Source organism: Fundulus heteroclitus, chromosome 1, assembly GCF_011125445.2.
Source record: "Fundulus heteroclitus isolate FHET01 chromosome 1, MU-UCD_Fhet_4.1, whole genome shotgun sequence".
In the NCBI taxonomy this organism is placed as follows: Eukaryota; Metazoa; Chordata; class Actinopteri; order Cyprinodontiformes; family Fundulidae; genus Fundulus; species Fundulus heteroclitus.
This window is the reverse complement of record NC_046361.1, coordinates 40,111,332-40,183,420: the sequence shown is the minus strand read 5'-3', so window position 1 is coordinate 40,183,420 and position 72,089 is coordinate 40,111,332. Positions and strand designations below refer to the sequence as shown.

The 72,089-nt window shown below is 41.6% G+C and overlaps 3 protein-coding genes across 3 annotated transcripts in view; all 3 read right to left on the bottom strand.

Moving 5' to 3' along the window:
• Positions 1-14,153: 14,153 nt before the first annotated feature.
• LOC118564527 (C-type mannose receptor 2-like) lies at positions 14,154-50,347 on the bottom strand. The gene is made up of 5 exons (XM_036142894.1): positions 50,240-50,347; positions 43,241-43,457; positions 18,397-18,774; positions 15,294-15,394; positions 14,154-14,467 (listed from the first exon to the last, which is right to left on the bottom strand). Exons 1-5 carry the CDS (start codon positions 50,273-50,275, stop codon positions 14,354-14,356), a joined length of 846 nt encoding a protein of 281 aa, XP_035998787.1. The 5' UTR covers positions 50,276-50,347; the 3' UTR covers positions 14,154-14,353.
• Positions 38,604-43,003, bottom strand: LOC118564528 (C-type lection lectoxin-Enh3-like). The gene is made up of 3 exons (XM_036142901.1): positions 42,475-43,003; positions 40,283-40,383; positions 38,604-39,468 (listed from the first exon to the last, which is right to left on the bottom strand). The coding sequence occupies exons 1-3, from the start codon at positions 42,818-42,820 to the stop codon at positions 39,358-39,360; spliced, it is 558 nt and encodes a 185-aa protein (XP_035998794.1). The 5' UTR covers positions 42,821-43,003; the 3' UTR covers positions 38,604-39,357.
• Positions 50,348-71,546: 21,199 nt separating the features above from the next.
• The window catches only part of LOC118556947 (macrophage mannose receptor 1-like), a 21,105-nt gene continuing 20,562 nt past the window's right edge, over positions 71,547-72,089 (bottom strand). Inside the window, exon 5 of the mRNA XM_036125887.1 lies at positions 71,547-71,654. Within this exon, the coding sequence (XP_035981780.1) occupies positions 71,547-71,654 (108 nt within the window). The remainder of the gene's footprint in view (positions 71,655-72,089) is intronic.

Below are 72,089 nucleotides of genomic sequence, written 5' to 3'. Positions count from 1 at the left end.
CGAGGTCTTCCGGAGGGTCCCCAAGCTGTTTGCTGCCAACCCGGGGAGGACTGTTATGGTCGAGCACGTCATCCGGCTGAAGGACAAGGGGCCCATTCGCCAGCGGTCCTACCGGGTCCCTCAGCATTTGGTGGCGCAGCTACTGAAGGAGGTGGAGGAGATGCAGCACCTGGGGGTGATCGAGCCGTCAACGTCCGAATGGTGCAGTCCAGTGGTCATCGTGGTGAAGAAGGATGGGTCGCTCCGCATCTGCATCGACTTCCGAAAGCTCAACGCCCTGCCGGAGTTTGACGCGTACCCGATGCCCCGGATTGACGACCTACTGGAAAAGATCGGCCGGGCCCGGTTCATCACCACCCTTGATATCTGCAAGGGCTATTGGCAGGTGCATCTGGAGCCGTCCAGTCGGCCCTATACGGCGTTTCAGACCCCTTCTGGATTGTTCCAGTTTACGGTGATGCCGTTTGGTCTCCATGGGGCCCCCGCAACCTTTCAGAGGCTAATGGACCGTGTTTTACAGGGTTGCGGTGACTGCAGTGCTGCTTACCTGGATGATGTAGTTATCTTCAGCAGCACTTGCAGCATCTGGAGAGGGTCCTTGGCAAGATCGAGCAGGCGGGACTGACGCTGAATCCTGCCAAGTGTCAGTGGGCCGAGGAGGCGCAATACCTTGGCTATCGGCTGGGTCGAGGTGAGCTCCGTCCGCAGGTGGACAAGGTGGAGGCAATCCGCAGCTGCCCACGGCCTCACACGAAGAAGGAGGTGAGGTCCTTCTTGGGCTTGGCCGGCTGGTATCGGAGGTTCGTGCCACAGTTTGCCACCATAGCCGCTCCACTGACCGCACTGACGGAGAAGGCTCAGCGGAACCCCGTCGTCTGGAGTGAGGACTGTGAGACCGCCTTCCAGACCCTCAAGACCTGTTTCTGCTCGTCGCCGGTGCTGCGGAGTCTGGACTTCAACCGGTTCTTGGTCCAGACCGACGCCTCTGCAGTGGGTCTCGGGGCCTTCCTGGCACAGGGAGACCCCGGAGAAGAACGCCCGGTGCTGTACCTAAGCCGCAAGCTGCTGCCACGAGAGACCAGGTACTCCACTGTGGAGAAGGAGGGCCTGGCCATCAAGTGGGCTTTGGAGAGCCTGAGATATTATCTTCTGGGGAGGGAGTTCGACCTGGAGACCGACCATCATGCCCTGATATGGATGAACTCTATGAAGGATCACAACAGTCGACTGACCCGCTGGTATCTCGCTCTCCAACCCTTCCGATGCCATATCCGCCATCGGGCGGGGAAAACTAATGTTGTGGCAGATTATCTCTCCAGGTTGCCGCACGTCGTCAACCTCGGGGAGGAGGCGGATAATGTGATGGAGCGCCGCTAAGCGCCCATCCCAGACTCAACGTGTTCGCGCTCCCTCTGGCTCAGGGGAGCGCGGTGCCAGGAGCGCACTTTGCTCCGAGCTTCCACACACTCACCTCTCGCCTCTGCTTCATTCCAGCTGTTCCTGGTCCAGGGACCAAACCGGACCACTTCCGCGTCATGCTGGAAATAGCGCAGAGTAGCGCGCTTCGCCAGTCACGTGACAAAGGACTTAACCATTTTGGGTGTTAGTATTGTATTTTTATATTGTTTATGTTCCTGACGTTTTGTAGATTTGTATGGAGTCATTTTGGCAAATATTTTTTGAGTTTCTATGCAGAAAACTGTTATATTTTCTTTTTTTTGTTTTGTCCTTAAAACCCCTTAATTTGTATTTTGGTTTACCCGGGGGAGGGGCTAAAGGGGTATTTAAAGGGGAGCTGAGCTCACTAGAGGGGTATGCTGGATCCCATGGTAGTGTTGGCTGTCTGAGTAAGTTTGTCCTAAAAGCACGAAGGCTATTTTTCAACTGAGCCATCATTTTTTTGTTTATTTTTGGAATGAACCCGTGACAAAGAGCAACTCTGGGATAAACCTACGCATCAAGAAGACCGTTTAAGGAGAGAGAATCTGAGGAGGTTATACAGGATATTCAGTCGGCCCACAACACTGATGGGGTGGGGCTGGGCTGCACGCTTGGCTCTGCTACCCATTTTTTTTTTTACATTTTCTGTGAGAAGATGAACTGAGCTGTTTTGATGCCAGCTTGAAGGGTGATATCAGAATAGATGAGAGAAGGAGGGAGGGACAGTTGATCAGGTGTCCATGTAAACATTTTTTACCACACTCTTACTTAAGGCTGTATTTATTGAATGTGTTGTCATTTTTCCCAACCAAATCACAGTGCACCATGTAAATAAATACACCAGGAAAATCGAATAATGTTGGTATGTCATCAAAATACAGTCTACAAATATAAAATGTTTTGTATTCAAAAACATAAGGTTAAACAAAAGGAAGAAAAGTATAATACATTAAAATAATGTGAAATGGAAAATGAACCAACAACATAGCCTGTGGGAAAGATTTTTCCATCCATCAAACTCAATTACAGCCCGTTTTTGTTTTAAATGATTATATCCATTTTTCACAGGCTTTTGTAACCTTTTCTTCTTTCATGTTAAGCTTGTAAGTGCTGATCTCCATTGTTAGGATATTTTCTGCAATTGTCAGCCCTTGTCCATATTTGATGTCTAAATCAAACCAGTTCTTAGATATTGTTTTCTTCACAGCCAGCAGGAGAATTCTAAGAAGATATTGGTCCTTCCCATACATATTTTCCTCCAGGTATCCCAGATAAAACAAAATACAAAATAGTAGAATGGGGAATCTCACAGACGGCAGAATGAATAGTATCCCAGAATGGCTGTATTTTCTCACAACTTAAACAAATGTGTCTGAATTCATGTTTTTACAGAGTCTCCAACATGGTTGTTGGGTATTTGTTTGCTTACTTTTAATTTGTGGTGTGATAAAATATCTAACTTGGTTCTTCCAAGAAAATTCTCACCACTTTTGTGACTGCGTTGTAGTTTGGTGTGCTTCCCACATATCAAGCCTCTCCCATTCCAGGATTTCCTAACTCAGCTCTCGTTCCCACTTTGCCTTGACATAGAAAGTTGTTTCTTCCTTTGATTCCATAAGATGTTTATACAAGACTGCCACAACCTTCGGTATAGGTTTACTGTATGCCATTATCATTATCTTAATTATTGGGTGGATCTTGTCTTGTATTTAAAAGTGTCTCAATAGGTCTTCCTGTGACAGACTGGCGACCTGTCTAGGGTGTACCGCCTAGTGGATGCTGGAGATAGGCACCAGCAACCCTCACGACCCCATGAGGGATTAAGCAGGTCAGAAAATGGATGGATGGATGGATGAATAAGTCTTGGTTTGTTGGATCATATGTGTCCTCAATCTCCTGGAAGCTTTTCATTTCACCTTTTTTAATAATTTTGCACATGGTTGTTATACCCCTTCCTGCCCACTGTTAGAATTTAGAGTCATATTGTCCTGCTTTAAATTTATTATCCAGAGTAAATCATTGACGTGCAGTCAGGGGAGGCAACTGAGGCCAGGCCTCAATTGTCATCATGGAAAGAAAGAAAATATATAATAACATAATATAAATTGTGATTCACTCAGTCATTTGTAATAGGTCATTTTCTTTTATCTAATTTCCTCATTTTTTATCATATTCTCTTTAAAATGGCAGACTTTTCGCTATTTTTCATGTAAATCCTTGGTGGTGCTTCATAGCGAAGCCGGTGAGGCCGCAGCGAGTTTGGCCTCCCCTGGGATTGCGCAATCCCATGTTAACTGCGCTGGCTTCCATTCTGTGAATGCATCTTCCTGTCTCTAGATCATAAATTCAATTGTTCAAACAGTTATGAACTGATTTTCCACAATTTAATGTATGTGGATAGCTTATTGTGTTTTGGTCATCAAACTGTGTGCAGGTAACATGTTTTCGTGTTGCTGCGCGATCATAAAATGCAAAGAGCTGGTTGTAGGTGAGGTCGGCAGTTCCTTGGCCGCTAGGCAGGGGGCGCTCAAGGAGCACCGCCCCTGGTCCTAACACTGTAGAGTGACAGCAAGTTATATATGTTTAGCGAGTTTTGCTAAACAAGTAAAGCACTAAAAAGACTACAAACAGTGAGCTCCATTGAGACTGAGAGACTTTTAAAACTGAAGAAGATAAAGAGAACTTTTACCAGAAAATTATGATATTTTTGTTCAGAAAGAGCGCCGCATGGACTTAATATATAAGTAGAGGTAAGACAGCGATACTTATTCATGTTTTGTTTTTGTAATGAAATGTGCGTAATGTGGGTTATAGTTTTTAGAATGTGTTACAAATGCAGAAATCCATCATAACTCATAAACTGTTACCACTGGACTTATTTTATCATTTATTTTATCAAAGAATCAATATTTTTCCATGTGTCTTGGTGAATTGATTTGGCTCAACCAGTCTCCTTCAGCACTTCGCAATGAGTCTACTCTGTAGAGTGTATATATTAGTAAATCTGACTCTGATGATGTCATTGCCTCAGCAGCTATGAACCCTACCGCACGTCACTGGAGCAATCCATTTTAGTATTCCAAGTTATTTTCCCATTTTAAGCTGTTTTACTGTAGTGTACCATTTTTTTTAGAGTAAATAATATACTTGAGTTTGTATTTTCTCTAATATTAGCTAGGTTTTCTTTCTCCCCAATATTTGTTTGTAATGGTATTTTAAGTGCAGTAATTTCTTTCCAATGAGCTACATATTCAGTATTGCAACAATGCACTAAATGGTCTATTTGGGTAGCATTAAAGTACTCTTTTTAATTTGCCATTCCTCCTTTTTTTGGTTACTGTAAAGTAGTATAGCATATTCTTGCCCTTTTTCCTCCCCATTTAAATCTCAATATATTTTTATCCCATTTACATACCTGGGTTTATGGAACATTTACTGGTAGTGACATAAATAAATACAGCAAATGTGGTAATATGTTCATTTTTATAATACTAATTCTCTTACTTAATCCCAATGGAAAGGTCCACCACTTTTCAATATCTTTCCTCATATTGGCATATATGCGTTGATAATTACTTTGGTATAATTTTGTTGAGTTTTTAGGTATATTCACTCCTAAGTAATCAAGTTATTGATTTGGAGCACAGTTGAACATAAGGGGACACAGTTGAACACAGACTGACTTTATAAAAAATCCTTATTAAATGTCCAAAAGATTCCACTGGGCTGGCTAAATATAACATTATGTCTTATGATATGCATCTGTTGGTTAATTTCTATTCCTGATGTTTGAGTGCTCTGTCTTATCATCTGAGCTAAAGGCTTGATATAGAGGGCAAAGAGTACAGGGCTGAGGCAGCAGCCCTGCCTAGTTTCCCTCTCAAGCGTGAACCCCTCTGTAAGGGAACCATTGATTTTAGGTCTAGCCACAGGTTTATGATAAAGGGATTTGATACATTGAACTGATCTATCATTGAATCCAAATTTCTGTAATGCTGAATATAATAATTCATAGTTAACTCTATCAAATGCTTTTTCGCCTTCTAAATTTACTAAGGTTGTGGGTGATTTGTTTTTCTGGATCTTGTGTATAATGTGTATTGTCCTCTTTATATTGTTGAGTGTTTGTTTACCTTTAGCAAACCCAGTCTGGTCTTCTTCTGTCAGATCTGCTATGAAAGTGAGGCGTCTGTTTAAAATTATAGAGGTGTACATTTTGCACACAATATTTAAAATAGAAAATGGTCTGTGATTCTTGCAGAATTCCTTGTCCTTTTGTGGTTTAGGGAGCACTGTAATGACAGCTTCCTTCCAGGAGGGGGGAGTATGTTTGTTTTCCAAAATCCAATTGAATGTAGAGTGAAGCAGTATGGGTAATTTCTCACACCACTATGAAGGGAAGCAATCACTCCCAGGTGCTTTATTCGATTTCAGTTTATTAATTGCTTTTTTAATTTCATCTGTAGAAATCCTCAATGTTATATATTGATTTTGTTTTGTGCCTATCAAGGGTACATCTAATGGGTTTAATAATTCTTTAATTTTTTCTTGGTTTGGGAGCATTGATTGAGTATATAAATCCTTATAGTAGTCTCGAAAAAAATACTTAAAAAATATTTTGGGTTGTATTTAATTTGGTTTGTTTTCAGATCTTGTAATTTATGAACAGTTATTTCAGCATGTTGTTTTCAGATTTGTCAGGCTAACAGCCTGTTAGAAAAATATAAATGTGATCATTTTATTTTCATTAGGTTACAGGCATTTGGTCGTTTTCGTTGGCTTGCAGGAATGTTCTGCTGTTTTAACTTCAAACAGGGTGGATTGTTCTGCTAGATAAGGAAATATCTGGCCTTGTTCAGCTGTGCAGTTGCAGGTGACTGATCACCACAGAGATAACGCTGTATCCCCCATCTTTGTGTGCCGAACCACATGTTGTAAATTTCTGACCCCTCATTGTATTGACCCCTCACCTTCTTTGAAAGACCGATAATAAAAAGCAGAAGACAGACATGTCCCAGTGGAGTTGAGATCAGACTTTCAGGGAGTGTGATTCTTCGTCTGGCTCCTCTCTCCTTCTCTGCAGAAAAGTCTAACTTGTGTTGTGTTGGTTCTTTCTAGGACAATAAGGGGTTAATATTATAACTCTGTCACAGCCTTGTGGCTTTAGGGCCCGATTCATAGTGTTCATCTGTTGCCTTGTTGCTTGGTCAGCTTGGTTTCTTTAAGAGATAAGATAGTCTTTATTGATCTCACAATGGATCAATGATCAATGATCTCACAATGGATCTTTCTTTTAGTTTAATTCCAATTGGAATTAAAGTACCTCGTATTACAGCTTTTAATGCATCCCAGAGAATAGATGGGTTTGTCTCACCATTATCGTTTACTTCCAAATAATTCTAAACCTTAATCTGTTTGACCACTGTTTCAGTGTTTAAGATCCCAGCGTTCAACCTCCATATTGTATATCTCTGTCTGCACTTAAGTTCAATTTTCAAAAATAATAGATAGTGTTACGATCTGAGACATCAACAACACTACATAGCAGTCTTGTTTTATGCTCCTATTCTCCTTCTGCATAACAAAATTGTCAGAGGTAATTTCTTGGACCTACGCCTTTCATTTGATGTGTATTTTGCCTGTTGAGCATAAAGTGTTTTGGCAATAGATGCAAAAATGTGACAAGTGGGTTGACCCTTAGGGAATTGATGAAATTTGACATATAATTATTCATTTAGCCCTTGTTAGAGATTGCTTGGGGCTTGTAAAAGTAGATCATATGGCCTTGTATAACAGTTTTTTTCTGTTGAATTTAACAGTAACATTTGTCAAGAAAGTATAACACACAGGCATTAGTCATCTGTCAGGTGAGTGTATGTGAACACATTTGCTGGTGATTGTAAATGACTAATTAAAGTTACTGACTGAAAAACAATTTCAAAGCTGGAGTTCAAAGAAAAGAAGAATCATAAAGCCATTCTTTCACTCGCAGACACGCGTCATTTGGATTCAAATCCTTTTTTCACCTTTTTTGTTGAAGATGTGTATCCATATAGTTTGTTTTTAGAAGGATTCTTAGCTGAAACGTGTCTTAACTTCAAGCTTAGCAAAACACCTGATGTTTTTGATATAGAATAATCTGTCAGTTGTTTTCAAATGTGAAATGTTGATACCGTCATAAACAAGCTTAGTTGATGAGCTGAAAGGTTTCCCAAAATGCAAATACTCACCAGCTAAAAAACACCATCCATGAAGATAGTCATCATCCTTTTAAACCAATAAAGAAACATTTCTATGCTCCATCCACCATTTTTATGCAATCTGCCATTTTTTTGAGGATTCTTACATCATGCATGTCATCTGTTGTTGCCAGATCTGGATTTTGTTTCCAGCTAAATCTCTGAGTCTCCATTCAGTTTTTATACTCGTAAACAAAATGAAACCGATCCGTAGTTCTGTGGAAACAATCAATCTTTATTTATATAGCACTATTACACATAACAGAAGGACCAAAGGGCTTCACAGTTGAAATAGCATAACAAAGCATAAGCTATAAAACAAAATGTGACAGATAGGATAGATAAATCAATATAAGCAAAAACAATACAATAATACCTTAACAGCCCAACACTGCCCCAAATCTTCCCGGAATTAAAAGCTATGGAAAACAATGAGTTTTTAAAAGTGATTTAAAATCCTCCAAGGCTCTGGCAGACTGGATTGTGTGAGAAACTGAAGATGACGGAGAAGGCCTGGATGATCCCATTATAGATGGAGTTACAAAAGTCCAGTGGTAATAAAAGCATGTTGACCTTTTCAAGAGCCTTCTGAGGAAGACACAGAATAATTTTAATATTCAACCTCAAAAGATAAAAGCTAATCTTAATGACTGCACTGACCTTCATGGCTAATTTTAAATCAGTGTCAAAAACAACTCCAATACTTCTGACAGTCGCAACCAATGTCAAGAGTGCCAGTAGCAACATTACCTCCAGTCTGCAGGTCAGACTTAACAAATATAATAATGTAATCGTTATTCTTATTTAGACACTGAAATTTCTGCTTCAGCCATGTTTTTATGTCTTTTAAGCATTTTTACACATTCTCAACAGACTACTGCTGGCCTTTAGTGGGAGATAAATCTGGATCTCATCTGCAAAACAGTGAAATGACCATTTTGTATAAAAGATACCATTAATACCAACAGCACTAAAATGAGACTAAAATTAAATAATTTATTGTGTTAAGTAGGGCTGCACAGTGGCACAGTGGGTAGCGCTGTTGCCTCGCAGCAAGAAGGTTCAGGGTTCATATACAACCCTGGGTCTTTCTGCATGGAGTCTGCATGTTCTCCCAGTGCATGCGTGGGTTCTCTCCGGGTACTCCGGCTTCCTCCCACAGTCCAAAAACATGACTGTTTTTAACTTAGGTTAATTGGCTTCTCCAAATTGTCCTTAGGTGTGAATGGTTGTTTGTCCTGTTTGTCTCTCTGTGTTGCCCTGCGACAGACTGGCGACCTGTCCAGGGTGTACCCCGCCTCTCACCCAGTGAACGCTGGAGATAGGCACCAGTGACCCCATGAGGGAATAAGCGCTATGGAAAATGGATGAATTGTTTTAAGTATTTATTGTAAAAGTGATGATTAACAGTTAATAAGCATATCATTTATTAAACTTTTATTTAACCAGGAAAGTTACCTTTGAGATTAGCAATCTCTTTTTAAAGGGAGACCTGGCAAAATAAATAAAAACAAATAAAACAGAAAACATTACATCTAAAATGCTGGTGAAGATTCTCAGTAAACTAGGTCATGGTCATTCCAAAAAAGCTAAAAAAAAAAAAAATGGACATTTTTCTGGATAGGAAGTGAAACGTCTTCAAAAAGTCTGTTTTTTTTTTTTTACTTTTTTGGAATTACATCTAAAACATATTATATAAAGATCATCCACAAATACCTTTTAAAACATATTAAAACTGTAAAATGTTACATCAAACAAAATTAGAAACACTGACAATTTAAAAAAGTCCATGTTGTGGGTGTGCGGTAGGCAAAAGCCTTTTTCCCCCAGGGATCTTTTCAGTAACAGTTAGCAAGAGGTTACATGATGAAGCATGATGACGATGATGATGATGATGATGATGATGATGCACAGAACAACTTTTTCCATCCTGGAAGTTTTATGGCCCTGATCCATCAGTTTGTGAAGGTGCATGTTTAGCTAATGCAAAACAAATAATTTGCATTTCTGACAAATGACTTCATGCTTTCCTGGCAAGTCAAATGGATTCAAAACTGCTGGATTTACATAAGCAATGTCAGGTATTGTACAAGCCCAGGTCTGATTTACCTAGAAGCATGACAAGATAAGAAAAATTGTACCAAATGATCAACACTTTCACAGCAAACACTTGAGTTGGACCTTTTATATCGTATTTAAAGGCCTGCTTGCTGTGCAGCACAGGGGGAACGGGCTTTGCTGTCTCCCCCGCTTTGCAATGATTGTCCTCCAGGGTCAGATTAATTTGCTCTCCGTTGTTTTGTGTAATTTAACACTCAACATTTACAGTCAACGTTGAAACCCAGTTACATTGACTTGACTGATTTGACTTTGTTCTCTCAACTCTATTTTCCTTAAAAACAAGTTTGTAACTAAATAAAAATATCAGTTCTTTGTTCCTATAATTGCAAACAAAGAACAAGTTTCAAAATTGGAAATTTGACAAACATATCAATCAAGAAAAACATATTTGAGACAAACTGTAGTCTATGAAAAATTTTAACCTACATTTTTTACTTTTAGAGACTCTAGGAACCACCAGCAGACCTGCAGTCTGAGAGCGAAGTGCTCTGTTAGGAACATACGGGGTAATCAGAGCTCTGATATATGATGGAGCTTGATTATTAAGGGCTTTATACGTTAGAAGGAGAATTTTAAATTCTATTCTTGATTTAACAGGAAGCCAGTGAAGGGACGTTAAAATAGGAGAAATATGATCCCTCTTGTTGATTTTCACCAGAACTCTTGCTGCAGCTTTTTGGATCAGCTGAAGACTTCGAACTGCATTTTGTGGACTTCCTGATAGTAAAGAATTACAATAGTCCAGCCTTGAAGTAACAAATGCAAGGACTAGTTTTTCAGCATCACTCCTGGACAGAATGTTTCTAATTTTGGCGATATTCCGGAGGTGAAAAAAGGAAACTCTGGAAACCTGTTTAATATGGGATTTAAATGACATGTCTTGGTCGAAAACAACACCAAGATTTTTCACGTTATTACCAGAGGCCAAGTTAATGCCACCCAGATTAAGTGATTAAGTTTATTTTCTGAGGAACTCTGTTCCATGGAATAAAACTTCCGTCTTGTTAGAATTTAAAAGCAGGAGATTTAAAGTCATTGAGGTTTTGATGTCAACAAGACATGTGTAGTCAAAGTAATTGATTTGAGTTGTCGGGATTTATGGATAAATATAGCTGAGTGTCATCAGTATAACAGTGGAAATTAATACTATGCTGTCAGAAAATTTTAATGTGTAAAACTGGTACAGTTTTACACGTTCTCAACAGATTTCCTGCTATCTGCCTTTATCAGGATATAGATCTGGAAGTCATCTGCAAAACACGAAATGACAATCTGTATAAAGCATAATCCTAATAACACCAGATACTAAAATTAAATAATTTTTCATATTATATATTTATTAGAAAAGTGCTGAGTAACAGTTAAAAGGCATATAATTCCATAACCGTTTATTTAACCAGTAAAGTCACCTTTGAGATTAACAATCTCTTCTTTTAAGGGAGACCTGTCAAAATTAATAAATAAAAACAAATAAAAAAGTTAGAAAACGTTACATGTTAAACATCTTATGTAAAAAGAATCCACAAACACCATTTAGAACAAATAAAAACTGTAAATTACTGTAAAATTAAAAACACAATTTTAAAAAAAATATCCCTAAGAGCATTTTTCTAGCTTTAAAATCACTCACGGAGATCAAGCTGTGAAGCTACAAGACATTTTGCAGAGAGCTCCATGTTGTGGTTGTGTGGTAGGCATGAGCCTTTTTCCCCCAAGGGGTCTTTACAGTAACAGTTAGCAAGAGGTTACATGATGAAGCATGACGATGATGATGCACAGAACAAGTTCTGCATCCTGGTAGATTTATGGCCCTGATCCATCAGTTTGTGAAGGTACATGTTTAGCTAATGCAAAACAAATAATTTGCATTTCTGACATATGACATCCTCTTTTCCTGGCAAGTCAAATGGATTCAAAACAGTTAGATTTACATTGGCAATGTCAGGTATTGTACAAGCCCAGCTCTGTTTTACCTAGAAGCATACTAAGATAAGAAAAATTGTACCAAATGATTAACACTTTCACAGCAAATGTCTGGTAGTTAAGCTTCAAGACCACTACACTATTGTGGACAGGTGTGAAGACCCTGCTGGTTAAAAGTCTGAGCTGTTGTAGGAAGGCAAACTGATTAAGAACACCTGAGTTAGACCATCATGCCGTTTATAAAGGCTTAGTTGCTGTGCAGCAAAGGGGGAATGGGCTTGTCTCCAGGGTCAGATTGATTTGCTCTGTGTTGCTTTTCTTAATTTAACATTTAAAATTTACATTCAACTTCTTTGGGATGTTTGAGGCACTAAACAGCACTCCAGCAGTGAAAGCTGTTCCCCGTCAGGAAGAGGAGGTGCTTGCCATGATGACACAGCCAACGTGTGGAAGACTCTGAGGAGAGTCAACCCGCGGAAGGCCCCAGGTCCCGACAACATACCTGGGCGTGTGCTCAAGGAGTGTGCATGTCAGCTGGCTGGTGTCCTCACAGACATTTTTAACACCTCGCTGGACCAAGCCACAGTGCCAGCATGCTTTAAATCTGCCTCCATCATCCCAATGCCAAAGAAACCCCAAGTCACCTCATTTAACGACTACCAGCCTGTTGCACTGACTCCTATCATGATGAAGTGCTTTGAAAGGCTTGTAAAAGAACACATCGTCTCCAGTCTCCCCCCGACATTCGACCCGTTCCAGTTTGCCTACCGGAGAAACCCGCTCCACTGAGGACACCATCTCCTCCGCTCTTCACCTGAGCCTGGCACACCTGGAGGAGTCTGTCCCCCTTTAATATTCTCAGTATTGCAGAAATGCCCTGCAGATGGCAGCAGTGCTGTTTCCAGTGTTGTATAGTAACCAAATAAAAATACTTCAATACTGTACTTAAGTATATTTTGGAGTACTTTATACTTTTCTCAAGTATAATTTTTTTTTACTTTTACTTTTACTTCACTATATTTCCGAACGTAATTGCATAGAGAGAGAGAGAGAGAGAGAGAGAGAGAGAGAGAGAGAGAGAGCCCAGCCTGCACCCAGCTACAGAGTGTGAATGTATCCCCCCCCCCCCCCAACAGACGCCCCCGGCGGCCGTCCTGCTCAGGATGAGAGGGTTCTGTCTCTGTCTGGGCTCTCCTTTTGAGCTGAACCATGCAACGCTTCACTGCATGAATGCAGACTAAAACAGTGAAACAACGTACAAACATGTGTTCTGTCTTTGTTGTCTATAAGTTATTGCATTAATTAATGTTTAAGTAGTAAAGGAGAAGCATATAGTTTTGACAAGCCTAGACTGCATAGTTGTAGTAATGTTTACTACAACTTTTAAAAAACAAGCCGCCGTTGCTTATAATAAGAAGATCTGGTAACACTGTTATTGATGCCAATTGCCCTACAAAATGTATTTGAATATTGGCACTCTGCAAAGAAGATTATGGAGAAAACAGGCCTCAAAGTTTCTTAGGAAACACTAGGCAGCCAGCTGGGTATTAATTTGAATAACTTTGCATACCATACAGCATCACCTCCCTCCAGCAAGGTGTGTTATGTTTTCTGTGTGCATCCTCTGTCAGGGTGTAATTCTGCCTGCTGCACCCTGAACCTGTCCAGCACCTTCTATCTTCCACCCAGCTCTGTCTCCACTCCACTAATCACCCACACCTGTCCCGCCGGTCCATCTTCAATCAACTGATGCTTCAGTCTGAGATTCTCCCACGTCTGGCTGAGCATCAACTCTCCTTAGTCTGGCAACCAGATATTTTCCCACGTCTGGTTACCAGACCTGTCTGCACCTCCAAGTGATCGCTCAACTGTGCTGCTGGTTTCCCCTGTTACTCCAGCGTTCCAGTGCTCCAAGTAAGCTCTCTGCTGCCCTGCTGAACCTGCTACAGCCCCCGTGTCTCAAGAACTCTCTCAGCCGCACTGCTGGATTTGCTGCAGCCCCAGCGTTCTATGGACTATCTTTCTGCTGCACTCCTGGTCCTACTGCAGCCACCTGGGTCCAATGACTCTCTCTGCTGAGCTGCTGATTCTCAACGCTGCACCCACAGCTCTCCAGCTCTCTCCAGTCCTTCAGCACCTCCAGTCCTCCGGCTCCATTCTGGTATACACTCTGGTTCTCCTCCCTCCAGAACCCATCCTTCCTTCTATAAACACTCAGAACTAAGCTCCGTGTGTGTGGTGTGTGTTCGGCTCACCTGGACAAATCATGACATCCTGAACCAGTGTCTCAAAAAAAATTTGATAACACACGATCAATATAAAGATTTTTTTATTCTTGAGAAATACAATCAAACAAACTGAAAACTCAGGTATAAAGCGAAACACAATAGATGTAGTTTGAGTAATATTGTCACTCGTGCTGGAATGCAGGTAGCTTTTGAGTAGCAACAGAAAAAATGTTGGTGTGTTGATGTAACTCTAAGCGTGACTAAAGCTGCAATAAAAAAAAGTTTTTTAACCTTAAACCTAAAAAATATTTTGTTTCTTTAATATTACATTTAGAGTGCTTTTACATAACTTCAAAGAATTTCACATTAACTAAAAAAGCTTCTCATCAACATGTCTTTGAGTCACTTTTGGTCCTCCTCCTTTTTCTCCTTGTAGAAGACGTTTCCATCCTGTTGTTTCTTCCAGCTCAGTTTGATTTCTGTATCCACGCCCTTCCCCTTCATCTTCTGTTTGAGCTGGAACAAAAAATTTGCTGATGCTGAGTTTAAAGCGCAAACCACTGGTTCTACTGGATTTGTTTAAAACCAGCTAGATGTGCCAGAAGATCTATAGGGGTGTCCCGATACCAGTTTTTCCAGACCGAGTACAAGTACGAGTACTCCAGTATAGATACTTCCCGATTCCAAATACTGATACTTTACTTAATAACTTGGTACTTATAGATCGCAAAGGACTTAACAATATCATAGACCACCTAAAACGACTAAAAGTTAGTCAGTAACAACCTCTTGGTATATTAGCACCACTACCTGGTATAGAGTGGTGTCTAGCCTTTGAGTTGCAGCGTAGCCAAGCCCAGGAAAAAAACTGGTATCGGTTCAGAGTATCTAGTTGCTTTTACAAGTACAAGTATTAGTACCTGATGTTAGTATCAGGCCCAATACCATTGTCGGTATCGGGACACAGCTAATTTGAAGATTTCAACAAGCCACTTCTACATCCGCCCAGATTCAAAAGGCAAGACAAGGTAAGGAATATTTATTTGTATAGCACATTTCAGTACAAAGACAATGCAAAGTGCTTTACATGATTAAAACATATAATATATAAAAATAAAAGCAAGTTGGAATTAAATGTAGAAATATTTTAAAAAAAATAAAACATGGGAAAATGGGAACTATTTTATTTAAAACAGTTGGACTACAAACTACTACAACTATTTCAGTTCAAATACTAAAAGTTTAAAATAATAATAATAATAAAAATCATCTGATCTACAAAGTCAAAAACATTCTAGGTTTATTTAAATGAACCTGGACGTGATTTCCTTATGTAATTTACCTCCTTCAGCAGGTTTTCCAGGACAGCAGGGTCATTCAGATCCAGAGTTGAGTTTCCCACCAGCTTCACTTTCACCACTTGCTTTGTGGAAGGCACAGGGTCTTTAACACAAACATTCAGAAGCAGGTTTAACAAAAAATCTTATTTAACTAAACTGTCTGTCTCCGTGGTTGCCCTGATTCTGATTTGTTCTTTTCTATCATGACAGAGAATGCAATCAATAGAAATATCTCCATTAGCTTTACATAATCACAACCCTTAAATACCATCCTGTGATGTTTTGGTTTCTGTTTTTATGTCTGTGTTTTGACCTTTTCCTTGCTGTTTATTATCTGTAACAATGGTACAGTAGTTGGGAGTTCTGTTTGATTCCCTGCTCTGACCATCTCAGTCGTTGTGTCCTTGGACAAGACACATCATCCTTTACTGTCTGCTGATGGTAGTCAGAGGGTCTGGTGACAGCCTTGCTTCTGTCAGCCTGCACCAGGGCAGGGTAGCACCAGGGCAGGGCATTGTAGCTACAATGTAGCGTATCACCATCTGCATGTGAATGTGTGTCTAAATAAGTAAATGTATGGTAAAGCACTTTGGCGTCACCGGGCTTGATAAAACACTCTACAACTACAGGGGCCCGTTCTTCGTACGTCGCTAACTCAGTTAGCTGAACTTAATTGTTGATGATTTGGCATGATCTTGGATCGTTTAGTTCTTCGGCGGCCGCCTCGCCAAGATAGCGCTGCAGGAAACCCTGATGTTGATACCTTCACTGTGTTAGTCATTGTTTGTACTGCCGTTTTTTCCACTTTTCGTTGCGTTCGCCTGTCTGCTAAGCTCAAAACAACCGCGCCTGGCTTGACGGAGAAACCAGAACAGCTGAGCATCTTTACGACAGTGCACTTTTACTTTCGCCCTCTGGGGGGAGTCTCGCTGAAAAATCAACCCCGGTTGCACAGTATACCTTTAACAGGCTTATTTCATGTAAACAGTATTAGATCGCAGCTTTATAAGCGGAGGAGATAGGGAAGTCTGTCGTATCCATGTCCATTTTTATGACTTCAACCTGTTGCGGAAGGCGCAGGAATAATTTGCAGAGCTTTTCGAATTAATCGCGTATTGCGCAATAGACAGGATCCTTCAACGCAGCGCAACAGTGTAATTTTAGAGAGATTTTTCTTGGTGGCTGTTATAAACAGACAAACATCATTTAACAGTGGCTTTTAAAGAGGAAAGAGTGGTGTTAGAGTCATAAATAGAAAATATTTAAGTTCTTTTTATGATGGTTTGCTTTTTATTTTTATCATATTCAGTAAAATTTGTTCAGACCATTTTATTGTGAAGTTTAGTTTTACTTTGAAAAGCTTGCTTCCTGTCGAGCCGTATATTGTATTAGAAAAAACTATGGATGGATTATCTAGACACGGAGCAATACAGTTTTACCGTGTAAACTGTGGATGACTTGGAAAAGGAAGAACTTCATTTTTTATAGATAAAGAATTTTTTTTGTTAAAATTCCCAGTTTGCACGTGTCCTTTACTTCCAGAGTCTAAGGAATGACACCGAAATTTGGATCTCTTGAGATAACAAGTGGCTTTTTAAAATAAAGTATAATAATTAAAGGCTACCATTTTGTAGAATATTCTTGTATTTCACTTTTACTTGTCCCCATATTCTAGTGGGTCCCGTGGAGGCTCTGACATAAAAGAACAAGTAATATCAAATTATTAAAATGCAAAAATTCATACTGTAGAAAGTGATAGAAACATCTACCATGGACAGTATTTATGCATTAATTTGTCTGCTACTTTTTGCCAGCCCTCTCTCCTGAATTTAGCAGACTTTGAGGTGTTCCCTGTCGTTTTAATTAATGACTCAAATTCTGCATAACCTTCCATTAAAAGCTCGTGTTCTGATTGGGAGCAAAACTGTGGGCGTTCTTTGGCCATGCTGCACAGCCAATAGCAGCGTTGCTGATCATTGTTTCTACTATCGATACATTTCCCCTTTTAAACAAACGCATGAACGCGCAGTTGTCTCAGATAACTCAGTCCAGCCATACTAATCATAAACAACAGGTGTGTTCGAAGAACCCAATTAGCCGGATCAGGTTAGCCGGATGAAATCATCTTGGATGCGTGATTTGATCTCGGATGTTTTAAGCAACATTTGAAGAACAGGGCCCAGGTCTTCTTCTCGAAAGTCTTGATTAGTTTCCCTCAGTTTCCCTGCTACCATTCTGCCTTAGCTGCTTCATGTAATCCCCTGATTGAGTTATCTGTGTTCTACGTTATTCTCCACTCTCTAAGTACTTAGGCTCTCTTGTTGTCACTGTTCTTAGCTGGATATTCTTCCATAAATTTTTTTAAATAAGATTTAAGTTAGTTGTCTGGCTGAGCATGTCCAGTACATTTATAACACTTCCAGTCAGCGAAAATACATTGTTAAAATAAAAGAAAACATTGTTACCCCCCCCCTACTTTATCAACAGCCACACTGGCTCTTGAGGGAGCCACCATACATCTCCAAGCTCCTCCCAAGACCTCGATGTGCTTCCACCACAACCATGAATCGCCAAAACACCACTAATTGGTTGTTACAAGTTTCTGTTGTGTCGTGAAACCCATTGTGTCATTGTGAAACTGTTTGGCTGAAGATAATGACAGTACAGTATGGTGTATGCCTACTTTGGTGACAAATAGTGAATTTTAGTGTTGTATTTATTACTGTTCCTTTCCAAAATAAGACCTAATATAGCTGTAAATGGTTGAATGTATCTGTAAGCTGCTGATTCTGAGAAGGGAATTAAATGCTTATTGTGGAATCGTAGTAATTTTCCGACTTTTAATTTGATGGCATGTACTGGGTTAGGCAGGGAAATCTATTGGCCAGCCCCACCAAGATTTCTTTTCACCAGCCGCCACTAATGGTGAAGCTGCAGTACCTCACAAGACTACCTTTCCAATGTTCTGCAAGGATAAACTACCTTCTAACAGATTTTAAGAATATTCTACCTTAGCTTGACACATCAGGATTCTTATTATTAATTGTTTTTTTTGTCTATTATGAATTACATTTGTATGCAAAAATATACAGAATAATAACTTACCATGATGGCAGATGAACGGTTTCCTTGAATCACATGGCCAGGCTCCCCAGTAACCATCGTAAATGGTAGAGGAATAGTAATGTTGTGAAGAGTAATAATGACGATAATTAAATACTGTAGCTGTGCATTTCTCCCCCACTTCATCAGGTTCGCCTGGTAGCCAAGGACTCCAAATAAACATGGCTCCGTCTGACCACTTCCAGGTAACTCTGTAAAGGCCAATCCAGCCGGATACACCTGCAGGGATCAGTGCCCTTATCTTCTCGTTCTCGGACAGGTTTCTGGGAATGGCCAGGTCTGTAAGGTGCTCTCTGCAGTAACTCTGAGCCGCCTTCCAGTTCATTGAAATGTCGATAAAGACGAATGAAACATGCTGTCCTGAAAACGATAAAAGAGAGATGGGATTATCCTTGGAAGTAAGTGTTTATGCTCTGTACAGAGTTCATCTCTTATTTTTGTGTTTACTGATAGTTGCTTAGTGAGACCAAAATTAGTTATTTGACAGACTTTTACGAGATGGGCTGGATTTCACTGGTTTCATTTAGTTTATAATTGTTTCAAAATACCAGAATTACAATATCTGTGATTTATTGGTTTGACTTATAAAAAGCTTTTCTAGAGTGGATCTGTACCTCTCATATCAGACTGGTTAAACTGTTGTTAACAAAGTGCTGTTGAGTTCTATTGTTAAACATTTAATATGACTAAACAGAATAATTATAAGAGCAACTAAAAAGTAAATAGAAAGCAGAAAGACAGAAGTAAACCAAATACTTACCCGTCACATTGGAGCAGACCGGTTTATAGGAATAGCCACAATAGTGCAGGAGCCACTTTCCAGAACTGGTCATCATAACACATCCTGGAAAGTTCTCATTAGTGCCTGGATGTCCAGAGTCCCAGTTCATGAAGTTTGACTCATCATATTGGTAAAAATCTTTATCTACCAATGACCAGTTCCAGCTGACCCCATTGTAGTACAAACCATTCCAGAACTGTTGAAAAGAGTTAACCGTTACTAGTGAACTAGTTTAATCATATTTATCCTCCTGCTGCTTTACATTATCACCTGCTCCCATAAAGACTTGTAAAGTCTGCATTTTAGTTTTTGTGGGACATATAACATAGCTGTCATCAAAACATGGCTGAATGTCACCTGGCAGTTTCACTGTGAGTTTGTACATCTCTGTGAAAACATTATAAGCATGCATATCTAATAGTATGCAGAATCTTCAGACATTTAGAAAGCATTTAGGTTTATCAGATGTGTTTCTACATAACTGAGTGTTTGGTTGATTTTACCAGCTTTGTGGTGGTTATGCTTTAAACCTTTTCTGGTTTAGGCAGAAACTTTACAAGCATCATGTTAAAAAAAACAATTGAAGCAGGGTTTTAACCTTCTTATTAAATGTTAGCAACCAGAGACAATTGTAAGATATATGTGTATATTGTGTATAGTTCTTAGTTTCATATGTGTGTGATCATGTTTCTTCTCACTGTGCTGCTTATCTAAGCTATATGGCTCGATTTGCTGTCAGTTTTGTATTTGCCATTCTTCCACCTGTGTGAGTGTTTAGATTAACAACAGCTGGTGTGACGGCGCCACAGCAGCTGTTGTTCCCTGGATATTCAGTTTCTGACCATAAAATGTAGACCATTGTCTTGGAAACTTTCCATGGTCTTCATTAAAGCTATTTAAACTCCTCCATGCATGGGAGCACCCATGTTGGTCAAGAACAGTACTGCCACCTCGCAGTTTGTGATGTCACTGTGCGGGATCGGCTGTTCAGCCAGTGCCAGTGCCCTATCTGTCCCCTTGAAAATAAATACCCGTTTTCATGCCGAAATATTATTATTTTTTACCTCTTAAACAAAGATAGACATGGTATTAAGCATTTAAATTTAAAGTAATACTAATTTTACATTTTAGAGACATAAAAAGACTTCAATCTAAAAAACTCATACGGAAAGAAAGACAATTAGAACAATTTCTTTGATACAAATAATTTTGAGACTTTGGCACTCAGACCTCAGCAGGAAACATTAATACTTTAATATGCATAAGCAGGTGTATGAATACATGGATGTTTCCCCCAAAAAATCGCCGAGGTCGAGGCCAGTGCGTCTGCATGCTCAGAAGGCAGAGAGGCTTGAATCAAAAACTAAGAACAGAGAACAGCAGGATGAGTAATACAGGAGAAGTGCCGCGAAGGCTTACCATAAGTTCAGTTAGATGAATTGGGAGATGAATGGTGAATGGTAAGATCATCAAGGAAGAATGCTCAGGAATGAATGAATGACAGGATAAATGACAATATGAATGACGAGATGAAGGGAGCATGAACTAATAACCATATAGAGAGAGGAGTTACAGGAGTGTGATGAATGATGTGAGGATAAGTTATAAAACACAAATTTGGAAGAGTGAAACATACGGAGTCTGGAGAGACATATGAATAAGTTTCAAATCCACCACCAGTATTCGAAGTTAGATTACCTTAAAAGCTGAGAGAGCGTTTAGCAGCTAAGATGAATGAATGCTCAGAACGGATATGTGAGGCATGCTGATGATGACCATCACCCAGTTGTTTGAAGAGAAGCCACCGGGGCTCCACGAACAGCTTCTGTTACGCAGCTCCCATCCTGAATGAATGGCTGAAATAACGCTAGATGGAAGGCCACATGATTCTAACGGTTCTCTTAGATGTTTTTGAAAACAGTGTGCTGGCATGGGCACCCTCCGAAGTAATGAAAAGATCTTTGGAAAGCTAAGACATTTGTATGTTTAGAACAAATTAAACATAGTGAGAAAGGGCAGAAAGTCTGGAATTGGCCAGACACATGACGAGCTGAGAGACTAATATTATTGCGATTACTTGCTAGATAATAGCGTGAGGGATTAAGAGGAGGAGCGATCTTTATTCTTAAACACTGAAATGGAATCACAGTAAGCAGATATGCACTTCTTCTTCAAAGCAGGCCCCATAGACGCAAGCTATGCTTTAGGGTAGATCTCGCAGACAGGAAAGAATTGTAATTTGATGAGGGAGAAGGCCACGAATCTGCAAACCAACTATTTTTAAAGAACCCGCCAAAACCTGCAGATGGCAGCATCCGTAAAATTTAAACATATCTACAGACAGAAAGACCTCATTATAGAAAATATATTTTCCGATCCAGTCGAGAAGCAGACCAGACCAAAAGGAAAGGTCAGAATGGCAGCCCTCAACCAGAGTATCCTGTTCAAGGAGGGGGAGGGAACAGAATTAGTGAGCTCGAGCTGCCTGGAAATAAAAGCGCAACTCTGGGGAATGATGCACATGCGAAATTGAGGTGGCCAAGCGAGGAGAGCAGCTGACGCTTGGAAATAACTGATACGGGAAATGAGACTGTGATATCTTGTGAATTCGAGAGCTTGTCTGCAGGCAGGGAAGCCATCATGACAACTAGGCTGAGATCAATACCTAAAACTTAATTGTAGTTGAAGGGCTGACAGGTCCAGTTTGTGAAGGGACAACTGGGAATAGTGAAGTGAAGATCTATAAGACAAATTGACCAAAAGATGAAGAATGGATGAAAGACGGGTAACACTTCTTTAAGATATTATTTTATCAAATTATGTTTGCTTAACTCAGGATCTGCATAGAATGGCCAAACGCATACCAAATGCTGCTCTGAATCGATTAAGCTCTGAATTGATTAAGCTTATTTAGCTCATTCCATGTTCTTTGAAATGAAGAACATGGAATGAACAGTTTTATCAGAATATTGAATTCTGATAAAACTCATGTTGATGATCACCCACTTTTTGTCTGTGCGTACATAGTTCCTTAGCTTCTTTTATCTTCATTTACTTAGCAGTTTTAGTTTAGCCTCACCAGCCTGCAGAGAGGATCCTTAATTTGAAATAGTATCAACCAGACAACAGCACGCACAGTGATGCTCTCTGGATCTTCATCTTGTTTCTGTCAATGAATTCTTGAACCTGAAAAGAATGTGTCACTCCCCATACTACATGTGCAAAGTTTGCTGTTAAAAGATTGCCAGTACTTGAATTATCCCCCTCAACTACCATCCTGACATCAGTTCCCAGCTGACATTCATCAGACAATACCCACAAACAAGAGTTATCTATTAAACATTAAATAACTTTAACATGTGTAATTGCACAACACCTGAAATAATCGATTGGGCAAAACATTGAGATGTCCGATTGAATGACAAGAGTGACAAAGAGTGGCCTGGTCAGCATGATTAAGAGATCTGAATCAAATATAGACCAGTTCAAGCGGATGCCATATTGCACCAGGGTTGCCGCAGCTTTAATAATGATTGCTATTTATTGCTGAACTTAATATGAACTTCTGAAATAAAAGGGGGGTATCGACTGATCCCTACAGTCTGGGTAAACTGAACATAAATTTCATGGTAAATGCTGAATGCGGGAAGAAATTGGCCAATAGTTAGGTCTTTGGATGAATGAGGATCAGAGATTTGAAAATGCTGTGACGTCGCTTGCTAATACAACCTGCAGGTCGATGATAAGCGGAGGTGTGAAGAAACGTTAGTGTATCAGAAGATAGTAGAATATAAAGGAGGAGAGAGTGATAACAAGGTTAAGATTTTAACATACAGAACTTAATTTTACACTTTTTAAAATTCAAAAGCATACTACTGGCAAAAGTGATTACTGTAGAAAATATGAACAATAGAACGAGTTATATTAGAATGATATAAATATGAAAGAAAGAGAAGATATATGAGGAGAGTTTGAAATAATTAAGGAAAAGGTTACATAAGACATCTTCTGCCTTATTTATATTTTGTATTTTAATTTTCATTTTCTTATCTACTTCTTTTTGATCCACTGTATAAACGGGGACACACTGTATATACCTGATACACCTTGTCCTACTTTGGCACCTTCTTCTTCTGATTACTGATTACTGAGCCGATGTGACATGTGAATTTCTCCAATGTGAGATCAATAAAGCCTATCTTATCTTATCTTATCTTTTTATAAACAAACACGGCAAAATCCTTTGCCATCTTTACCGTCGACAGGCTGCAGTCATGTCCCGAATTCCTTGTTTTCCACCCACTTTTGTTGAAATTTCCATTTTCCCATTCTCAAGCTCTTTCTTTGCCTCGATCTTCTTTTCTGAACATTGTAAAAACAAACGACTTTACGATCAACCGCAAGCAGTTCAGCGTGTTTGGTTCCGCGCAAAAAAGTGGAATCAGTTATATCTGATATAATATATCTGACGAAACTGTTTTTATGAACGTATTTTTTTAGAAAAATAATAAGGCATTTTAAATGCCACCGATAATCACATTTAATGACTTTTAATGCCCATTAAGGTCTTAATTTAAAAAAATAATAATTTAATGACTTTTAATGATTTTTAGTGACCCGCAGAAACCCTGTGCTCCTTCTGTTATGAGGCGGAGGGATATTTCAGCGTCACTTAGTTTGGAAACCCAAAGAATCAACTTTACTTTCAGAGACAAGCCCAAAAAACTGCAACCTGCAATTCATGAAATTTAAAAGGAACTTTAGAAAAAAGAAGACCAAAGTTGCATAAAATAAGTGGGCTTCGCAACAGTGAGCACTCTTTCCAAGTGTGTCATATCACTCCGCCCCTCTGGTCGGGTAAACATATATCCCCGCAAATTCTACATTATAAAAAATAAAAAACTTGAAGACATTCTTCTTCGAAATGTTGGCTACAGACAACGTGTTTTTCCTCTGGCCAGAAGATCGATGGCAAATCCTCCCTCTTCAAGTTGGCAATCCAACGACGAACCCGTGGTGGATCATGAATCGGAAAAGGCGAAATAACAACAAAAAAATCACTTTTACCCGATGTATTGGAACATCCAACTGCCATGCACGTGAGCATTGTTGCTTCAACAGTAGCTATTGCGAATTTCAATGGCGAAGTCCTCTTGAAATCCGAAGTAATTGTTGATCGCAGCTGTGTACAAAAGTTCCTCTTGAATTAGTTTGTAAAGTGCAGTGCCTCACAGCACAGAGACGTCACAGGATGTGATGCCCAAATATGGGCAATAATGGCCGCCTCCAGACTCAGTGATCGAGACGTCAATTTATGCTTTTATTTTTTTTAATGATTAAAGCTAAATTCATTAAATCACAATAAAAGTATTAGGTAATGATCCACTGATTTTTCCTTGTTGACTGGACTTTGACTCCTTTAAAACTCTACCAATCCATTACTGAACTGGAGATGTCATACCCAGAGGATTTATATCAGGCAAACAGCTCTTACCAATTATCATCTGCATGTTGTAACATGGTGTTGTGCATCTGCTCTGCTTCCCTGTCTCTGGCCCTCATGTGTTGTGTTTTTGGCCGGCTCACTAGTTTACCTCTCTACCTCTCTCTGCACCTGCACCGTCGTCATCACCTGCATTTATCCCACCTGTGTCTCTGTCTATTTATACCTGCCACTCACAGCCAGTCTCTGCCAGAATCTTAAAGGCATACTATGCAACATTTTTCAGTTAATTAATGTGTTCCATACCGTTTTGGATGATTAAATGAGTCATTTCAGGTCGAACAAAGGTTTTCTCCGCCGCCCTGGTGGTCTGTGGGGGAAATACCGTACTTGCAATTGCAGCAGCCCTCGGTCCGCACCCACAGGCTCAGAAGTCTGGTGCAAGACCGCGAGAGTCGGTCTTGCTTTACGGCGAGAACTCCATGTGTTTTTGCTCTGCCATTCACTATATGCATGCGCGAAAGCAACAACAAAGAACCGCGTTTTAACGTCAAATAAACATGCAAGCATATCGAGTTTTTTTAAATTATTATTATTAATATTATTATAATTTTTTTTTTTATGTTGGCGAGGCGGCAGCGTGAGAAAAATAGCGTTCATACTTTCACTGTGTTAGTCATTGTTTGTACTGCCGTTTTTTCCACTTTTCGTTGCGTTCGCCTGTCTGCTAAGCTCAAAACAACCGCGCCTGGCTTGACGGAGAAACCAGAACAGCTGAGCATCTTTATGACAGTGCACTTTTACTTTCGCCCTCTGGGGGGAGCCTCTCTGGAAAATCAGCCCCGGTTGCATAGTATACCTTTAAAAGGCTTTGTGTGGGTAGATTATCCAGCGTTCTATGACTGGCTTGCCTGTTGCTGACTCAGTTTTGTCTGTGGATTTTTCCTGTCTCTGCCCTGCCCTTGTCAGACTCTCTACTGGCCTCAGCTTTTTGGACACTGACCTTTGGATCTGCTCCTTGACCCACTCTTCTTTCTTACTCTCTGTATTATCCTGCCTCCCTTAGCTCACTGTGTATGACCTCTGCCTGGACTCTAGATTTCACGTTAGCCTCAGCCCGGTTCAGTGTATGTGAGACCCAGTCCCTGTAATTCTACCTTTGTCACCTCTGGGACACATGCAGAGCCCCAGGTTTGTCTTGCTGCATCCAGAGCAAATTCCTGGACTCTGCGAAGGTTATTAGCTTTATGTCAGTGTTTATCTCAACTCTCTGATTAATGTTCAGCCACTCCCCAATCTCTCTTTCTTTCAGTGGTTCCTGAAAACGCTCCCAACTGTTTCCTGCCTAACACCTGAACTTATTCTTTTACGGTAATAAAAACCTTGAAAACACTAATGTAGCCCATCTGAATTATGGAGTCTTCTGTTATTGACATTACACATGGATCAGATTTGTAAGTAGCTGATGATAGGAGGCAGCAACAATATTCAGCAGAAAAGTAAAACCTCACAACAACGCCCATATTAGGGCTTTCACAGTGCTTGTCTTTTAATAAGCACACCCTTCATCGACATTACAAGGCCGTTGGAAAGCGGCTTTCTCATCACATAGAAAAATTAGCAGAGTCTTTAGCACTATTTTGATGTAAGTTCTCAAAGCTATCATTTGATCGTGTTTCAATTGTGCCACCATCATTTCAGTGTCTAATGCCCCTTTCCCATGGCCTCCGCTTGTTCTGGTTCTATTTGGTTCTGTCCACTTCAAAAGCTTTTTGATTACAGGTTTTTTAAGGTTTTTTTTGTTTAATCTTTTATGGCTTTTTTGTACCTGCTCAGGAGATAGAATACAGGTGCAAATCTGGGCTGGAATACCATACCATACCATACCATACCATACCATACCAACTTTAGTTATGAAGCACTTTATACACCAACAGGACCAAAGTGCTGTACACAATCATAAAATACAATGCAATTATAAAATAGAAAGGATCGAATATAAAATACATATTAGTATACAGACACAATAAAACAAAGCGAAACCTCTCAGATTGTACCAAAAGCCAAAGAAAAAAAATGGGTCTTAAGAAGGGACTTAAAAATAGCAAGTGAAGAGGCCTGTCTTATGCTAAAAGGCAAATCATTATATAGCTTAGGAGCTGCCACAGAAAAAGCATGATCCCCTCTGAGCTTGCACTTTGTCTTTAGGACCCTCAGAAGCAACTGATCAGCTGACCTGAGGTGTACCTGTTAAAAGGCGTGCAGCAGCATTTTGTACCCTCTGAAGCTGGGAAATATATAAATCACTAACTCCTGTATAAAGTGAGTTACAGTAATCCAGCCGTGTGGTCACAAATGCATGGGACACTGTTTCGAAGTGCTGTCTGGAAAGAACAGGTTTTACTTTGGCTAGCTGCCTTAAGTGGAAAAAGCTGGATTTTATAACGGTTCTTATGTGTGCTTCCATCTTAAGATCAGCATCCATCTTAACCCCTAAATTCGTAATAACCAGCTTAACATACTGGGCAAAAGGGCCAAGACTGGTCAGGGAATCAGCAGTGGATCTGCCAAAAATCACTACCTCTGTCTTGTCTTCATTAAGTTTCAAAACAGTTAGGGCCACCCAGGCCTTCACATCTTATTTAGACATTTATTTCACACAACCCAAGACTATAAACTGACATTTAATCTGGCATGATTTATTAAATTACACAGCTGCATTCACAACTGACTGAATAACATGAAACCCACCTGGTAGGATGAATGGGGTAAATTAGTAACTCCAACCAGTAAGGTTTAACCCAGCGCATTTCAGCGTAAGCACGTTACGCTGAAAGTTGTCAAAATTATGCCTAAATTAGTCCGTGAGCATAACTGTGCTATGTCACGGATGTTTGAGAGCAACATAAAGCTCACGTACATCAACAAAGTTGTAACCCGCCTGGACAACAAACCTGTAAGCTAGCGCTAGCTGTTATTAGCTTCACAGACAGACCAGTAACAGGGTTCTGTCACGGACTAGAACGTTTAAGCTGCACCATGCAACACTCTGCTGTGTGAATGCAGACTGAAAAAGCGAAACAACATACAAACGTGTTCAGACTTTCTTGTCTATAAGTAAATGTTTCAATACTTTTTTTAAGTGGTACAGGAGCAGGCTAGCTAGCCCTCTCCACCGTTGTTTTCTAGCTCGTTGTTCAGTCGATGACATCACAACATGGTGGCTGGATTTTCCAGAACTGCTGCTGCAGAGCAATTTCAAACATCTGATATTCACCTGACAGTGAGCCTTTTTGACTTCTAACCGCCCAAAACCCCACAGTTTGACTTGCTGTATTATTGTGTTGTCAAACTGCATGAAGTTAATTGGTGTCATAAACTCTTTAAAGCATTCACCAAAAGTGACGCAATTGAGACGTCCCCACCCTGTGAACCGGCCCCTAAGAGCTGTCTAGGCTCAACGAGCACATCCAACTTCCTGTTACTTGGTGAGAACCATGTGTGCAACTTTAATTCAAAATGGGGAATACAAAGGAGAAATTACAGGCAACTGGACATTCACACAAGCTGGGCAAGAAGAGCCTTATTCAAATAAACAACCAAGAGTCACGTGATAACTCTGGAGGAGCTGCAAAAATTTAAAAGATGTAAGTTGAAAAGCAAACAATAAGAAATCCTAGTTTTAGTTTGCCCCAAGTCATCTGCATGGCACGGTTAACATGTAGAGGCAGAGCTGGGGTAAGATGAGACCAAGATTTTAAGTTTTTGCTGAATGCAAAACACTACATGTGGATGAACACTAACATGCACATTATGTTAATTCACTTTCTCATAAGTGAAACACAGTGTTGGCAGAATCATGCTGTTGAAATGCCTTTTTTTCAGCAGGGATGGGGACATGGGTCAGAGTTGATGGGAAGATGGATGGAACTAAATTGATGACAATCCTGGAAGAAAACCCATTAGAGGCTGCAGAAGACCTCAGACTGGGGTGGAGTTTCACCTTCCAGCAGGAGAACCACCACAAACACACCACCAGAGGTAAAATAGGAAATAAAATGCATTGCCAAGGTTTATAGAACACCTTATTTTAATGTGTTTTCTACCAATCACCATCTAAAGGTTTTAGCTTTACCCAGGCCTCATTTTGCACTTAGCATGGAGGGTGAATAAATTCCAATTAGTTGTTAGGAGTTGCCAGTACTGCAGAAATCTGCAGATATGGAGACCATAGAGTCATTAACATTGCAAATGTGATACAAATAATTTTGAATGGCTCAGAAAAATAGACAAATCTGATCCAAGGTAAGTAGGAAAAAAATCACACTGTAGAGGGGTTGATATATTTATATTTTATGACTATGGAATTCTAAGAAAATATTGCAAAAAGAGCATGCATCTACTCCTTTTTCACATTACAACTTCACCCTTCAGTATCTGACAGTTATAATGTGTTGTTTTGCATTTAAGGCTGCACAAAAAAGTTGAAATGGCAAAATTAAAAGCTCCAGGTTGTTCAAGAGGGTTAAAAGGAAGCTAAAGCTACTTGACATGATCTGCCTAGCAGTTCAGTGCTGCTACTTTCCTTCATCCTGGTATTTCTGCTCAGCCATCATCCCTCTGCCTGCTAAGGGTGGAGAGATGCTTCATCACTTAAAATGCATTGAGAAAGATTTTCAGATGTTTCTCTAACATAAACATATTGATATACATTATAAAGCTAAAAGATTTGCACAATCCCTCCAAATACTTGTATTCAAATGTTTCAGCTAGCTGAGATTTTAGATATCTAAAATCGAGCATAAAGGCGAGTAAACAGCTCCTAGGTTGGAGATTACGTGTTGTTCGTTTGTGAGATTCTGACATCACAAATGTTCATCTGAAATAAAAAAACACCCTCCTAAATCATTTATGAATGCCTACCCAGGATAGTTAAAGTTTTTATAGCTACAAGGTAGGATATGTGAAAAAGCGAGCAACCCGATGCTTTTGGTGGTATAGTGTCTTGGTCTTGATTTGTTAACCATAATGTTGAGCAATAAAATAATACGTTTATGTAAAATAAATGTTGAAGTGTTCTGATTTATAGCAAAGAAATATAAAAAATATCAACAAGAAAGGAGGGTTAAACAATCCACAACATTTATAAGCATGATCTTATCTTCAATGAAACAGAGAGAAATAGTGACTTTACAGGTGTTGAAGAGCGGATGTTTCTCTGATCAGCCATTCTGTTGAGGATGATTCTGACATCTTGGTCAATGGTAACCAGGTCTGTGTAGTGTTCTCTGCAGTACCTCTGAGCTTCAGTCCAGTTTTTTGGGTCATGAATGAAATGGTATTGTCGTCCAGAGAGAGCGGAGACGGTGCACAGAACTGCACGAGCAGAGATGGGAACATCATTTGAAATGTCTTTCTGCAAAATTTTCGATTTTAGGAATAACATCTATGAAACTATGTAAACTTGACTTAACATCATAAAGAAGAGAAAAACTGTACTGTGCAATAATTGTTCTGTTTGTCAAGCAGATGTTTAAATTTGAATTAAATCAAGATATATGATATATCTAAAATTAAAAACTAATGCACTTGCCTGATGCAGCACTGATATATCGAAGAACGTTCTCCATTTCTGCACATTCACTGGTCTCTAATCTGTGACTGCAGAAATCTGTGACTGCAGAAGTCCAGCTTCTTGTTTTTAACCTCAAAAGGCAAAACCTTAGACAAGCTATTTGCATTTTACACAACAGGAATTTCTAAAAATGACATCCAATAACATCTAAATAGACAAAACAAATTTTAAGCAAATTTTCCTACTTGACTTCAGAGGCTTCAACACCTGACATTATCCTCAGGGTGCAGCATTTTCACCTGAAAAGATAAGTTGTTGGGAGGACTAATACAGGGAGATATCTGATCAGTTATTGACTGGGATTGGCAATTTAATTTCTTTATCCATTTCTGTCAAATAAGGATTATGGGGAAATGATTATCTGGTTGTAACCAGAGGAAATCCTGATGAAAGCTGTTGTCGGAACAAAACTGGCCTCTGGTGTTTGCATGATGCCTTTTACATTCTGTTTCAGTGGTAGAGCTGCTAATTAAAGCTGCTGTAGAGATTCTTGCGAAACCAATGACCTACAAAAGCTTAGGAGGGAGTGTTGAGTCTTTTACCTCCTGCTGAATACAGGAGGTGAAAGACTAGACTCCAGGTTCACTGTGACATTTATAAAGAGAAACCTTTCAGATATAACTTATAGCTCAAAATGCATGTGAAATTTTTTTCTTTGAGATCCATTCATCCATATTCTTCCTCTTTTCTGGGGTCGGGTCGCAGGGGTAGCAGCTTCAGTAGGAAGGCCCAGACGTCCCTCTCCCCAGCCACTTGGGCCAGCTCCTCAGGAGGAATCCCAAGGCGTTCCCAGGCCAGCCGGGAGACATAGTCCCTCCAGCGTGTCCTGGGTCTTCCCCTGGGCCTCCTTCCGGTGGGACGTGCCCGGAACACCTCACCAGGGAGGCGTCCAGGAGGCATCCTGACCAGATGCCCGAGCCACCTCAACTGGCTCCTCTCGACGTGGAGGAGCTCCTCACCCTATCTCTAAGGGAGAGTTGTTCTTTCAGTCACAACCCAAAGCTCGTGACCATAGATGAGGGTAGGAACGTAGATCGACCGGTAAATCGAAAGCTTCTCCTTTTGGCTCAGCTCTCTCTTCACCACAACGAATCGGTACAGCGCCCGCTTCACAGCAGACGCCGCACCAATCTGCCTGTCCATCTCCCTCTCCATCTTCCCCTCATTCATGAACAAGACCCCAAGATACTTGAACTCCTCTACTTGGGGCAGCACATCCTCCCCAACCCAGAGGAGGCACTCTTCCCTTTTCCGGTTCAAGAACATGCCTTCTCTGAGATCATATGCAAAAACATTGATAATGCTGTTATGGTACGCTGGTGCCACCACTAAGGGCAAGAGCAGACTGCAGCGTGTCATCCGGTCTGCAGAGAAGCTGATTGGCTGCAATCTTCCATCTCTCCAGGACCTGTACGCCTCCAGGACTCTGAGGCGTGCAGGAAGATTGTGGCTGATCCCTTCAGCCCAGTCACAGACTATTTCAGACACTTCCCTCTGGCAGGAGGTTGTGGTCTATCAGGACCACAACCTCACGCCACAAGAACAGTTTTTTCCCATCTGCTACCAGCCTTATGAACAAGGCCAAGAGCCGCCTGTGAATCTGGACACTTTCTCTCTCCCCCGTTCAGGACTTACAAGCTTCTGCGTTACATTGAGGCACAGTTTACTGAGTGTATACAGCTTCCGTGTATATATCCTTTTACTTCTTATTTTACTGTATTCTTATTTTTTGTCTGCACCATCAATACCAAGTCAAATTCCTTGTAAGTGCAAACCTACTTGGCGATTAAACTTGATTCTGATTCTGATGAGACCCCCTTGTGTCTTTGGCTTCTGAATTCCATTCTACCGGGGCCTGCAATGAATTTGATAACTTCTTTACTGAAACAATTGAAAAGATTCATATCAAGTTTAGCACCAAAGTTGTCTCCAACTAGAACTGATTTTGATAAAATGTCCCAGTTCTTTCAGATAACCTACAAAAGCTTAGAAGAAAGTGTACACTAACTAAGTTACCACTCCTGCTGCCTCAATATTCTACCTACCTACCTAGTTTTGCCTCTCATGATGTCTGATTTTGACTCAGATAATTAACATATCCCTTCTGTTAGGTGTATTTCCTCAAGCCCTAAAAACAGCAATAATCAAAGCACTGTTGAAAAAGAAAACTTATACAAACTACCTCTGCAGAACTACAGGCCCATCTCAAACCTCCCTTTATCAGTAAGATTATTGAAAAAGCTGTGTTTGAACAGTTAAACACCTTTACTATGACCAGCCGCTTTGATATTTTCCAGTCAGGTTTCCGTGCTCACCATAGTACAGAGACAGCCCTTATCAAGGTGTTTAATGACCCATATAAATACAGACTGTGGAAGAACCACAGTGCTGGTTCTATTGGACCTCAGTAAAGCATTTGATACTGTCGATCACTCCATTCTGTTATAGCGCCTGGGAAACTGGGTCGACTTTTGTGATACAGCACTCGACCTACTTAAAAGACAGGGACTTTTAGTGTCAATAGGTAACTTTACTTCAGAGATCTCAAAAATCACATGTGTGGTTCCCCAAGGGTCCATCCTTGGTCCCCTCCTACTGAATATCTACATGCTCCCATAACGTTACCATAACTGTGCAGTCGAGACACAGCTCTACATGGATTCTGAATCTGATCATGACGTGTGTTTATTTGCACCAAGCTTTATTCAAAGTAGAAACTCTCTGACATTAGCAGAGTTGTTGAATTTACATTAAACAACAGCAGAAGTTTTATACTTTTTCATGGGGAAAAAAACAACAACAGTCTGATCTGCAGACTGGAGGTAATGTTGCTACCAGCCCTTTTGACATTTGGTTGTGACTGTCACAAATATTAGGGTTGTTTTTGACACTGTTTTAAAATTTTTCAAGGAGATCAGTGCAGTCATTCATTGTAGCTTTTATCATTTGAGGTTGAAGAATAAAATTAAGCTTTGTCTTCCTCAGAAGGCTCTTGAAAAGGCACATTTTCAGGCAGTGCTAATTTTTATAAATCCCGAATTGTGTTACACATTGTACGGCACGTTTATATGTGTAGAAATACCTTATAAATGAAGCCCTAGGTCACAATTGGTGCTTTGTTTAATTAACTTAACGTTTTAGTCACTGTGTTGTTATAGAAATAGGCTTTTATTATGTCTAAGAAAATTTTCTGTTTCTTTCAGATTGTTGAAATAATTACAAGACACAGTTCCTGTTGACCAAACTATGACAGTACTATGTCACCATTTGACCCGACATTGTGACACCACCTTGCTCCACCTGACCTTTAACCCTTTTCTCATATTTATCAAAAGACGTACCTCTTGGTTTAGGTCCAAACAATAGGAGCTCTCATCCTAGGTAACAGATTTGATTTTATAGTTGTTGTTTTTTTGCCTAAACCACAGAAAACAAACTTTACTTGCTCATTGGAAAGCATCTGTGACAACGTTGTGAGCTGACCCTGTAAGAACATGGTGATCTACTGGGCTTATGAGTGTAAGCATGGTGGCATGCTGTTAAAACGTGTATCAATAACCTTCTTTAGCATTGGTCTCCTAAAGCATGAATCGAACCTGTCAGAATGGAAGGAGGCTGAGTGGAGAAATAACAGTATGATTCTGATCTGTCAATCAACCCAGCACCCAAAAGTTCAGGAGGGAACTTTAGTATTTCTTTACAGAAGGGATAGAAATAATTTTCCTTAAGTTCTTTCAGAAGTCTTTAAAATGTCTCAGAACAAAGCAGTTCAGTCCAAAAACATACTTGTGTTCTCTGTTGTACAACAGGCAGGAACCAGTAACACCTGCAGCAAGAATATGGAGTAAAACTATTGATACTGATGGAGCAAAGAACAGTACAACACTGCTGTGTTATTATTCAATTCGATTTTAATTATACAGTGGCAATTCATGATACATGTCAACTCAAGGCTCTTTCCAAAGTCAAATTCAATTGAATTATACAGATTGGGGGCTGCACAGTGACGCAGTGGGTAGCGCTGTTGCCCTGCAGCGGTCCTGGGTTCGAATCTGACCCTGGGTCTTTCTGCATGGAAACATGACTGTTAGGTTAATTGGCCTCTATAAATTCTCTTTAGGTGTGAGTGTGTGTGTGTCTCTGTGTTGCCCTGCAACAGACTGGCGACCTGTCCAGGGTGTACTCCGCCTCTCGCCCATTGAATGCTGGAGATAGGCTGGATGGATATACAGAGTGGTCAGAAAGTTTCCTCTCTAAAGAAACCCAGCAGGTTGCATCAAGTCTCTCCAAGCAGCATTCACTCCTCCTGAAAGAGCGTAGAGCCACAGTGGACAGTCGTCTGCATTGTTGATGGCTTTGCAGCAATCCCTCATACTGAGCACGCATGAAGCGACAGTGGAGAGGAAAACGCCCCTTTAACAGGGAGGAGAACCTCCAGCAGAACCAGAACCAGGCTCAGTGTGAACGCTCATCTGCCTCCACCCACTGGGGCTTAGAGAAGACAGAGCAGAGACACAGAAAGCTCAGAAGCTCACAATGACCCAGGAGTACTTTCTATGTTAGAGAAGACAGAGCAGAGACACAGAAAGCACAAAAGCTCACATTGAGCCAGGAGTACTTTCTATGTTAGATGGTAATAGAGGATGATCTGCCTCCCCTGATGATGTCACAGCTAACAGAACACCAGACCAGGTGTACATACTGTTATGGAAATATATAACCAGTTTTTGTATTAATCATGTATTTTAATTAAGCAATAAAAGTTACCTAAGTTTTAAGTACTATGTTAAATGTTGTGGCCTGGAGTACAGATAGTATGGAATCTGTAGGGTCACTCACAATTCACCCAACCTTCTTGTGGGAAACCAGGGCAAGTAAGAGTCACATGATCTTTTATGATTGGTAAGCTTCACGACAGTTTAAAGTTCAAAAGCTTTGTTGTGGGGTGTGCGGAAGGCAAAAGCCTTTTTCCCCAATGTGATATTTTCAGCAACAGTTAGCAAGAAGTTACATGATGAAGCAACAATGATGATGATGATGATGATGATGCACAGAACAACTTTATCCATCCTGGTAGATTTATCGCCCTGATCCATCAGTTTGTGAAGGTACATGTTTAGCTAAGGCAAAACAAACAATTTGTTATTTTTTTCTGACATTTTATAATTCTTTCTGTCATATGACATCCTCTTTCCCTGGCAAGTCAAATGGATTCAAAACAGTTAGATTTGCATTGGCAATGTCAGGTGTTGTACAAGCCCAGGTCTGTTTTACCTAGAGGCATGCCAAGATAAGAAAAATTATATCAAATGATTAACACTTTCACAGCAAATCTCTGGTAGTTAAGCATCAAGACCACTACACTACTGTGGACAGGTGTGAAGACCCTGCTGGTTAAAAGTTTGAGCTGTTGCAGGAAGGCAAACTGATTAAGAACACCTGAGTTAGACCATCATGCTGTATATAAAGGCTTAGTTGCTGTGCAGCAAAGAGGGAATGGGCTTGTCTCCAGGGTCAGATTGATTTGCTCTGTGTTGCTTTTCTTAAGTTAACACTCAACATTTACATTCAACGTTGTCACTCAGTCACTGGGCTTTGACGGATTAGACTTTCTTCACTCGACAGTTTTATTTTCTTTAAAAAAAATATTTGTAACTGGGTAAAAATTAGACTTATACTTAGACAAACTTTGTTGTCATTTTGTATGTACAGAGTGCATACAAAACGAAATTTGGTTGTCTACAGACAATGTAATGAGATTGAAATTGAAATAAAATAACATAAAAATATTATCACAATATAAAGTGCAGCAGTGATAAGAATGTAACGGTGCAGGAGAAAAGCAGTTTTTTAAGTGTGCAGAAGAATGTTTATAGTGCAAAAAGGCATTAGTTTGATGGCATTAGGTTTCAATGTTAGCAGTGAAAAATAATAATGGTGCAGAAATGCAGTAAACGTTCAGTTGTGTACTTTTAAATTTAAATTGATTATAAAAGTTCAGCAACATTGGCGGTGCAAAATAATGATGTGAAATGGCCATAAAGTTCCGTTCTGTACATGTGTGGTGCAGAGTCCAGTTTAGGGTTCAGCAGTTTAACAGTCTGATGGCAGCAGGGAAAAAGCTTTTGCAGAACCTGGTGGACCTGCAGCGGATGCTGCGGAACCTCTTCCCAGAGGGCAGCAGGGAGAACAGTCCATTGTTGGGGTGTGAGGGGTCTCTGATGATGTTATGGGCTCGGGACACACAGCGCTGAGATGAAATGTCCTTGATGGAGGGAAGAGGAGCCCCGGTGATCCCTTCTGCTGTCCTCACCACTTTCCTCACATTCTTCCAGTCGGAGGCACTGCAGCCTCCACACCACACAGACAGACAGCTGGTCAGAATGCTCTCTATGGTGCTTCTGTAGAAGGTTGTGAGGATGGGCGGGGGCAGGTGGGCTCTCCTCATCCTCCGCAGGAAGTACAAGTGCTTCTGTGCCCTCTTCACCAGTGACATGGTTTTCACAGACCAGGTGAGGTTGTCTGTGATGTGAGGTAGCTTGTTGTCTTTTCTCGACTGTTTGGTGAACATGGAAGAAGATGGAAACCTCAACAAAATCTGCCTCATTCAAAAATGAGACCAACATGGATAGAATAATGATAATCTCTAGTGTATAATCAATTACAATATTTTCGTATCAAAGTCAGGAAAAAAAACATTTCTCTTCCAGGGTCCAGTCAGCCACGCCCCCAACCACGCACCCGAAAATTAACATAATATCATTCTTAACTTTTGATAAAAGTTGAGGTCTGGTCAGGACTAATATTTTGGCCGGTAACAAATATGGCTGGCCGGTTTATTTTTACATCTACCGGCCAACTTGGCCGGTGAATCAGGAAGTTAATTTCGGACACTGACTGTGCCCGTTTTTTGTGGGAGTTATCACATGTTCGCAGGGGCACCATGGTGGCAACGTCTGAATGTGACAGTGTACGTCACTTTCTGTGTGTCTATTTTTCAGGTTGGGTTTGGACTGCTCCCTCTCAGATCTCCATTAAGTGAGGAGCCTATCCCTCCCTTCCTGCTCCCCTCCTTTGGCTGGCTCCTTGGCCCGCTGGTGCGTTGGTGGTCCTCGGTGTCCAGGGCTGGATTACCATGCAGTGGCCGGCTCGCTTTGTCAGGCCTGGCCCCCTGTGGCTCTGTTTGGGGCCCCTCAAAAGGATGATGTGCCCCTGGGCCTCAGGTCCCTGGTCTAGATCCGTTGCAGCGTACCTGGCAGCCGACAGGGCCCACAGGTTTGTCCGTGCAGCTCCCAGGGGCTTTGCTGTTGTGGCTTTGCTTTGGTGGCTTTTGGGGGGGGGACCCCATTCATGTGTTGTGCACCTGAATGGTTTAAATTTCTGCTCTTCCCTCAGATAAGGGAGAAAACTTTCCCTGTGTTGGCCCCTCTTGGTTACCTTTGGTTTGAGGGTCCCTTTGGGCATCTGGGATAATCTGGGGGGCGGGTTTTTGGCTCCTCACAGCCATTATTGAGCATTTTTCTTATGGAAAATCCTGACATGCACACCTGTGTTCTCACAAACACCTAAAGGTGCTTGGATTCAGGAGTGACTTCTATAGAGAAAATCCCTAATATTATTTTAAGCTGTCACTTTGTACGTTTCATATTAAATAATATTATATGTTGTATATTCTTCATTGATGGTATCAAGGCGTTGGTTGTTTTTACCTGTAATACTTTATCGGCTGGTTTTGCTGTTCTTTTTATATCTCTCTTTGCAGGCGCAGAAACAGACTCAGAGGATGTTATATTGCTCTCTCCCTTTTTCTCTCCTCTTTTTCTTTCACCTTTTCTCCCTTTTAGCATTTTGTCTCATCTGTTTCTCTTCTTTTTTTTCCTCTTCTACCTTCCCATTTCAGTGTCCATTGAACATAAAATAGTCCCTGCATAAAATTTAATAAAGCTTCTTGCATATATAAATCAAGCAGAGCACTATGGCGAAACAGTGTGGCTTTACATGTGAAAGTAAAATCTGTTGGGCTGTTTTTGGCATTAAGACAATAATTCTTATTGCCACATTTACAGACAGGACACAATAAAAACTGACCTCGCTTCCCTCCTTTTTCTCCTCACAGGTACAGAACACAGTCCCTCTCAAAGCAACTTAAGACACACACAGAGAAAAAGATGTTCCGTATTTTTGGGATTATAAATCCCTCTGAAATAAAAGTCATACCAAACTATAAATTGTGTTTATTTATACGTTTATTTCATACAATTCAAAATTAAAATCTGACATTTAATCTGAAATGTATTTACTTACACAGCTGCATCCACGACCAGCTGAATAACACAACATACCGGCAGGTTGAACGGGGTAAATTAGCATAACAAGCCACCAACTCCTACCAGGAAAGTTCTCGTCAGCACATTTCAGCACAACGGCCCGTCAACCTGAAAGTTGTCAAAACTACGCTGCAATTAGACCATGAGTAAAGCAGTAAAAGAGTGTATTTTACAATGATGTCAAATTTCAGGAAATAAAGTAAAATTTGTAAAAAAAAAAAAAAATATGACCATTTGAATATTGGCACTATGCAAAGAAGATTAAAGAGAAAACAGGCTTTAAAGTTTATTTAGAATCACTAGACAGACAGCTGGGTGCTAAGAAAAGCTGTTAATTTGAATAACTTTGCATACCTCATAACTTCACCTTCCCCCAGCAATGTGTGTTATGATTTCTGTGTGCATTCTAAACCTGTGTCTCAAACAATCCTATGGTGACAATAAAGATTCTTTATTCTTGAGAAAGAAATCAAACAACAACTGAAAATTCAGACACAAAGCAAAACACACTAGATCTACTTTGAGTAATATCTTCAACTGCTTGCTGGGATGCAACAGAAAAACCTTTGACATGATTTTTTGTCCACAATGTGTTGTAAGTCAAAATGTGACTAAAGCTGCAATAAAAGAAAAACAATTTTTTACCCCTAAACCAAAACATTTTGCTGTTTCCTTGACATTACATTTAGCGTGTGTTTATATGACTTCAAAGAATCTAAAAATAACTGAAACAGATTCTCATCAAAATGTCTTTGAGTCACTTTTGGTCCTCCTTTTTCTCCTTGTAGAAGACGTTTCCATCCTGTTGTTTCTTCCAGCTCAGTTTGATTTCTGTATCCACGCCCTGCTCCTTCATCTTCTGTTTGAGCTGGAACACAAAATTTGCTGATGCTGAGTTTAAAGCGCAAACCACTGGTTCTACTGGATTTGTTTAAAACCAGCTAGATGTGCCAGAAGATCTATAGGGGTGTCCCGATACCAGTTTTTCCAGACCGAGTACAAGTACGAGTACTCCAGTTTAGATACTTCCCGATTCCAAGTACTGATACTTTACTTAATAAATTGGTACTTATAGATCGCAAAGGACTTAACAATATCATTGACCACCTAAAACGACTAAAAGTTATCTTCTCTCCTTTTTTTGGAAGGTCAGCAAACAACCTCTTGGTGTATGAGCACCACTACCTGGTATAGAGTGGTGTCTAGCCTTTTAGTTGCAGCGTAGCCAAGCCCTGGAGAAAAACTGTTCAGAGTATCTAGTTGCTTTTACAAGTATGAGTACCTGATGTTAGTATCAGGCCCAATACCATTATCGGTATCGGGACACAGCTAATTTGAAGATTTCAACAAGCCACTTCTACATCCGCCCAGATTCAAAAGGCAAGACAAGGTAAGGAATATTTATTTGTATAGCACATTTCAGTACAAAGACAATGCAAAGTGCTTTACACAATTAAAACATAATATATATATACAAAGAATAAAAGCATGTTGGAATAAAATGTAGAAAAATTTAAACAAAATTAAATATGGGAAAATGGGAACTAAAAGCAAATATTAAAAACAGCTGGACTACAAACTACTACAAGATATTTCAGTTCAAATACAAAAAAATCTACAAAGTCTAAAGATTCTAGGTTTTTTTTAAATGAACCTGGACGTGATTTCCTTATGTAATTTACCTCCTTCAGCAGGTTTTCCAGGACAGCAGGGTCATTCAGATCCAGAGTTGAGTTTCCCACCAGCTTCACTTTTACCACTTGCTTTGTGGAAGGCACAGGGTCTTTAACACAAAAATTCACAGCATTTTATTAGCCCTCTTTCCCCCATATGGTTGTCAGTGTCACCTCCTGAAATGTTACTTTTTGACTAGGCCTGCAGAGTATCAACAAAATGCATAATTATGATACCAGGGCGCCTCTCACCAGGGAGTCTCGCGCCTCCCTGGTGAGAGGCATACTTGTAGCCCCTCATTTCGGTGCCTGCACGTTGGGGTTCACCCCGGTGAACGAGAGGGTGGCCTCCCTCCGCATTCGTGTGTGTGTGTGTGTGGGGGAGGGAATGGGTTCTGACTGTTGTTTGTGCTGATGCTCCAAACAGCAGTTCAGATTACCCACCCTTTTTGGAGTCCTTCAAGGGGGTACTGGAGAGTGCCCCTCCTGGGGACTCCCTCGTTTTGCTGGGGGACTCCAACGCTCAAGTGGGCAATGACAGTGGGACAGTTGGGAGGAATGGCCCACCTGATCTGAACTCGAGTGGTGTTCTGTTGTTGGACTTCTGTGCTCGTCATGGATTGTCCATCACAAACACCATGTTCAAGCATAAGGGTGTCCATATGTGCTCTTGGCACCAGGACACCCTAGGCCGTAGTTCAATGATCGACTTTGTTGTCGTTTCATCTGATCTGCGGTCGCCTGTCTTGGACACTCGGGTGAAGAGAGTGGCGGAGCTCTCCACCGACCACTACCTGGTGGTGAGTTGGCTCCGAAGGTGGGGGAGGAAGCCGGTCCGACCTGGCAGGCCCAAACGTATTGTGAGGGTTTGCTGGGAACGTCTGGCAGAGTCCCCCACTAGACGGAGCTTTAACTCCCACCTCCAGGAGAACTTTAAACTTGTCTCGAGGGAGGCGGGGGACATTGAGTCTGAATGGACCATGTTCCACGCCTCTATTTTTGAGGCGACTAGTCGAAGCTGTGGCCGCAACATTGTCGGTGCATGTCGCAGCGTCAACCCTCGAACAGCGGTGAGGGAAGCCGTCAAGCTGAAGAAGGAGTCCTACAGTTGAGGTGGCTCGGGCATCTGGCTAGGATGCCTCCTGGACGCCTCCCTGGTGAGGTGTTCTGGGCACGTTTCACCGGGAGGAGGCCCAGGGAAAGACCCAGGACATGCTGGAGGGACTATGTTTCTCGGCTTGCCTAAATATTGTGGGGTGCTTCTTAGCTCCTTCCAATACCCTGATACGCTGCTACCATAAACAACCCCAATATGGAACTTTTATTCTAAAATGTAGGGGACACCTCACAATATTACATAATAACGGGCCCAAAATGCCTAGAAAGAATCAACTCTCCAATGCTCAGGTGCTCAGAAAAAAACATCCACCTTTAACCTTATTTTTATATTTCTAGCATAGTTTCAATTCTGTGATGAGGCTAAACAAAGCATTCCTTACCTGTTTCCTAATTTAACTTGTGTATGCAAGCCATAATATGTTTTAAATATTTTCCAGTGTTCTACTTGCTCTTCAACATCACAATGCCCTCCTTATTCCTTTGGCTTTCGCAATAAAATGACTAGAATATTGTTCATTTGTAGGCATTGACCAAAGTAAAAGTTCATCCAACAGGGCAGATAGATTAGCATCCAAAATACACATGCAGAGCACTGTAAATATAATATTTATTACCAAATATTGGATTCAATCAGTCCTTTGCAATTGTTTTTTTTATTGATATCAGATCTTGATTGCAATTTGATATATCATGCAGCTGTATTTCTAACTAATACTAGGAAAGGGTTTCATGATCACTGCTGCAGAAGCAGGTTATCAAGTGAAGGAAATTTTATTTTACTAAGAAATCTTATATACAGATTTTTTTTCAGCACATTAAAAATGAGAGGTTAGTTAAACTTTTCCAGACTTTTTCAAATTATAGTAATTTGGTTAAACCATATTTATAATGGGTTGGATAAATGTGTTAAGAAGTTAAATTATACAAATATCTAAGCACGCTTAGATTGAATTTTATTTCAGGAATAGAAACAGACAAACATCTCTTAAAGAATTTGATGCACCAGGACTCTTAGTTTTAATTGTTTTTTTGTCTGTTATGATTTACATTTGTATGTAAAGTTATACAGAATAATAACTTACCATGTTGGCAGATGAACGGTTTCATTGAATCACATGGCCAGTCTCCCCAGTAACCATCGTATGTGGTATAGTCATAGGAATTGTAATAACTGGAATAGTAACGATGGAGATAATTAAATACTGTAGCTGTGCATTTCTCCCCCACTTCATCAGGTTCACCTGGTAACCAAGGATTCCAACTATACGTGGCTCCATCCGACCACTTCCAGGTATCTCTGTAAAGACCAATCCAACTGTAACCTGCAGGGATCAGTGCCCTTATCTTCTCGTTCTCGGACAGGTTTCTGGGAATGGCCAGGTCTGTAAGGTGCTCTCTGCAGTAACTCTGAGCCTCCTTCCAGGTCATTAAAATGTTGATATAGACGAATGAAACATGCTGTCCTGAAAACGTTAAAAGAGAGATGGGACTATACTTGGAAGTAAGTGTTTGATCTCTGTGCAGAGTTCATCTCTTATTTTTGTGTTTACTGATAGTTGCTTAGTGAGATCAAAATTAGTTATTCGAAAGACTTTTAGGAGATTGGCTGAAGTTCACCGGTTATAGTTTAGACTTGTTTTAAAATAGCATAATTACAATCTCTGTGATTTATTGGTTTTACTTTTAAAAACCTTTTCAAAAGTAGATTCATACCTCTCATTTCAGACTGGTTAAACTGTTGTGTTAACAAAGTGCAGAGGAGTTCTATTGTTAAACATTTAATAGGACTAAACAGAATAATTATAAGAGTAACTAAAAAGTAAAGACAGAAGTAAACCAAATACTTACCCGTCACATTGGAGCAGACCGGTTTATAGGGATTGCCACAATGGTGCAGGCGCCACATTCCAGAACTGGTCATCACAACACATCCTGGCATCACCTTGTTGGTGCTTGGCTGTCCAGAGTCCCAGTTCATGAAGTTTGACTCATCATATTGGTAAAAATCTTTATCTACCAATGACCAGTTCCAGCTGACCTCAGTGAAGTACAAACCATTCCAGAACTGTTGAAAAAAGTTAACAGTTACTAGTGAACTAGTTTAATCATATTTAACCTCCTGCTGCTTTGCATTATCACCTGCTCCCATGTAGACTTGTAAAGTCTGCATTTTAGTTTTTGTAGGACATATAACATAGCTGTCATCAAAACATGGCTGAATGTCTCCTGGCAGTTTCACTGTGAGTTTCTACATCTCTGTAAAAGCATTATAAGCATGCATATCTAACAGTATGCTCATTTCCAGACATTTAGAAAGCATTTAGGTTTATCAGATGTGTTTCTATATGACTGAGTGTTTGGTTGATTTTACGAGTTTTGTGGTAATGTTTTAAACCTTTTCTGGGTTATCATCCGAATCAGAATCAGAAATACTTTAATAATCCAAGAGGGAAATTACTGTTTCAGTACAACCGCCAAATACATCACAAACATTTTAGGGGGAGACGATTTACTGAGGCCATGCTGCCAAGGACACCGCCTTACACCGTGCCCACAGGGCGCTGCCATTACTCTGTGGAAAGATAAGAGGCACAGTAAGGGGAGGAAAAAACACATATTTTAAACTTTATCCTATCAATAGGACACAGTTTGAAATATCAAAAACCTCAGCATGAAAAGCACAAATATGATGAGACACATATAAGCAGAGGTTAACATTGGAGACTAGAGGTGTGTAAGTTCATGAGATAAATGAGCGTCAGTATTGTGTGTTGTTTTGTATGTCCATCACTCGCGCCCCAGCTTAACGCATCCACATGTGTCTGTGGAGGAGGAGAGAGCGGGGGGAGTAGTTCAGGGCCATCTTGCCATAACATCCAGGGGAGTTTTTAGATAGTGGGAACGCCTGATTAAAATACACAATTTGTTATGAGGACAAGCTGAACCAACTTTTCCGTCAGCTTTAAGAGACTTTTCATCGCTGGCTCCATGGATCCAATATTCCAAATTAGTTGGGCTTTTTCGTGTTTCACGTCCAGATTTTATCCCATCTCGCTTTTGAGTTCAACCACTAAAGCCAGTCTGCTACAGCTCAGCTCGTTCAACCTACTGTTCTGTTCATTTACTGCTTTAGTGATCGTGTCATAAGATGCCAGTAGCCAGATCATGGCCATATTTGCCAGTCTTGTAAAGTTTCTCTTAGGCAGAAACTTTACAAGCATCATGTTAAAAAACCCAGATTGAAGCAGGGTTTTAACCTTCTTATTAAATGTTAGCAACCAGACACAATTGTAAGATATATGTGTATTTTGTATAGTTCTTACAGTTTCATACGTGTGAACATATTCCTTGTCACTGTGCTGCTTATCTAAGCTATATGGCTCCATTTGCTGTCAGTTTTGTATTTGCCATTCTTCCACCTGTGTGAATGTTTAGATTAACAACAGCTGGTGTGACGGCGCCACAGCAGCTGTTGTTCCCTGGACATTCAGTTTTCGATTTGATTTTTAAGTAGTTGATGAATGGAGGCAGCAACAATATTCAGCAGAAAACTAAAAACTCACAACAACACCCGTATATCCCTCTGGGATAATTAAAGTATTTCTGATTCTGATTCTGATAAGGGGTTTCACAGTGCTTGTCTTTTAATAAGCACACCCTTCATCGACATTACAAGACTGTTGGACAGCTGCTTTCTCATCACATATAAAAATAAACAGAGTCCGTAGCATTATTTTTATGTAAGTTCTCAAGGAGTTTTCATCTCCTGGCTGGATTAGGCTATCATTTCATCATGTTTCAAGTGTGCCACCATTATTTCAGTGCTAATGCCCCTTTGTTCCGCTTGTTCTGGTTCTGCTTGGTTCTGTCCACTTCGAGAGCATTTCGATTACAGTTGTGTTTTTTATACCCGGCACGCTTTTTCGTTCCTGCTCAGGAGATAGTATAACAAGAGCGAAGCTGGGCAGGAACGTGACATAAACTGACGACTGTTTGACCAAGGGCGCAGAAAAAATAGATTTTCTCAGAGGAAAAGCAAGTTAAACTACCATGGATTTAATAAAAATTACCACTATTAATAGAGTGGGTCAATCTGAAATACCATTTTACTTTGCAACCCATAAACAATGCCTGAATAAAACAAAAGAAAAGAAAAAGGACACATCAGCTTTCTATACACAGAAGGGAGTGCTGTATTTAAAAACCTAAATCAGATCTGCTGATTTAACAAGGCTTTTTCTCATTTACACACACTGGAAGCTGTTAAAGGTTTTAGTGGCAGGGGTCTGGAGCTAAGCAGGGAAAGTCAGAGGAGCTTCCCACGTGCCAGAATGACATGTTCTTATGTGTTTAATAGTTCTATGCGTTTAACATGAGAGAGTTTGAGATTTGGGCTTGTCTTTTTCTTTTAGGTTGGGCAGGTTTTATGGTGGGTTTGGGCTGGAAACTAACAGTGAGATACAGCAACCTGTAGCGCTGTGTCTTGACTCAAACGTCTAGCATAAGCTACACGCTGATAAACATGAGCGCTGGTGTCAGGCTGAACACTGAAGTAAAAATTCAGACTAGAAGAGGTTCTGTAATTACAACAGCTCGGAGAACAAGGATCAGAACAAAGCAGACTTCCCGCAAGCAACCCGTTTCTTCAGTTTGGCAGTTTTACTGCTAGGTTCTGCTCCTGGTGCTCTTAGCTGTCTACCTAACCCTCCTAGCGTGACTTTTCAGACAGAAATTAACAGCGCTGCTTCCAGCTCGCTCTCCTTTGCTTCGTGGTCTCTTCTTGTAATTGTTTGGTAATCAGACCGAATATCCATCCCTTACTACTGACACCGACGGTTACCACAGCCGAGACGTGGCGTCCCTGAAGGCTATAAATGTCTGACCCAGCGACCCGCCCCTCTCCAGCTGTAATTGGCCAGCATGTTGCCTTGTCGTTGATTTGATTGGTTGAATTGTATGACTAACAAATCAAAGATAGTACTAATTGAATGTTGGCCACTCCGAGGTAAAAAAATAAAAAATAAAACTGCTTTAAAAAAAAAGAAAACAGCTTCCGGTCCAGGGCGGGCAGGGCTTGCTCCATGGGCGGGCACGGCCCCCCAATGTACATACGGTCCACCATGCCACTGGGTATGAGCCCACATTGCTCCACATCACATTGATGGGGAGTTGCTCCGCCACAGCAGCAGTATAGAGCGAAGTGGGCATTGCTTGCTCCCATACCTGTGCAAGCAGAGAGAGGCTGTGTATTGATTATTAGTTCAGGGTCAGGAGCCAGATATTTATAACGAGGGATAATTTTATCCTTAAATATTTATATTTAATTGACCTCAAGAACAGCGGCCTTTTAGCAGACAGCTGCTTTCAGTTTTCAGAGTAAGTTACGGCTATGCCTTCGCCTTGTATTGCAGGTTTCTTTTTTTAAAACCCCACAAAGGCTGCGTTAGTTTATTTAAGTTTCATGAGGATCCTGAACATTTTGAGTAGGACAGGTTTGATTTCGTTCCCACCTTAAAAGAGTTGCTTCGTGGTTCAGGACAACACAACTGTGGGCTGCTGTCTACGGCGGTACCCAGTCTAAGCCGAGTCTGAGAGTGTCGTTACTGGTTTTATAGATTAACTGGTGTCAGCAGCTAGAAAATGCAGATGTTACTGTGGGAGTGGCTTTTCAGGACCCTTTTACAAAATCATCAAATCAACAATGCTTGTTCAACTTTAAGAACTAAAACTCACTGCAAAGTATAATCTGATTCATAAGATTTCAAGAAATCCTTATAAAGGTATTTAATTGCTATAATGTTGCATGTTTTAAGTGATGCTTGTAAAACCGCTGACAGCTGCATATCTTGTTTGTGTTGTTTCAGAACCCGAGAGCCAACAAACTGCTGAAGAGCCAAGTGAAATAATATGTTCAAGAAGAAAAACTAGCTTTATTATTTAATTCTCTCCCATCCTGTATGACAGTAATTTCAACTTCCTATCATGAGGCTGAAAACACTCATGTTTTGTAGCAGTGTTTATGTCATTCCTTAAAGTTAGGAGAATATAGAGACAAATTAGGATGGATTTATTTTTTTCCTCTTTGTTTCATTAAGTAAATGTCAGGTTTTGTCCTGATGAACCTGAATTCACACCACACACAGAGTTTAGTTTAAGAGAGTTAATTGAAGGAAGGAAGGAATGTGGAGGGTGGTGAACCAGAGTCTATACCAGGGTGGAGAAGATGGACGAGGAACGCTGGAGGACTGAGGGTGACTGGAGGACCAGAGGATGCTGGAGTGCTGTGCTGCTGGAACCAGGAAGCTTTCACAGCAGGTGAGAGAGTTCTCGGGACACCAGGGCTGCAGTAAGACCAGGAGTGCAGCAGAGAGAGAGCCTGCAGAACGCAGGGGTTGGAGCACTGGGGTAGCAGGAGATCCCGTAGCACAGGCGTGGAGAAACTATGGCAGCCAGACGTGGGAGTATCTCTGACTGAGAGCATCAGACGATTGAAGAAGGACCGACAGTGAGGAGCTGACTGAGGTGAGCTTTTATAGTTGAGCTTGCAGGTGGAGAGAGTCCAGGATAATTGGAGGGTGAACAGGTGTAGATGATTAAGGTGAGTGGAAACAGAGCTGGGCGGGAGGAGGAAGCTGGTGGAAAATGATCAGGGTGCAGCAGGCAAAACTGCATCCTGACAGTAAATATATCTGAAATTTTTAAAATTTGATGTTGAAAACAATTGATGTGGGAAAAGGTTGATTTTCAACTAGGGCTGGGCAAGTTAATGCGTTAATTTCGCGTTAACTCATTAGACTATTAACGGCGATATTTTCTTTAACGTGCGTTAACGCATGTTGCTCACATGCTTTTATTTTGTGAAGGTCTGTTGCTGCGGTGTAGGGGTTTGAATCAGAACAGTAGGTGGCGATAATGCGCCAATAACCTCGCTGTCAGCCAAGCCTCGGATTCAGAGGAAGAAAGGTTCTAGCCGGAAAAAAACTAAGCCGACATGCGGAAGGCGGTGTTTCCCGCAGGAATTTGCTTAGGCGAGGCGGTGAGTTGGTGAACGGAACAAGTTTTGTGCGGAGCGGAGCGGGGGGGTCTGCATCGACGCCGTCGGTGAAGTCGCTTCTTGCTTCAAAGTATCCATGTGTTTTTCCCTGTTTTTCCCTGCCATTCACTATATGCACGCGAGAAAGCAACAACAAAAAAACCGCGTGTTAACCTCAAATAAACGCAAGCAACGCAAGCATATCGAGTTAGCAAGCATTTCAGTTTAAAGTTCTTCCAGCATGGAATATGACAGAAACAAGTTAGTTGTAACCACTGCCAAGTTAAACTTTGGTATTGAACATAAAATGGTAATGCTGCTCCCTGCTGTTACCTCAGAAATTGCCTGTTTTTGGTAGATTTTTTCCCCATAAAGAGAATTCCCTGTCAGTGGCAATAAGCTTTAATTTATTATTATTGCTATTTTTTGTTTTACATGTTTAAGTTGAGCTTTACACTAAATATGTGTTACTGATAAGTGCTACAAATGTTACAACACTTTTGTTCATATGGCAGCAGAACATTAAAATAAAAGTGCTCTTTACACTACTTTTGAATTAATTCTTGGAGTTTGTAAATACAATGCGATTAATCGCGATTTATCGCGATTAATCAGGGCGATTAATTGCGATTAAATATTTTAATCGTTGCCCAGCCCTATTTTCAACATATTGAACTAAGGGTGAAATCAAGATCAAGATTTTCCCTTAAAGGGGCTATGTCAACAAATAAAAATTTTCTGAGGTTTTGGGGTTATAATATGATCTGTTGTGCACTGATTAGACCGTGTTAATGTCAAACATGAATACCAAAGGACCTGCTGAGGGGTGGTCAGGTTTGTTGCTTTGCTCAAAAATATTCAGGTCAGAAAACGGGTCGTCTTTCTACGTAATTATATTCTCCAATCAGAGCATGTCATCAAGCAACATATAAGTCACATACATAAATCGCACCGGACTATACGCATTTATTTAGACATTTATTTCACAAAATCCATGACTATAAACTGACATTTAATATGGCCCGATTTATTAAATTACACAGCTGCATCCGCAAACAGCTGAATAACATGAAACACACCTGGGCGGATGAATGGGGTAGATTAGCAACTCCAACCAGCAAAGTTTACCCCTGCGAATTTCAGTGTAGGCCCGTTATGTCAAAATTACACCTAAATTAGTCCGTGACCGTAACGGTGCTACGACACGGATGTTTAAGAGCAACATAAAGCTCACGTACATCAACAAAGTTGTAACCCGCCTGGACAACAGAGCTGTAAGCTAGCGCTAGCTGTTATTAGCTTCACAGACACACCAGTAACAGGGCTGTCACGGTCTGGGCCCTTCAAGTTGCACTGCACAATGCTCCAATGCGTGAATGCAGACTGAAAGAGCAAAACAACACAAAAACATGTGTTCAGTCGTTGTTGTCTAGCACTATTCAGATAAACAACCAAAAGTCCAGTGATAACTCTGGAGGAGCTGCAGAGATTGAAAAGGTATAAGTGAAAAAGCAAACAATAAGAAACCCTATTTGCAGTTTGCCCCAAGTCATCTGCATGGCACGGTTTCTGGAAGAATGTGAAAAAGCGAGCAACCCGATGCTTTCGGTGGTATAGTGTCTTGGTCTTGATTTGTTAACTAAAACGTTGAGCAATGAAATAACACGTTTATGTAAAATAAATGTTGAAGTGTTCTGAATTATAGCAAAGAAATATCAAAAATATCAACAAGAAAGAAAAGAGGGTTAAACAATCCACAACATTTATAAGCATGATCTTATCTTCAATGAAACAGAGAGAAATAGTGACTTTACAGGTGTTGAAGAGCGGATGTTTCTCTGATCAGCCATTCTGTTGAGGATGGTCCTGACATCTGGGTCAATGGTAACCAGGTCTGTGTAGTTTTCTCTGCAGTACCTCTGAGCTTCAGTCCAGTTTTTTGGGTCATCAATAAAATGGTATTGTCGTCCAAAGAGAGAGGAGACGGTGCACAGAACTGCACGAGCAGAGATGGGAACATCATTTGAAATGTCTTTCTGCAAAATTTTCCATTTCAGGAATAAAATCTATGAAACTATGTAAACCTGATTTAACATAATAAAGAAGAGAAAAAAAATTACTATTATTTACAATAATAGTAAATTTAAAATTTAGAATAAAATCAGGAAATATGGTATGTAAAAAATCTAAATCTAAAATTAAAAACTAATGCACTTGCCTGATGCAGCAGTGATATACCAAAGAATGTTCTCCATTTCTTCACATTCACTGGTCTCTAATGACTGCAATAATCTGTGACTGCAGAAATCTGACTGCAGAAATCCAGCTTCTTGTTTTTAACCTCAAGATGCAAAACCTTAGACAAGCTATTTGCATTTTACATATCAGGAAATTCTAGACATCATAACTCTGCCTCCTCCCAACTTTGTGACATGCATTTTCGATTTTAGTCTTCAGTTTTTTTTTGTACTCTAAATTGTCATTAAACTTTAAAGTAATTAAATGTTGCTATATTTCAGGTATTACAAATATTTTCATCTTATTTTTTATATAAAAGAATCAGATTTTCTTTCAAACCCTTATCAATGTTGACGTTTTTACCATACCGTATTATCCACGCATTTAAACTATTACTTAAAGAATAGATTTCAATTCTGCTCCATATGAACATCTGCTAATTGCCTTATGAATAACTCATGATCACCTTGTGGCCATTATTTTTTGTTTTGAGACAGTTTGAAATTCTTACTCTTAAGTCATTTTGTTTTCTATATTTAAATGTTGCTATATTTAGAAATAATACAACTATTTTCATCTTTAACCTGTACATATAAAGGAATAGGATTTCCTTCAAGCTGTTATTGATGTTCCCACACCATGTAAATTAACAGTTTCAAATTCAGGCAAATGTTACTTTTTCCATAACATTTTATGTCTCCTGTTGTATCTCCTCCAGGTGAATCATTCTGATTTTCCTTATATAGGATATTTTTGACCAATCTGTATAATCTGACCCAATCTGTATAATATGATTGAACTTGACTTTGTAAAGAGCCTTGAGATGACATGTTTCATGATTTGGCGCTATATAAATAAAATTGAATTGAATTGAATTGAATTGATGAGTCACAAACATTGTTTCTTAATTAAGATAATACACAGTGTCAATGAGACACTGATAAATGTAGCTTTCCCAAGGAAAGAGATTAGATTTTTATTAGACTATTCAGTTTTATTACGAATCATGCAGACTCTTTTAATAATCTGTGACTGCAGAAATCCAGCTTCTTGTTTTTAACCTCAAGATGCAAAACTTTACACAAGCTATTTGCATTTTACACAGCAGGAAGGATGTGCTAACTCTGCTACCTCCCAACTTTGTGGGCTTACACATGCATTTTCAATCAAAAAGATCAATAAGGTCATTTTTTGCTGTATAATTCAATGTTGCTATATTTTGAAGAATTACAACTATTTTCATCTTACTCTTTTATATGAAAGAATCAGATTTTCTTTCAAGCCGCTATAAATGTTGACGTTGTAACCATAACGTATAATCCACGCATTTAAAAGATTACTTAAAGAATAGATTTAAATTCTGTAATCTTTGGATCAGAGTCATCAAAAAATAAACTTCTTAATCAATCACTTAATCTGGATGGCATTAACTTGGCCTCTGGTAATAAACTAAAAAATCTTGGTGTTATTTTTGACCAAGGCATGTCATTTAAATCCCATATTAAACAGGTTTCCAGAGTTTCCTTTTTTCACCTCAGGAATATCGCCAAAATTAGAAACATTCTGTCCAGGGGTGATGCTGAAAAACTAGTCCATGCATTTGTTACTTCAAGGCTGGACTATTGTAATTCTTTACTATCAGGAAGTCCACAAAATGCAGTTCAAAGTCTTCAGCTGATCCAAAATGCTGCAGCAAGAGTTCTGATGAAAATCAACAAGAGGGATCATATTTCTCCAATTTTAGCTTCCCTTCATTGGCTTCCTGTTAAATCAAGAATAGAATTTAAAATTCTCCTTCTAACGTATAAAGCCCTTAATAATCAAGCTCCATCATATATCAGAGCTCTGATTACCCCGTATGTTCCTAACAGAGCACTTCGCTCTCAGACTGCAGGTCTGCTGGTGGTTCCTAGAGTCTCTAAAAAGCAGATGACATACTGAGCCCGGTTCTGCTGAAGGTTTTTCCTTCCCGACAATGGGGATTTTTTCTTTCCGCTGTAGCTTCATGCTTGCTCAGTATGAGATATTGCTGCAAAGTGATGGGCAATGCAGACGACTCTCCCTGTAGCTCTACGCTTCTCCAGGAGTGAATGCTGCTTGCCGGGACTTTGAAGCAATCAACTGGTTCCCTTATATAGGAAATCTTTGACCAATCTGTATAATCTGACCCAATCTGTATAATATGATTGAATTTGACTTTGTAAAGTGCCTTGGGATGACATGTTTCATGAATTGGCGCTATTTAAATAAAATTTAATTGAATTGAATTGCTCCATGTGAACGTCTGCTAATTGTCTTATGAGTAAATCATGATCACTTAGCGGCCATTATTTATTTCTTTTGAGACTAACTCCTTTTTGAGTTTGAAATTCTTACTTCTCATGAGTTGTCCTGATGAACCCGAACACATCCACACACACAGAGCTCTTTCTTGAGCTTGTGGAGTATGGATGAGGAGAACCAGAGTCTTTACCGAGCTGGAGCAGGTGAATAATGAGTGCAGGAGCTGGAGGATTGGAGAGGACTAGAGAGCGCTGTAGAGCTGCAGGTGCTGCGCTGTAGGAACCAAGAAGCCTCCAGAGCAGGTGGGAGAGCGTCGGGGTGGGGGCAGAGCTGGCAGCATGGCACAGTCCTGACCACAGTCCCCGGTGAGACGGAGCTTTAACTCCCACACCCGGGAGAGCTTTAAACACGTCCCGAGGGAGGCGGGGGACATTCAGTCTGAAAGGGCCATGTTCTGCTCCTCTGTAACATTAAGTGGACATCGGGGGCAGTTCCCCTAGATTGGCAGACTGGGGTGGTGGTCCCCTTATTTAAAAAGGGGGACCGGAGGATGTGTTCCAACTACAGAGGAATCACACTCTTAAGCCTCCCTGGTAAGGTCTATTCAGGGGTTCTGGAAAGGAGGGTCCGTCGGATAGTCGAATCTCAGATTCAGGAGGAGCAGGCTTTCGTCCTGGCCGTGAAACACTGGATCAGCTCTACACCCTCAGCTGGATCCTGGAGGGGGCATGGGAGTTTACCCAACCAGTCTACATGTGCTTTGTGGATCTAGAGAAGGCATTCGACCGCGTCCCCCGAGGGATCCTGTGGGGGTTGCTCCGGGAGTATGGAGTACCGAGCCCTTTAATAAGGGCTGTCAGGTCTCTGTACGACCGGTGTCAGAGTCTGGTCCGCATTGTCGGCAGTAAGTCGGATTTGTTTCCGGTGAGAGTTGGACTCCGCCAAGGTTGCCCTTTGTCACCGATTCCGTTCATAACTTTTATGGACAGATTTTTTAGGTGCAGCCAAGGTGTTGAGGGGATCCGTTTTGGTTGCCTTAGGATTGCGTCTCTGCTATTTGCGGATGACATGGTCCTATTGGCTTCATCAGGACGTGATCTACAGCTCTCACTAGAGCGGTTCGCCCCCTATGGTCACGAACTTTGGGCCATGACCGAAAGAACGAGATCCCGGATACAAGCGGCTGAAATGAGTTTTCTCCGTGGTGTGTCTGGGCTCTCCCTTAGAGATAGGGTGAGGAGCTCAGTCATCCGGGGAGGACTCAGAGTAGAGCCGCTGCTCCTCCACGTCGAGAGGAACCAGTTGAGGTGGCTCGGGCATCTGGTCAGGATGCCTCCTGGACGCCTCCCTGGTGAGGTGTTCCGGGCACGTCCCACCGGGAGGAGGCCCAGGGGAAGACCCAGGACACGCTGGAGGGACTATGCCTCCCGGCTGGCCTGGGAACGCCTTGGGATTCCTCCTGAGGAGCTGGCCCAAGTGGCCGGGGAGAGGGACGTCTGGGCCTCCCTACTGAAGCTGCTACCCCCGCGACCCGACCCCGGATAAGTGGAAGAGAATGGATGGATGGATGGATGGATACCGATTTGAGGTGGTGAGGTGGGTGGATTTTTCCACACTGCACATGATGAATAAACTGTGGAAAAAATGCATAAATAAAGATTGTAAAGGTCTCCTTTAGAGGTAAGAGGAGAAATGACAAGTCTGAGCTAAAGCCCCTGATGTTACAACTTCCTTAATAAAGAAGTTGAATAAAAACATAAAACAAATTAATAATTGTGTTTAGCACACATCTTCAGTTACTTCAGCTAGTATACACTGAACAGACACAAAATCTAAGTGTATTGATGGAGTCAGAACAGAACCTTAAAACGCATGGCAATTACAAAGCCGGCCCTCTTATTTCTAGGATTAAAGGACCGATGTCTCAGCAGGATTTTGAAAATCTAATCCATCCGTTTATCTTTAGTTAATCTGATGGGTTGTACCAAAAGGGGTGTGCACTTTCTCCCACAGTCAGAGCTTCTATAAAAGGGAAGCTGGCTGTTTTGTTGTTAAGTGCCAGTTTCCTGTTTGGTGGTCAGGTGGTTATTGGGCCCATGAAGCCCATTGTTGATGCAATTGTGGAAGGACTTGCGATAAACTATGTTTTTCGAGGTACGGATCGATTAGTGAAGGGTAGATAAGGCCTCGAGAAGCATTGCGGCAAATTCCCCAAATTGTTTTAATCTATATCTAAAAACCATAACAAAAAGAAAAATATGTCGGTTAAAGAGGTGGAGACAACGAGACTGGGGGCTCTACGCTTGCTGCACTGTGAAATGGAGACAAGTTGGGGATTTTTTCCTCTCGGCGAATCCCTCACCTGGCTTTGTAATTGGCTTACGTCACATTCAACAGGCTGCTTGCTCGTTAATCTCCAGAGGACACCATACACCATAGGATATCGGGGCAAGACAATCCAACATGTGAAATATCCCCGATCTCAGGATTCTGTGAATCTTGGTTGACTGCAGATCTAAGTTAGAGAACCAAAGTTCATCTTAAAGAATATGAAATGAGATCAAATAAGCTTAGCTAATTTAGAACAACCTTTGGTCTGTGTTCAACCCATCCACAATAAAAATCTGAGTTAGACAAAACATTATTCGAGGAAATAACCTTTTCAAAGAATGCTTTGCTAAATAAAAATCAATAACCTTTAGTACACTTGGCTGGTCTCTCAAGTATAAAACTCTTCTCTCCTCTAGGGTCCACAGCCACAGTCTACATAGCAGTGTTGGCACCCCCTGCTGTGATGGGCAGTCCCCTGGAGGCCTGTAAAAGTGTTACATTTCAGTGGCTTTAAACTTACACTCTGATGTTATCCTCCTCTGCTGACTGCACAAGAGTTTTTTGCATACATATCAAGTGGAGTTGTACAGCAAGAGCAATAAAACTGCACTTGTGAAAGTAAATCAGTTGGGTTCCTTTTGGCATTACCAAAGGAATTATTAATGCTTCCCAGCCAGACACATAAAAACATCCTTACAGTGGCTCCATGTATGCCAATAGACTTTAAAATACTTCTGTCAGTCAATAAATTGCTCAAAGGCTTATCACCAAAATAAATCACATAATTGTTAGGGTGTCAACCATCCAGACCACTCAAATGGCTCAAATTTACTCTGCATACGTAAAACCACAACCAAACATGGAGAAGCAGCATTTAGTTCTCATTCTCAACTTATCTGGAACAAACTCCCAGAAGACTGTTGATGTGTTCAAACCCTGAGTTCCTTTTAAATCAAGGTTAAAACCGTATTTGTTTAAATTTGCCGTTCAATGTTACAGTTAGAATTAAACTGCTGTTGTAAACTGAGGCCTCATTAGATTAAGTTTATTGTCCAATTTATCTTGACATGTCACTATTATTCTTTTGAAATATACTTTCCTCTTATGTCTTACATTTATTTAAAGCACTTTAAGTTGCACTTTAAGTTGTCAGCATTCACTCCTCCAAGCCAATGAAGGGTGTCAGGATTCTTTGTTTTGAATTCTCAGGATTCTTTGATTCCACTAACTCTGCTCCACAGGTGGCTGCAGTTGACGGGTGGGTGTGGCCCGCACCTGCGGCTCATCTGGGCTGCTCAGCTCTGGTTTAAAAGGCGTGCTCACTCAGCTGGAAGATGCCAGAGTGTTACCCTCATTGTGGTATGCCTAAGCCTAGATCCTGTCTCCTGACCTTAGTCCCTGTGAGTTTTTGAAACCCCTGTTTTTGGATCTGACTTTGTTTCCTATCTCCTGTCCCCTCCAGGTCATTGTGTGTTCTGGATTTACTCACCCGTGTGGCTCCCTGCTCTGAAGACCAGTCTCCTGAATCCCTGCCCGCTCAGATTCTGCTCTGGCGATCTCCCCCTCTCCCCCTGGGCACAAGGTTCACCTTCCTGGATTCCCTGGTACTTCTGGACTCACCCTGGTTCTTCCAGCTGCTCCTTTCCGCCTCTGCTGCTGTGGGCTGCTCAAGCTCTCCGCCAGGATCCAACTGCCAGCCCTCCCGTCACTCAGCCACTCACAATCAGTAAGCTAACGACCACAGAACTCCTTCCACACTCATTCTCCCCGGACAGGTCCTCTCACCATAGTGGTAAGCGTTGCAGCATCTGAATGTTTCCCCTGGTTTGGCTTTTAGTAATCCTGTCACTTTTTCCTCCGCAGCCCCTGACGTTCCGACCTTGCTCTTCGTTTTGTATTATATGCCTTTTCCTCGTTCGTGCCTGTCACTCACATTGTGGGCTAGACTTTGTTGAGCCTTTAATAAACATCTTAAAATTGTCCTTGCGTCCGAATCTGTCTGCATGTGGGCCAAACACCTTAAAACCATGACAAAGGGAAGCTAAAATTGTAATGATCTCGGCACTGATGCTGGTGTAATCAGTTATGTTGTGCACCTGCTCAGCTTCACCCCACCTGCAATCAGCTTTCATCGGTTCCACCTGTTTCCACCACCATATAACCAGCTTCTGAACCAGCCATCAGTGCCAGAGTGTCTCCAGCCATCCCTGTGTGATTAATCTAGTAATCTCATTCTGTCTGCCTGCCTGTAATCTGACCTGTTCTGTTTTTGATACCGAACCTGCCTATTCCCTGTCGGATTCGGCTTGTGTGCCCGACCCGCTCTGTCCATTAGTACTGAGCTTGTCGATCCCCAGTCATTCTCTGAACCCAGCCTGTTTTGGACCCGGACTGGACCTCAACCTTGTTTCTGGAAATTCCCTTTGGATTGTTCTTTAGATCTCTGCCTGCCCGGTTCTGACATTGGATTGTCCTCAGACTAACAATCTTGGAAAGCCCCTCTGGTCCTGTTAACCTGCCTATCAGTCCGTCTACCTGTCTGTGGAGATCTTAAGCTAAGAGAGTTTGTCCCAGTCCACCCGCTTTACCCGACTCTCAGCGGTCTCAGGCTCGGTCTCAAAGGGGTTCCTGTTCCAAACGCAGACGATAAGTTCCGCGAGTAGCCAAGCTTCTTAAATAAAACAGCTTTAAGTGTCACTGATTTGCCTTTCTTGTGTTCTGGGTCCTATGTCTGATCATTACAAAAATTGGAGAACTCTTGCTGCAGCATTTTGGATCAGCTGAAGGCTTCAAACTGCATTTTGTGGATTTCCTAATAGTAAAGAATTACAATAGTCCAATAATACTGCCCTGAGAGGCTGCGATTGTGTACAGCTCCCGACAACTTGTGGCATTTTCTACAAAATATGCTGCCAAACATGCTACAAACTATTCATCGACCTGGTGGATGTGTACTTGACCCCCAGCGCCTGCTGGAGTTACAGTCATCTAGTGTTTTTGGACTCGTAACTAGTCCCAGAGCCTCAAGACGCAGCGGACTCACCGAGCAGCACACGCTGGAGGAGAAGCAAGCGAAGGCAGTGTGACCGGCGGTGGAAGCTTGGCTGTCGCAGAGGACTTACAGCTAAAGGCTAACCCCCACAGAACGTTGCTTCCATCCATCCTGCTCTCAAACATCAGCTCACTGGATAACAAAATCCTCACTGGATAACAAACTACAACTACAACTATACTATGTACAATAAACTCAAACAAAACCTAATAAAAAACATATTTTCTAAAAAAGAAACAAACCATATTAGAGCATAAGCTTTTTGAATAATGTGCACTCTGACATATAGTCCCATTATTGTAATGTTAGTTTACATCAACAAACTTGCCCATCCATACAGCCATTGTCTTCCGCTTATCCAGGCTCGGGTCACGGGGGTAGCAGCTTCAGTAGGGAAGCCCAGACAACCCTCTCCCCAGCCACTTGGGCCAGCTCCTCCAGGTGAATCCCAAGGCGTTCCCAGGCCAGCTGAGAAACATCATCCCTCCAGCGTGTCCTGGGTCTTCCCCGGGCACATCCACCAGGATCTCCTCCTGGTGGGATGTGCCCGGAACACCCCAATATGGAGTCGTCCAGGAGGCATCCTTACCAAATGCACAAGCCACCTCCACTGGCTCCTCTCGACGTGGAGGAGCAGCTGCTCTATGCTGACTTCTCCACGGATGACTGAGCTCCTCACCCTATCTCTAAGGGAGAGCCCAGACACACTACGGAGAAAACTATAGAGCGTAGGAATGTAGATCGACCGGTACCATAGATGAGGGTAGGAACGTAGATCGACCGGTAAATCGAGAGCTTCGCCTTTTGGCTCAGCTCTCTCTTCACCACAACAGATCGGTACAGCGCCCGCTTCACAGCAGACGCCGCACCAATCAGCCTGTCCATCTCCCTCTCCATCTTCCCCTCATTCGTGAACAAGACCCCAAGATACTTGAACTCCTCCACTAGGGGCAGCACATCCTCCCCAACCCGGAGAAGCACTCTACCCTTTTCTGGCTGAAGACCATGGTCTCGGATTTGGAGGCACTGATTCTCATCCCGGCTTCTTCGCACTCGGCTGCGAACCACTCCAGTGAGAGCTGTAGATCAAGCCCTGATGAAGCCAATAGGACCACGTCATCCACAAATAGCAGAGACGCAATCCTAAGGCCACCAAAACGGATCCCCTCAACACCTTGGCTGCGCCTAGAAATTCTGTCCATAAAAGTTCTGAACAGAATCGGTGGCAAAGGGCAACTTTGGCGGAGTCCAACTCTCACCGGAAACGAGTCCGACTTACTGCCGGCAATGCGGACCAGACTCTGACACCGGTCGTACAGAGACCTGGCAGCCCTTATTAAAGGGTCCGGTATTCCATACTCCCGGAGTACCCCCCACAAGATCCCTCGGGGGACACGGTCAAATGCCTTCTCCAGATCCAGAAAGCACATGTAGACTGGTTGGGGAAACTCCCATGCCCCCTCCAGAATCCTGCTGAGGGTATAGAGCTGGTCCGGTGTTCCACGGCCAGGACGAAAACCACACTGCTCTTCCTGAATCCGAGATTCGACTATCCGACGGACCCTCCTTTCCAGAACCCCTGAATAGACCTTACCAGGGAGGCTTAAGAGTATGATTCCTCTGTAGTTGGAACACACCCTCCGGTCCCCCTTTTTAAATAGGGGGACCACCACTCCAGTCTGCCAATTCAGGGGAACTGCCCCCGATGACCACGCTATGCTGCAGAGCCGCGTTAACCAACACAGCCCCACAACATCCAGAGCATTAAGGTACTCAGGGTGAATCTCATCCACCCACGGGGCCTTGCCACCGAGGAGCTTTTTAACAACCTCGGCAACCTCAGCACCAGAGATGGGAGAACCCAACCCAGAGTCCTCAGGCTCTGCTTCCGCAATGGAAGACGTGTTGGAGGGATTAAGGAGGTCTTCGAAGTATTGCGCCCACCGAAACACGACGTCCTGAGTCGAGGTCAGCAGCACACCACCCCCACTGTAAACAGTGTTGGTACTGCACTGCTTCCCCCTCCTGAAACGCCGGATAGTGGACCAGAATCGCTTTGAAGCCGTATGGAAGTCTTTCTCCATGGCCTCTCCGAACTCTTCCCACGCCCGAGTTTTTGCCTCGGCGACCAGCCGAGCCGCCTGCCGCTTCGACTGCTGGTACACATCAGCTGCTTCCGGAGTCCCACAGGCCAAAAAAGCCCAGTAGGACTCCTTCTTCAGCTTGACAGCTTCACTCACCGCTGGTGTCCACCAGCGGTTTCGAGGGTTGCCGCCGCGACATGCACCGACAACCTTGCGGCCACAGCTCCGACTAGCCGCCTCAACAATAGAGGCGCGGAACATGGTCCATTCAGACTCCATGTCCCCCGCCTCCCCTTCTGCTTCCCTGCAGAAGCTGGCTAGCTGGCTCATCGCAATTGGCAATCATTAAATGTAGTCAAACAATACATGAGAGATTTCAGTCTTTGCAATGCATGGTGATCTCTTCATCCTAACAGTAAGGAATATACTTTTTTTTCAAATGTCCATCATTCCTACTCTCGTTTGGACTATTTCCTAATTAGCAGCTCGCTGCTGTCCGGCGTTTCAGAGGCTGTTATTCATCCTATTGCTGTCAGTGATCATGCTCCTGTTACTTTAACCCTAATAAATAAAAAAATAACCCCATGAAACAAGAGTTGGAGACTTAATACATCACTGCTTAAAGATGAAGAATTTATTACATTTTTCAAAGAAGAATGGGCTTCATACTTAGAGTGCAATGATCTACCAGCCTCTATACTATGGGAAGCAGGGAAAGCAGGGATGAGAGGTAAAATAATTTCATTCTCATCTCATAAAAAAGATAGAAAAAAAAAGATTCAGGAATTAGAGGAAAAAATAAGTTACTGGAAACCTCCCAAGAGGAGGAAAAATTGGGTAAAATCCGTAAAGTAAAATTAGAATTATACGAATATATTGAAAAACACAACAAATATTTAATACAAAGACTTCGAATAGAAAATTTTAAACAGGGCAATAAGTCGGGAAGCTTCTTAGCTAATCAGCTAAAAATAAACAAAGAAAAAACAATTATACTTGCAGTCACAGACTCAACTGGTAACACATTACATGCATCAGATCGATCTCTTTGGGCTCCTTTGATCGGCTCCATCACTTAGTGGAATGGGGGGCTGTGGGATGCGTTCTGCGCAGTGTTGTATAGTAACTAAGTACAAATACTTCTCTACTGTACTTATATATTATACACATATATATATATATATATATATATATATATATAGTATATTTTGGAGTACTTTATACTTTTCTTGAGTATAAAATTTTTTGATTACTTTTACTTCACTAAATTTCCAAACTTAATTGCATACTTTTACTCCAATACATTTTCAATGTTTGGTTTAGTTACTCGTTACAAAAAAAGCCAGGCATGGGCGGGCATTGGGGGGCCGTGCCCACCCGCTGAGCCAACAGTGCCCGCCCTGGACTGGATGCAAATTTTTTTTTTCCTCGGAGTGGCCGTCGTTCTATCTTTGATTTGTCAATCATACAATTCAACCAATCAAATAAACGACTGAAGGCAACATGCTAGCCAATCACAGCTGGAGAGGGGCGGGTCGCAGGGTCAGACGTTCAGCCTTCAGAGAGACACCGGGTCTCGGCTGTGGTCACCGTCGGTGTCGGTAGAGCGGGATGGATATTCGGTCTGATTACCAAATAATTACAAGAAATTACAACGAAGCAAGCAAAAGCGAGCTGGAAGCAGCGTTATTAATTTCTGTTTGAAACATCAGCAATGAAGTTAACACTGGAGTAAACATCTACACTAGCAGGGTTGGCTAGACAGCTAGGAGCACAAGGAGCAGAATCAAGCAGGAAAACTGCTGAACTGAAGAAACTTGGGTTCCTTGCAGGCAGAAGGGAACTCTGCTTTGTTCTGATCCTTGTTCTCCTAATTGCTGTAATTACAGAACTTCTGCTAGTATGAATTTTTATTTCAGTGTTCAGCCTGACACCAGTGCTCAAGTTTATCAGCATGTCTGCTTATTCTTGACTTTTGAGTCATAAAACAGCTCTACAGGTTGCCGTATCTCACTGATGGTTTCCAGGCCAAACCAGCATAAAACCTGCCCAACTTAAAAGAAAATCTCAAACTCTCTCATGTTAAAAGCACAGAACTATTAAACACATAAGAACATGCTGTTAGCACACTACTGTGCTGAAGCAAACAAAAAAATACTTTGCGCTTAGGAGTCTGCACAAAATGTAAAATCAGTCAACCAAATAACACACAAGATCACTTTAACAATCATGATATATTAACTGGGAAAAAAGAAAACTTTTATGAATAGCTTCCCAACATGAGTTGTAAATCTACCTTAATATAAGCTTAATATCTCTTACAGAATATAGCTCAATCAAACATTTCTCTTTCACAGCCATGTAATATTTCTAAGTTGATCAGTAGAACTCAACCCCTCTTGGGCGTTTACGTTGACCAAACACTTGATAAACCATGATTCTTTTCTTGTTTTATTATAACAATCAATATTATTCATTAGAACTATTATTCATTGATGATGTCAGGTTCCACAGATTCGACTTATTTAAAAAATAAAATGATCAGAAAAATGAACTCCCCCACCTAAACATAAAATGGTTTGACCATTAGGACAACGGCTGGCTGCAACTTTGAAAGTTCGTTCCACTGCAAACTAAGAATCACAGGTGCACAGAAAAGAAAGGAGAAAAAGAGAAGATGACACCAAAGACTTGAGGGATTTTATGAGTAAATTTTTTTTTTAAACTGAGGATGAATCAGGAACAGGTCTAGGGACGGAATTGCAGAGCAATGATGCCCATCCAGAGCCAGGTAAGAAGCAATGCATTTATCAATGTGATTTTAAAGTATAGCATCCGCAAGCTAGTGTAAGGGGGAAAACACCTTTTCCTTTACAGAAATACTTGAGCTTAGCGCCAAAAGAGCAGAAAGCAGAGAGATAGCAGAGGTCCAGGTACAATCTGAAAGACAGAGCGGAGCAGGAGAGCCAGCTGAGGCGGGGAGCTGGAAAAAATTGTTAGGGACTGGCTAATATAAAGCAGGTCAAAAAAGGCCATATTTTGGCTGCAGTGCTTACTGTTCTCTTATGAAGAAAAGATCAACTAGTGCACTAAATTCAATAGATGGGTTGAAAATATCCAGTATAAAATACAGAGATTTCCAGGGCATGAAGTATACAGTTAATTTGACTTTTGGTGTGTGTGTGTGTGTGTGAGTGTGTGTGTGTGTGTGTGTGTGTATGTGTATGTGTGTGTGTGTGTGTGTGTGTGTGGTGTGGTGGCAGCAGGTGTGTGTGTGTGTGTGTGGTGGTGGTGGGGGGGGGGGGTTAACTAAGCCTGGTTTATAACTTACCCATGTTCTTAGTATACACCCCCTTTGCCTGCACTTGGTTGTGTACAGTTTTAAAGTGTATAGCACTGACCTTACTTGAAGAAGGAAAACTGAAAGCTTACAAAAAGGTTGTATTTCTGTCTAAACTTGGTCTAAATGTCTCCTGCACTTGGTTGTTTATATTATTTTAAGTGAATTTGACTTTCAAAGTTTACATAAATCTAAAAAATGTCATTCAAATTGCATTTGCTTTGTTTTACTTTTTACTTATACTTTTTATTACATTACTTGAGTACATCTATTTTTACAGTAATTTTCATACTTAAGTACAAGACATTTCAGATACTTTAAGACTTTTATTCAAGTAACATTTCAGTCAGTGACTTGGACTTTTACCAAAGTCATATTTTGGAGAGGTACTTATACTTTTACTTGAGTCAGAGATTTCAGTACTTTATACAACACTCTGCGGGTCGTGGGGGCTGGTTCGGTGGGTCCCTGAGCCTTGGGGCTTTGGGGGGTGCTCGCAGTGGGGCCCCTGGTGGGTCTGACCCAGGGGTCTGTTGCCCCCATCTGGGCTGGGCTTGGTAGGCCTCAGGGCGGTCTACAGTGGCCGCCTGCGGTGTTCTTGGGGGGTTCTACGGCGACGGACGTGGGTTACTGACCTGGTACCTGTGCTGCCGCTGGGTGGGTCCGAGGTTTTGGGGTCCCTGGAGTATGTCGCCCTGGTGCGGGTGTCCTTGCAGGGCCTCGGGGTACAGGTTCTGTGGAGTATGCCGCTTGGGGTCTGGACTGGTGTACACCCAGGTGTCTGGCCTCTAGTGTGCTGGGGGGCCTCGGGGCCAGTTGAGCTGGTAGGGAGGCATGGACATTAACATCTTATGGCAAATGCTCTCCCATTTATGGGTTTGCACTCTGCTAGTGGGGGGAGGGGAGGGAGGGGAAGTGGGGATGAACCCAGCCTGCACGTGTATTATTATTGTATGTGTGGTGAGTTTTTTGAATGTTAGTGTTGGGGAGGAATTACATTTCCGGGTGGGGGGATGTTTGAAGGGCTCTGCCCCCTATCTCAGTCCTGGTCCATGCCCTCTCCCGGTGTGGGTTTCATCCGCGGAGAGGGGTTCTGCATGGTTCGGGCGGGCTGGCTAACCAGTTTTTTTTTTTTTTTGTCATCTATCTATTTTATTTTTATTTATTTATTTACCTCTGGGAATTCCAGGAGGTTTGCTGGGTGGCTTGGGGGTGGAGGGGGGGGGGGGGTGTTGGTCCTGGTGGGTGGTTGGCTAGCGGGCCCTGCCGCCTCTCCCTGGCCCCCGGGCTATGGTGGTGCCGCTGGCGGGGCCCCCTTCTCCGGGTGGGCTTTCGGGGAGCGGGGGTGCCTATTGGAGTCAGTAGGGGAGCTGGCTCCCTGGGACTGCTGTAGGCTCCCCAGTCCTTTTCTCCCCATCCCCGGACTCCCGCTGCCTGCTCCATCACGCTGCCACACATGTAGGACCTTGGGGAGGGGGGCGTTACTGGAGGTTGCCACTTTCTGATGACGTTCCTCACCCCAATTTTATCATGCATTTTAGACACTTTCATTCCAAACATTTTCACAACGCACATTCATGTAGGCCAAGGTATGGGGGGGTGGGGGTGAAGAAATCTGGGGGGGGGTGGGGCTTATGTTGTGTGAGCCTTGTCTCGAATGGCTCCCTTCACCCCCTCTCGCATTTAGACATTGAGGGTTCTGGGCAGTTGCTTGGAGGGGGTGCGCCGGCACCAGCTACCTTCCGGAGGGGGGGTGGACTGTGCCGGGCACTCCAGTTTTAAACACACTTGAGAACAACATGCAACAACACAACATCTGAGCTGGCGTAGGGAGGATCGGGGTCTTTTCCACACCCCCATTCTCCGATTGTGGCACGGAGTCTGGGGCCTGGAGGAGGAGCGGGCCACCGGGTCCGGGGTCTTGGCGGGGGGTTGCTGTGGGGCCCAAGCGGCTTGCCGGGGCTGGGGCTGACTCCTCTGCTCTCCCCAAAAAGGGGTGGGGGGAGGGCTGGCTAGATTGTTGGGATTGTTGGATGTGAGTGTTATGTGGTAATGTGTGTACAGTGTCCTCCCTTTTTTTGTAAGTCTGTGTGTGGTGAGTGGTGCCCTAGGGTGGGATGGTGTGAATGAGATTTATTTATTTATTTATTTTGCCAGGTTCGGGTCCGGTCCCTTCCTCTCCCAAGAACATCTCAAGTCTCCGCTAGGTGCGGAACCCATCCCCCCCACGTCCTGCCCCCCTCCGCTGGCTGGCGCCTTGGCCCGCTGGCGCATTGGCAGCCCTCGGGTTTGAGGTGGGTTCCCGGGTGGGTGCCGGCCCATTCCTGGTGGCTGCTTCGAGGGGCCGGGGCCCCTGCCACAGCGGCGGGGCGCCCCTGGGACCTCGGGGCCCATGGCCGGGACCACTTCAGCATAGCTAGCTGCCAGCAGAGCCCACGGGCTCGCCCCCGCGGCTCCTGGGGGCTTCGGCATTTTGGTGGCTGGGGGATTTCCTCGGGGGCATCTCTCCTCTTTCCTGGGGGGGGGGGGGTTGCAGATTTCCTGTTTTGGCCCCTCTTGGGGGCCCCTTGTGGGAGTCCGGGGTTATGGGTCCCCTGGCGTCTGGGAAGGCGGGCCTTTGGTTCTTCACAACCACCATTGAGCAATTTACTTCTGGATAAATTTCACATACACATATGCACTCTCACAAACACCCACAGATGCTGGGTTCCAGGTTATAAGTGTTCACTTATACACAGAAAGCCCGTAATTTATTTATATATTTTATTTATTTTTTCACTTTCTTTTCTCAGGTATCACTTTACACATGTCAGCTAAAATAATAATACATATGATTTAGCAATGTTATCAAGGTGTTACTCGATTGTATCTGTTACACTATACCTGTTGGTTGTGCTGTTCATTTTACATCTCTCTTTCCAGGTGATGAAGCAGACGTGAGACGTTTTATCATTCTTTCCCTTTTATCTCTTCTTTCACCTCTTCTCTTTCTTTTTTTCCTCTTCTTGTTATTCTTTTACTCTCCTACTTTCCCATTGTAGTGTCCACATAATTTGAAATTCTCCCCACAGGAATCACAATAAAACTGTTTACATGCATAAATCAAGCAGAGCACTATGGCGAAAGCTGATTGCTCCACTTATGAAAGCAAAATCTGTTGAGCACTATTTGGCATTAAGATATCAATTCTTATTGCCACATTGCTAGACAGGACACTGGGGGAAAAAAAGAAAGAAAAAGCTGTGTTTCAACAATTAAACACCTTCTTAACGACTAGCAGCTTTGACGTTTTCCAGTCTGGCTTCCTTGCTCACCACAGTACAGAGACCGCCCTTATCATGGTGTTTAATGACATCCAAATAAATACAGACTGTGGAAGAACCAACGTGATGGTTCTGTTGGACCTCAGTGCAGCATTCGACACTGTTGATCACTCCATTCTGTTAGAACGCCTGGAGAACTGGGTCGGCCTTTCTGGTACAGCTCTCCACTGGTTTAGATCCTACTTAAAGGACAGGGACATTTTTGTATCTGTAGGTAAGTTTACATCAAAGATGACAAAAATCACATGTGGGGTTCCCCAAGGGTCCATCCTGGGTCCCTTCCCCTTCAATATCTACATGCTCCCTGTAGCTCAGATCATAAGAAACAACAACATCAGCTACCATCACTATGCAGACGACACACAGCTCTACATCACCATGTCACCAGGTGACTATGAACCAGTTCAGGCACTGAGTAAATGCCTAGAAGAAATCAATGCCTGGATGTGCCAACATTTTCTTCAGTTGAATAAAAACAAAACTGAAGTAATAATATTTGGACCAATTGTCAAGTTCTTTTTTAATCTGTGCAGCTTCCCCACTTGAAAAAGGGATGGATAAATTCATGCAGACTTTTATCAACAGGGTTTTTACTCAAAGGACCACGCAGTTTTCCTTCTTTTATCCTCCATTTATTTGGTTAATGTCAGGACATGTGCAAATTGGTCCAGAAGCAGGTAAAAGACTAAGAAAGTAGAGCACATCACCCCAGTTCTAAAGTCCTTACACTGGCTCCCTGTATCTCAGAGAATAGACTTTAAAATACTTCTGTTAGTCTATAAATCCTTAAATGGCTTAGCTCCTAAATACATCACAGACTTGTTATCAGCGTATAAACCATCCAGACCACTCAGGTCTTCTGACTCCAGCCTGCTCTGCATACCTAGAACCAGAACCAAACATGGAGAAGCAGCTTTTAGTTCCTATGCTCCAATTATCTGGAACAAACTTCCAGAAAACTGTAAAAGTGCGGAAAGCCTGAGTTCTTTTAAATCAAGATTAAAAACACATTTGTTTAAAATTGCCTTCAACTGTCCTAGTTAACTGAATCACCACTTTTTTGTTCTATTTTCTATCTATATTTTATTCCTACTTGCTCTTATTCTGTTTTATTTTGCTATGTTTTAATCATGTAAAGCACTTTGCATTGTCTTTGTACTGAATTGTGCTATATAAATAAATTTGCCTTGCCTTGCCTTGCCTTGCCTAAAAACCTTTAAACAAGCCCAAAAAGAAGAAAAATAAACAAACAATTACTAATCCATAAGTTAATTTACTTAAATTAATTTCACTTAAACTACAAAGGAAATGGTAATCTATATAAACAATACAGAGCAAACCACTGTGAATCAAACCCACAAAGTAATCAAAGTTAAATGAACAAGTAACTAAACTTAAGTTCTTTAACTTTAAAATACATTTCAAATAAATATTTACATCTACACAATTACAATTATTTAAATATACAAATATCTACTTTTCAATATTAGTCATAAATATTCATTTTATAAATATAAATAGCTTCCAGTTGCAATTCTTTCTCAAATGATGCTAAGTTATTTAATAGGTAAACTTAACATCCAAATCCAGTATTCAACAATACAACAATCAGTTCAATTATAAAATCAATCAATCAATGCCAAACTTCTCTACCACAATCCACCTCTTCAGTTCAGGTGTTGCTGTCAATGGGTGTTAATGAGCTGGCAAATCTGGAGGCCCTGTTGGAGGTACATGGGTAACCTTGCAGTCTGATTTAATAGACATTACTGCTCGTCTTACAGATTTGTCCTCCTCTGCACAAAGTGTCCAGGATCTCTGATCCCCCAAACTTCCGTCCTCTTTGTCTGGCTTGCTTTCTTCTCCGCTCTCTCTTCCTTGTTGTCCGTCCCTCTTTTAAGTCCGTGTGAAACACAGTGCATTTTTTTTTTTCCTCATTTGACTTCACACCAATAGAGGAGAGATCAGAAGTTAGCTCACATCTTCAGCTGCTTCAACTAGGAACCACTGATCAGGCCTAAAATCTGGGAGTAGTGATGGACTCAGACCTGAACCTCCAAAAGCATCTAAAGACAATTACAAGGTCTGGTTTCTATCACTTGGGGAACATTTCCAGGATTAAAGGACTGATGTCTCAGAAGGATCTGGAAAAACTAATCCATGCATTCATCTTTAGTTGAATTGATTACTGCAGCGGTGTTTTCACAGGTCTGCCTAAAAAGTGGATCAGAATGCTGCAGCTGATCCAGAACCTGCTGCCCGCGTCCTCACTAAGACAAAGAACGTAGAGAACATGGACCCGGTTCTGAAGTCCTCACTAAGACTAAGAATGTAGAGAACATGGACCCGGTTCTAAAGTCCTCACTAAGACTAAGAATGTAGAGAACATGGACCCGGTTCTAAAGTCCTTCCACTAAGACTAAGAAAGTAGAGAACATGGACCCGGTTCTGAAGTCCTTCCATGGCTTCCTGGATCTCAGAGAATAGACTTTAAAATTCTTCTGTTAGTCTATAAATCCCTGAATGGCTTAGCACCTAAATACATCACAGACTTGTTATCAGTGCATCAACCCTCCACACCACTCAGGTCTTCTGGCTCAAGCCTGCTCTGCAGAACCAGAACCAGAACCAGACATGGAGAAGCCGCATTTAGTTCCTATGCTCCACTCATCTGGAACAAACTAATTATATTGTTGTATGTAAAGGGACACAAATCCATATTTTAGCCACTTTTCATGCCTATATATTTTTTAATTGAGTCATTTATGTATTTCTGTATGTAATCTTGATCTGGCCACACGGTCCAATTCATTAAGGGTGTTGAGGAGCCTTTTTTAAGTGCATAGACAACATCCTGATCTTCAAAGTTCCAGAAATCTTATGTCAAGCAGCTGTATATAAGTTCAGTTAAAACATTAGTGTTTATATAAAACATCTTGGTCAGTCACCATTCTCTCCATATTTTACAAACCTCTGGCTCCAACTTTTGTCTTCTACCTTCCGAACTCCATATGTGGCTTTTTCCCAGAAGCTGTTAAAGAGGCCTCTCTAACAGTGGCGTACTTCGTTACCCTAACACACATCTCAAGTGATTTGACCCCAGAAATTATCTTGGCAGGACATTGTGTTCTCCAAACTGCTTTATAGAAAAGCCTGCATGCTATTTTGACAGGACATCAGTTATCAGCAACCTATGCTTTTAACATCCTTTTTCTAAAAACAACACGTGGTTGCTCTGGCGCTCCCCCTCTTCCTCCCTTGGTGTTACCAAGCCGGGCTCGAGGTTCCCCTTTCCGGATTCTGCTGGTTTCCCAGAATCCTCTGGTTAATCCATTTGTCTCACCGTCAGTCGTGGCTCGCCTCAGTTTCCTCTCCGGCAAACCATCAGTCCGCCCTCCAGCTGCTAACCACCGCCTACCCTCGAGAGCACACGGCCGCAGAGTTTCCTTCACAATCCCTCCCCGGTTAGGCCCGCTCGTACTAAATGGTAAGCAGCCTGGCTTCTGAAGACTCTCCCTTGGTTTGTCTTTTAATTAACATCTCCTTTCTCTCTCCTGCAGTTTCCCCAACACTGACGTTCAGACCTCGATCGATTCCACCACCCTATGTTATCCTTGTAGCCTGTAATTAAAATAAAACTTCTTAAACTGTGCTCTGGCTTCCGGATCGTGTCTGCATGTGGGCTAATGTCAGGTCTAATTACCTAAAACATCATACAACACAGGGAAAGAAAGTCACAAAGACAATTAGTATGGTTTGGCTCGCGAGGAGAGTAGGAAGAGACCGTACAGTTACAATCTCCAACCCACTCTGCCGGTCTCAGCGTTCTCCTCAGTTTTATTAAGTTTGGGGCGTTTCCCTAGTTACAGTACTGAGGCTGTACTGAAGGGTGGGGGAACAGATAGTTACAGCCTCAGTTGCCAACAAAGATACACAGCTGAGCAATCACGTCCAGTCAGCACATAATCTTGTAGCTGAGTCTTCTTGTTTCAGGAAGGGAAGAAACAGAGTGTCTTCTGTTTCTTCGTACAGACATGATTAAGCCATCATGTGAGTAATAGGATTATATCAGAAGCTTACATTACTACATCATAACAAGATAAATCGGTTAATGAAGTATAAACATTTATCCCAACAGCTAAGCATATTAAAACCATGACAGTTGATACTATAAATTGTCTGTAAGTATTTTTGTTTGAAAAGTAGAAACAGATTAACAGTTTGAGATGGCCTTGTTTTTTTATTGATCTGTTCATTTTCACTTTCTCAGAAGTTTCATAAGATCCACACAAAAAGCATATTAACATTTTAAGCATGCCTATTTAATGAACACTCTAAGCTGTTATGCAAGCATGTCATTTTATTCCTAAAAAGTAGCATTACTAATCAGATAAATTTGGCCTTTATTTAAAAAAAATCCCAAATTGAATAAGAAAAAGAAAAATCTCTCATAAGGCCAACTATTCCCCTTTAAAGATCCTCTTTCTTCTCCGTATAGAAGATGCTCCCATCTGAAAGTTTCTTCCAACTCAGCTTGAAGCTTTTGTTTTCTTCCTGGTTGACCAGCTTCTGCTGTAACTGAAAGACAATATTATATATATTTGTATTAAAAATTACATGCTGACTATTCAAAATCTCACAAGCAGCAAAAACCTTCCAGATTAATCTAAATCTTATCTGTCGGACAGATTCCAGTTTGTTCATGTTAATAATAAATCTTCCTCAAACTCTAGGGTCACTTGTGGAGTACCACAGGGTTCAGTCCTTGGACCAATTCTCTTTACTATATATATGCTTCCGATTGGCAAAATTATCAGACAGCATGGGATTAATTTCCACTGTTATGCTGATGACACTCAGCTATATTTATCCATAAATCCTGATGAATCCAATCAATTACTTCGACTGCAGTCATGTCTTGATGACATCAAAAGCTGGATGACTTTAAATTTCCTGCATTTAAATTCTGACAAGACAGAAGTTGTAATCTTTGGGCCGGAGTCTTCAAAAAAT

What these genes read in the sequence shown, in the direction of transcription:
- LOC118564528 (XM_036142901.1), bottom strand. Translation starts at nt 42,820, where the DNA reads ATGACCTGGAAGGAGGCTCAGAGTTACTGCAGAGAGCACCTTACAGAC. An exon ending in ACCGTTCATCTGCCAACATG is followed by an intron (nt 40,384 to 42,474) that starts GTAAGTTATTAT and finishes TTTGTGTTAAAG; the next exon opens with ACCCTGTGCCTTCCACAAAG. An exon ending in TGGAAAACCTGCTGAAGGAG is followed by an intron (nt 39,469 to 40,282) that starts GTAAATTACATA and finishes TTTGTGTTCCAG; the next exon opens with CTCAAACAGAAGATGAAGGA.
- LOC118564527 (XM_036142894.1), bottom strand. Translation starts at nt 50,275, where the DNA reads ATGGCTGATCAGAGAAACATCCGCTCTTCAACACCT. An exon ending in ACATCCGCTCTTCAACACCT is followed by an intron (nt 43,458 to 50,239) that starts GTAAAGTCACTA and finishes TTTTTTCAACAG; the next exon opens with TTCTGGAATGGTTTGTACTT. An exon ending in GGTCTGCTCCAATGTGACGG is followed by an intron (nt 18,775 to 43,240) that starts GTAAGTATTTGG and finishes TATCGTTTTCAG; the next exon opens with GACAGCATGTTTCATTCGTC.